Raw genomic sequence first — 72,089 nt, 5'->3', positions numbered from 1 at the left:
TGATCTTGCTATAGCATGGCTAGTGGACTGGGCACTGGCCTAGAAGTCCAGAAACCTGGGTTCTGCCACTGACTTTCTGTGTGACCTTGAGCAAGTCACTTCGCTTCTGTGATTCAAGTTCCCCATCTTTAAAAGGGGATAATGATGCCTACCTTCCTATGCAAAGCGCTCTGAACTCTATGGGTAAGAAGGGCTATGTAAAGAGATCAATAATATTGTCATGTGCACTTCTTTTCTACAGGAATCAATTCTGATGTAGAGGCTGCCATTCGCACTGAGAATCCTTATTTGTTAGCTTTAAGGTTTTCCAGAATAGCCTCAAAAATAGTCTGAACCCTTGTACGTTACAGTCCCATATTCCTGTCCAATACACAGGCAATTTCTCCTCTGAAAATGTTACTGTTTACTGAACTGGGATACTGAAATCTTGCATTGCATGTTGCACTTTGATGTAGCATATAACATGAGGGGAAAGGGATGTTTCCCTCTGGCAATGCAAGTCAGAGCCCTGAAATGAAATGCTAGGCCATTGCAGGGCCAGTATTGTTTTCACGATTCTTGTGCCTCCTCCTCCTTGGCTTTCCCTTCATCAAGCAGCTGATGCTCATCAGCACAATTGCACAAGTGCACTTTGGAACAAATGAATGAGGGCTAAGGGCCAAGTCTTAACTCCACTAAGTGTATGGGAGTTTTTCCACTGACTTCAATGGGATCAGGATTTAGCCCTGAGGCCTTCCCCTTATATTCATGTCTTTCAGCCATTCATATGCTGTACATCTGTGGCCTCTTGGCAGTTCTCCTGTTTGCAGAACAAGGCACTCCCAGGTACAAAGGTATGATAGCTTTATAGCATCATAACCTCCAGTTTTCCTGTTAAACCCCCTCTCCACAAACCCTTAATTGCCCAGTATTATTTTAATATCTTAAAGAAAAGGAGTACTTGTGGCACTTTAGACTAACCAATTTATTTGAGCATAAGCTTTCGTGAGCTACAGCTCACTTCATCGGATGCATACTGTGGAAAACATAGAAGATCTTTTTATACACACAAAGGTGCCACAAGTACTCCTTTTTCTTTTTGCGAATACAGACTAACAAGGCTGTTACTCTGAAACCTTTAATAGCTTAGTTCCCTGATTTTCAATCCATTGTTAAAGGTTCTTGTGGGCTGCAGCAATTTTAAAATCCTCTCTTACATCACTTTGTTTATCTAGTAGCCTTAAGACTTGTCTACATGAGAAAGTTGTACCAGTTATTTAAGCATTATTTAGTTAAACTAATGCAACCCCCTGTGTGGTCTCGAAGTGCATATTAAGTTAGGTTTATTTTGGTTTAGTTTAAATGAATTGGGAGTCTGTTTAAGATAAACCAGAAAAGCCACTCCAACCAAAACAAGGGTGTCCACACAGGGGTTTGCTCTGGTTTAACTAATCTGGTGTAAAAACCAATATAAGTGTAAGCAGTGTCAGGATGAGCTCCACCCTGACATCTGGTGGTGAAGTGTGGCAAGTTGTGGAAAAGAACTTCAGGGGCCGATCTCATTTGCATAGGCACACCCACCCCGCCTAGAATGAGGCCATAGCTGCCCAAATGGTCACTTTGGCTGCTGTGGGATCCCCAGTGTCTCTGTTATTGGGGCAGGAAGAATAAATTGTTATTACCCTGATTATGGGAACTGTGCTTGGAACTGTACGTGGCCTTTTGTTATGATGGAGGGACTCACCATCAACTAAGTAGCACTCGCTAAGCAAGGGTCATGGGTTCCAAAACTCTGTGAATTGAGAGAGGCTGGGGACAAGTATTAATACTTGGTGGTATGGGCCCCTTGGTGAGGGCCTTACATGCTAATTGCACTTCCTCCTCTCTCCACTGTAGAATATCAGAGCTAATTTTGATTCCATTAGGAGTCTCGTTACAGGCTGCTGAGCTCACTTTGGGCTGACAGTGCACCAGCACTGAGGCTCCCCTACTACAAGCTAAAGTCACCAAAGAGCTGAACTGACTAAGAGCTGAAATCACTGAGCGTTGTGTTAAGTAGTGGGGGAGGCTGAAGAGATATTGTGGAGCAGTTTGCGGGACGGCTGGAGTGCCTTGTGGACAGGCTGGTGGAGCAGTTCGTGGGACGGCAGGAGCCGCTTGTGGGATGCGGAGCGGAGCCGAGCAAAGCAGTTCATGGGGCAGCTGGTGGAGCGGAGCGCAGGCCTATGGAGCTGTGGGGCAGTCAGCTTCAGATCATGTAAGGTGCCCCTTACCTCTCTTCCCCCCTCACCCCCCCATCTCCACCCAGGTTGGGAGGTAAAGCTCCGCAGATAAACTTTCGAACGCTGGGGCTGCCCTGACCAGGGACAGAGACTTCTGGGTCATTGGACTTTTGGGACTTTGGGTGATTTGGGGTTCCTGGACTCAAGAACCAAAGGGAAAGGGCATGCCCCAAATTTGCTTGGGGTGGGTTTTTGCTCATGGGTTGTGTTACGAATCCTGTTGGTGGTGTTTCCCCAACATAATGCCACATTGTTTCTCTCTGTTATTAAAAGGCTTTTGCTACACTCAGACTATGTGCTTGCGAGAGGGGAAGTATTGCCTCTTGGAGGCGCCAAGCGGGGGTGGTATATATTTGTCCCAGGTCACTGGGTGGGGGCTCGAGCCAGTTTGCATTGTGTTATTGGAATGGATCCCCTAGATATTGAACCCAGCCCTTGTTGCTGCCAACTCTGACGGGCAGAAGAGTAACATAAGCACATCCCTCGCCACTTCCCGCAGCCTCCACTGGCCTGGAATGGCAAACTGTGGCCAGTGGGTTCAGCTGAACCTGCGGATGCTGCAGGTTAACAAACTGTCCCAGCCCGCCAGCGGCTTTCCCTGATGGGCCACGTGCCAAAGGTTGCCGATCCCTGATCTACACCATTCCTGACAGGTGTTTGTCTATCCAGCTCTTTAAAATGTCCAATGATGGAGATTCCACAACCTCCCTAGGCAATTTATTCCTGCGCTTCACCACCCCCACAGTTAGGAAGTTTTTCCTAATGTCCAACCTAAACCTCCCTTGCTGCAATTTAAGCCCATTGCTTCTTGTCCTATCCTCAGAGGTTAAGAAAAAACATTTTTCTCCCTCCTCCTCGTAACAACCTTTTACGTTCTTGAAAACTATTATCAAATCCCTACTCCGTCTTCTCTTTTCCAGACTAAATGAACCCAATTTGTTCAATCTTCCCTCACAGGTCATGTTTTCTAGACCTTTAATAATTTTTGTTGCTCTTCTCTGGACATTCTCCAATTTGTCCACATCCTTCCTGAAATGTGGTGTCCAGAACTGGACACAATACTCCAGCTGAGGCCTAATCAGTGCGGAGTAGAGCAGAAGGACTACTTCTCGGGTCTTGCTCACAACACTCCTACTAATACATCCCAGGATGATGTTCGCTTTTTTTTTTTTTTTTTTTTTTCCAACAGTGTTGCACTGTTAACTCATATTTAGCTTGTGATCCACTATGACCCCCAGATCCTTTTCTACAGTACTCCTTCCTAGGCAGTCATTTTCAATTTTGTATGTGCCCAACTGATTGTTCCTTCCTAAGTGGAGTATTTTGCATTTGTCCTTATTGAATTTCATCCTATTTACTTCAGACCATGTCTCCCGTTTGTCCAGATCATTTTGAATTTTAATCCTATCCTCCAAAGCACTTGCAACCCCTCCCAGCTTGGTATCGTCTGCAAACTTTATAAGTGTACTCTCTATGCCATTATCTGAATCATAGATAAAGATATTGAACAGAACCGGACCCAGAACCGATCCCTGCAGGACCCCACTCATTATGTCCTTACAGCATATATACTTCAGAAGATTCAGAGATCTGATTGTTAGAAACGTCTCCAGCTTCATTATCACCTTTGTCCTGACTGGGATGGCCAGCTGGACAGTAGGCGTGACCATTCTGGGGCTGAAAAGACAACAAAGGCTCAGGAAGACAAGCAGTCTTCCTCTGTGCAGCTCTGAAAGTACTTAAATGGGTAAGTTACAACACAAGAGGAAGACGGGAAGTAGTATTTCAGAGCAGCAGAGAAGACCATCCCTGGGCAGATATTCTCCTAAATGCACGTCACCATTCTGGAGGGAATCCCAGTAGAAAGGAATCACACCTCTTTTACACCCAAATCATCATGCACAAAGGGACAGATGATGCCTTGCTCTTATGCAGGTGTGTAATGGGCTAGGAAGCCTTCGTAATGGTGAGGTAGCATTACAGTTCTTGTTCTTGGGGCAGCAATGGAAGAGAGTGCAGGGGTTACTACACTAGGGCTGATGTGGGGCTATAGCTCCATTTCTCCCTGCATGGCCAGCAAAGCTGGCTGCTCATGCAAGGGAAATACACATTGCCTCAATAATGCTAAAAACAGTGCTTAGATACCTGAGTAATAGTGGTTACATGAAAACTTAACAGAGAAACGTGGCTTACAAGAGGAATCTCTACAGTTTCAACATGTCTACACAAAGTATAAGAGACAAGATAAGGAACAGATCACAGATCAGTATTATTAGAATAAGTAGGGAAAGCTAAAGTGGATGGGAACCTGGGAGGCAGTGACCATGAGATGGTCGAGTTCAGGATCCTGACACAGGGAAGAAAGGAGAGCAGCAGAATACGGACCCTGGACTTCAGAAAAGCACACTTTGACTCCCTCAGGGAACTGATGGGCAGGATCCCCTGGGAGAATAACATGAGGGGGAAAGGAGTCCAGGAGAGCTGGCTGTATTTTAAAGAATCCTTATTGAGGTTACAGGGACAAACCATCCCAATGTGTAGAAAGAATAGTAAATATGGCAGGCAACCAGCTTGGCTTAACAGTGAAATCCTTGTTGATCTTAAACACAAAAAAGAAGCTAACAAGAAGTGGAAGATTGGACAAATGACCAGGGAAGAGTGTAAGAATATTACTCGGGCATGCAGGAGTGAAATCAAGAAGGCCAAATAACTCCTGGAGTTGCAGCTAGCAAGAGATGTTAAGAGTAACAAGAAGGGTTTCTTCAGGTATGTTAGCAACAAGAAGAAAGTCAAGGAAGGTGTGGGCCCCTTACTGAATGAGGGAGGCAACCTAGTGACAGAGGATGTGGAAAAAGCTAATGTACTCAATGCTTTTTTTGCCTCTGTCTTCACGAACAAGGTCAGCTCCCAGACTACTGCACTATGCAGCACAGCATGGGGAGGAGGTGACCAGCCCTCTGTGGAGAAAGAAGTGTTTCTGGACTATTTAGAAAAGCTGAACGAGCACAAGTCCCTGGGGCCGGATGCGCTGCATCCTAGAGTGCTAAAGGAGTTGGCGGATGTGATAGCAGAGCCATTGGCCATTATCTTTGAAAACTCATGGCGATCGGGGGAAGTCCTGGACGACTGAAAAAAGGCTATGTAGTGCCCATCTTTAAAAAAGGGAAGAAGGAGGAGGATACTGGGAACTACAGGCCAGTCAGCCTCCCCTCAGTCCCTGGAAAAATCATGGAGCAGGTCCTCAAGGAATCAATTCTGAAGCACTTAGAGGAGAGGAAAGTGATCAGGAACAGTCAGCATGGATTCACCAAGGGCAAGTCATGCCTGACTAATCTAATTGCCTTCTATGATGAGATAACTGGTTCTGTGGATGAGGGGAAAGCAGTGGACGTGTTATTCCTTGACTTTAGCAAAGCTTTTGACACTGTCTCCCACAGTATTCTTGCCAGCAAGTTAAAGAAGTATGGGCTGGATGAATGGACTATAAGGTGGATAGAAAGTTGCCTAGATTGTCAGGCTCAACGGGTAGTGATCAATGGCTCCATGTCTAGTTGGCAGCCAGTATCAAGTGGAGAGCCCCAAGGGTCAGTCCTGGGGCTGGTTTTGTCCAATATCTTCATAAATGATCTGGAGGATGCTGTGGATTGCACCCTCAGCAAGTTTGCAGATGACACTAAACTGGGAGGAGAGGTAGATACGCTGGAGGGTAGGGATAGGATACAGAAGGCCCTAGACAAATTAGAGGATTGGGCCAAAAGAAATCTGATGAGGTTCAACAAGGGCAGAGTCCTGCACTTAGGATGGAAGAATCCCATGCACCGCTACAGACTAGGGACCGAATGGCTCGGCAGCAGTTCTGCAGAAAAGGACCTAGGGGTTACAGTGGACGAGAAGCTGGATGTGAGTCAACAGTGTGCCCTTGTTGCCAAGAAGGCCAATGGCATTTTGGGATGTATATGTAGGGGCATTGCCAGCAGATCGAGGGATGTGATTGTTCCCCTCTATTCGACATTGGTGAGGCCTCATCTGGAGTACTGTGTCCAATTTTGGGCCCCACACTACAAGAAGGATGTGGAAAAATTGGAAAGAGTCCAGCGGAGGGCAACAAAAATGATTAGGGGACTGGAACACATGACTTATGAGGAGAGGCTGAGGGAACTGGGATTGTTTAGTCTGCAGAAGAGAAGAATGAGGGGGGATTTGATAGCTGCTTTCAACTACCTGAAAGGGGGTTCCAAAGAGGATGGCTCTAGACTGGTCTCAGTGGTAGCTGATGACAGAACAAGGAGTAATGGTCTGAAGTTGCAGTGGGGCAGATTTAGGTTGGATATTAGGAAAAACTTTTTCACTAGGAGGGTGGTGAAACACTGGAATGCATTACCTAGGGAGGTGGTGGAATCTCCTTCCTTAGAGGTTTTTAAGGTCAGGCTTGAGAAAGCCCTGGCTGGGATGATTTAGTTGGGGATCGGTCCTGCTTTGACCAGGGGGTTGGACTAGATGACCTCCTGAGGTCCCTTCCAACCCTGATATTCTATGATTCAGAGGCACGAGTCCCAAGAGGAAAGTGAACACTATTCTGGCAACTGGAGCACTTCTAGCCATCATGTTTGCCTTCATTCAGATGGATATAGTGTCAGGGTCTCTGTGTTGGGGTGTACAAACCCTGCACCAGGCAAGAAGGGGTTAAAGAGCAGCTTGGGGCTCAGGCAGCTCTGCCCTGTTGCATGTGTGAGGCCTACCCAGCTTGGAGGAGGAGCCTTAAAAAGGGAGCAGATCAGTGCAACAGGCCCCATCCTGCACAGGCGGACACTGCTCATCCTCAGCTCCCAGAGAGCAGCACAGCAGAGAGTTGAGCTACCTTAAGTTGCTTGGGAGCACAAAGTGATAGGACAGCTGGTTGGAGGATCCTAATAGCACAGAGAAGCTGGTGCTACTCTTTATTTCTGTTCATTTAATTTCTTTTCCCTTGTTACGTTGAGAACTGGGATGAGGGGCTTGACTCCAGGGCAGATCCCTGCTGAGAATACAAGCCCCCTGAGAAGGTGGGCCAATGTAGAAAGTGGGCTGGGGAAGATCCAAGATGTCTGACCAGACAGTCCTTAACCACTTGCTACAAGAGTCCATGGGCCGGAACCCAGGTTAGAGGGAAGAACTGGCTTCTCCTATAGCCTCAGCAGGAAGACTCACAGGAAGACCCCAGATATAAGGAGCCAGAAGGACTGTTGTGCCTGGACCAGCAGTGTCAACATGGTGTAAGGTCCTAGGACTATTAAGAGAAAACCCTGGTTTACCCTGAAATGCGTCAGACCAAAGGCGAGCCAGCCGGCGGGCTGAGACAGAAGGCAAAAGGGGTCCACCAGTGGACCTGGACTACAGAGAAAAATCCTGTCATGATTCATCTAGCCTCAAGATGGCACACCAGCTGGAGAGTCACTTTGCCACAGTTTAAGGCTACATTTTAGTCAAGGGTGTTTTACTATTTTCAGTAAAAGTCATGGATACATCACAGGCAGTAAACAAAAATTCATGGCTCGTGACCGGTTCATGACTTGTACTATAAAGCCCTGACTGAATCTTTGGTGCTCTGGGGTAGGGGCGGCCCAGGGGCATCAAGGGTGCTCTGGGGCAGGGGACGTCGTGGGTGCTCTGGGGCAGGGGGCCTCGCATGGCCTGGGATCCCCATGTGTGCTGGGGGCAGGCAGGAGGCAGCATGCAGCCCGGGACACCCGCTGGGGTTGGGGGTGCTGGGCAGCGGCAGCCTGGGACCCCCACTGCTGCTGGGAGGGGGCACACGGCAGCCCAAGATTGCCCCAGCAGCAGCCACCGCCGGTGCAGCTGGCCCTGGGGCTGCCGGAATGGCTTGGGCAGCCCCGGAGCAAGCCGCACCGGCCACTGCAGAAGTCACACGGGTCCTGGAAATTCACAGAATCCATGACTCAGCCTTAGCCACAGTCATCTGTTCAAGAAATACAGAGCCTGATGGACTCCTGTCCAAACTTGCCAGCGAACAGGGCCATTGCGTAGCAGCTGCAAAAATTCCGCCACTGTGTTTAGCTTGGTTGAGCATCGCGCAGCTGTTAACAGACAGCCAGGCTGAAAAAAATAAGGCTTAAAAAATTAGAGGATTAAAAAAAAAGGCTTAATCTCTGCAAAATAAATGTTAATTAGCATAGGGTAAGCCTGAGTAAGAAGGTACAATTACCATCAAGCCAGGGGAGCAGCAAAGAAACAGAAGCCTGAAGCCGAAGTTCCTCATGAACAATCCCACCCCTGGTGTGACTCAGATCGCGATGTCTGGTCCTGTTCCACAGGCCCTGTCTACACTAGGGAAGTTTGCTAAAAAATTCCCACCATTAGCACGGCCAGTTTGGCTCTACCTGTGCTAGCAACATTGGGAGCCCTGCTGTAGGTGGCTGCTGACTGCCACTGGCATTTTAATGCCAGATGGATTAGACCTGCCGGTCTGTAAATCTCTGGCAGCATCCAGCCAGCCATCTGCACCAGGGCTCCCAGCACTGCCAACACTGGTGGAGCTGACCCACCGTTACCAACTGTGGGAAGCTTTTTAATTTAGGCAGGTTTCAGAGTGGTAGCCGTGTTTGTCTGTATCAGCAAAAATAACTAGGAGTCCTTGTGGCACCTTAGAGACAAACAAATGTATTTGGGCATAAACTTTTGTGGGTTAGAACCCACTTCATCAGATGCATGGAGTGAAAATACAGGAGCAGGTATAAATACATGAAAGGATGGGGGTTGTTTTACCAAGTGAGAGGTCAGTCTAATGAGATAAATCAATTAACAGCAGGATACCAAGGGAGGAAAAATAACTTTTGACGTGATAAGAGAGTGGCCCATTACAAACAGTTGACAAGAAGGTGTGAGTAACAGTAGGGAGAAATTAGTATTGGGGAAATTAAGTTTAGGTTTTGTAATGACCCAACTACTCCCAGTCTCTATTCAGGCCTAATCTGATGATATCCAGTTTGCAAATTAATTCCAGTTCTTCAGCTTCACGTTGGAGTTTGTTTTTTGAAGTTTTTTTTTGTTGAAGAATTGTCACTTTTAGGTCACTTATTTTCACTCCATGCATCTGATGAAGTGGGTTCTAAGCCACAAAAGCTTATGCTCAAATACATTTGTTAGTCTCTAAGGTGCCACAAGGACTCCTCGTTATTTTAATTTAGGCAGGGTCAGTGGGCCTGATCTTTCATGCTGTTTGGTTTGACTACTGATGTCACTGGTTACATCAGCATAAAGCTGGAGTAATGCAGTGGTGGATCAGGCCCCATATTTGCTGGGCACAAACTAGAACACGAGCCAAGAGACTCCCTACACTCATACTACAGCAACCGGTCCCAGTCTAGGGCTCAGTCCTACACTCATTGAAGTGAGTGGCTAAGATCCCATTGATTTTAATAGTGCATGATCAGGGCCATAAGGAGGAAGACAATAGATTCAAATGAATGAATGGAGACTTTTCCCCTCTTGCCCTTTGCTTCCCTAATGAAGTATGTTAAGCCTTGCCTGCAAGGTACAAGGAGATTCTCACAACTCTATTAGCCCTCCCCTGATGAAAGGGAACAATTGCATTAGGAATTGGTAAGCTTAGCATGCTGCAGTGGGCGTACAAGCAGTGTTGTAATATCCCCAGGTTTTACCTTCCCCTGGATATTTCTCACCGAGGAAAGACTGGTTCAGTTACATAAGGGAATGGAGGAAGGGAGACCTCCTTCACATTAAGATAGGTATAGGAACTGAGTGATTAATTTTATACAGTAAATGCGGGACATTCTCAAGCCACCAGAACAGATCAGAAATAGAGTAGTAATATTGTGGTGGCAATAATACTTTACACTAGAGCCGGTCAAAATGTTTTCCTCAAAAAAAAAATTTTTTTTTTTTTACTAACATGGCTTTTAGACCAAAACAAAAATTCAGAATATTTTCAGTTTGGTCAGAATTTTTTTTTTAATTAAAAAACAAACTGACAAACAAAAATTTCAATTTAAGTGTTTGGTTTTCAGCAACTGAACATATTTACTGACAAATTTTGGGGTTTTGATTTTTTGTTGAACAAAAACTCAAAACAGTAGAAAACAATTATGTTTTCTCAAAGTTTCCCCACATACAAGAACTGGCTTTAAAAACACAGCTGTGCTTCATACTCTTATCAGCCCTTTTCATCTGAGGATCTCAAAAGCATTTTGCAAACTTATTACTTATGCCCTGAGAACCTTTGGCAAGATGGAAATGACAACAAACACAAAATACAAGCAGATCCCTCCATTGATTTCAGTTATCCAGTTAATGCCCAATCCTGCAACTCCTACTCACTCTGCACATCAGATGTCAGAATCTAGCCCTTACTCAGCTCAGGTAGCATCTTTCTCCACCTATTGTCCCAGTGACTTCAAGGTACTACTCACAGAGAGTGACGATAGCAGAATCTGGCCTCGCAGGGGAGACAGGATCAGGCCTTTATGTGCTACGGGTGTTGTGCCAATAGCAGTGGATCCCCCAACTTTCTTAGGTGCTTTTGAAAAGTCCACTCAAATGATCAAACACTCGAAAGCAGGAGTTCTCATACTTTTCCAGGGCGTGGACTACATCTAAACAGAGAGATTGCCTCAATGACATTACCCCTCTGTTCCCATTCACCATCACATAACACCCCTGAGGCAATTACAGCAATTGCTTACACAAAAAGTGATAGAGGCAATACATTTTTGGCTTCTTTTCGTGCCATTTAGCAGAAAGGAAGAGAGTGCAGCCCGTTTGACCAGCCATGGACCACCAGCAAGTGCTTTGCAGACCACAGTGGGGAAGCCCTACTGCTCAGAGATATTGCTGGCTGTGGACCCAAGCAGGGGTTTTCAGAGGGGCCTGAGGCAGTCTTATTTGTATTGTGTTCATGCACAGCTGGATAACTGGAGAGCACCTCCAAGGAGAGGAGTTTAATAACAATGACAGAGTGTCCTTTTTGGCTACAATAAAGAATAAGGAAAAGGCCCGTGATGAAGCATTTGTAACTATCGCAATGGGTCCAAAATAAATACCCGTGAAATTCAAACTTGACACTGGGTATGTTGGGGCACAAGTAAACTGCATCCCTGAGACAAAATATAGGAAAAGTCAATCCCACACCAGGACACTGACACTGCCTGGATCAGTGAGGTTAGCAGGCAGTGGGGGAATCCATGCCACATACTAGAGAAATGCAGTATCAAATGCAGCTAGAAAGGAAAATGTCTGAAGTTAGAGTTCTGTGTAATAAACACACCAGCAAAGCCAGTATTGGAACTGACAGCTTTAAAATCATTAAACTTAATACAAACCCTGTTGGAATTGAAATCCATAAAAGGACCTCTCACAGCGGAGGAATATAAGAAAAGAAACAACCCTCGAGGCCCCAGATACTGGCTAACGACTCAGCTTAAAATGGGTAACAGTACCAAGTACATACCCTTTGTTTAAATCAAGAAAGAACAAGTCTTGAAAGCACTGCAGCTTTAGGTCAGTCTGCTCTGAAACATTGCCAGAGACCTTTGCTCTGCTGTGAAAGCTTCTTAGCAAATTCCTATTTGTGCCCTTTAGTTTGGGGCCAGATTGCAATACGTTTATTCATACCGAATAATGTACTGCCCCACCAATGGTCCAATGAGTGCATTGCAGGACAACTACTTGTGGAGTAAAGTGTTATGCACTGAGAGTAATGAAATCCCCTGGCCCTTGGCTTGGGAAGTCTCCATGCAGTAGGCTGGGCAATGCAGTGTACTTTATCGCAGGAATGGAATCTCATGTTTCATAAACTGTTATGAGTTACATCGATTATTTTATGTCTGCTGTTCAGGGTTGTAAATCTGACACATTTTATTTACAAAATAAGCCTATAAATATTTCAGTGCAATATATAGAGATGATTAAAGTTAATACACACTTTGCCATGACTAGCACCAATCTCATATGATTTATTTCCTTTGAAGCTCTCAGTGGCAATGAAATTAGAAGTGAGTTTTGTGCTCAACCAAAGTGTCTATTTTTCCTTCTCAATATTCTTCCTGGGTCCTATCCTAAGAATGCCTTCATTTGCAGTTACTCCTTAAAAATAGCAACTTCCATACTAGAGTAGCCTTCCCTGGGACATCTCTTTTGAAATAAGGTATACATTGCAGGAACTTACTCTCCAAGCTTCAGGACTATCTATTGTCTCCATTTTCTCTTAATCCCGAGGGACCCTGACTTCAGACCGTGAGTGTTTTCTCACTAATTCACTCATTTGGGGAGTCTGGTTTATTAACTGAAGAAGTGGGGTTTTTACCCATGAAAGCTTATGCCCAAATAAATCTGTTAGTCCTTAAGGTGCCTCCGGACTCCTTGTTGTTTTTGTGGTTTATTAACAACGTTCAGAACACAAGTCTTCCACCCAGCCTCTCTCAGGAAGAGTTAGCCCTTTCAGTTTATAATGGGCTTCAGCATCCATGTAGGCAGCTCTCTGGCATAAAAAGTCTTCCCAGTCCTTTATCAGGGCTTTCCCTTCCTTACAGACCATCCTCAAGTCTTAGCCCTGGTATACACTACAGGGTTAGGTCGCATTTAGCCACGTTAGGTCGATTTTATAATGAATGCGTCTACACAAGCAACCCCGTTCCATTGAACTAAAGGGAGGGCTCTTAAAATCGACTTCTGTACTCCTCCCCGGCGAGCGGAGTAGCGCTAAAATCGACCTTGCTGGGTCGAATTTGGGGTAGTGTGGATGCAAATTGACATTATTGGCCTCCGGGAGCTATCCCACAGTGCTCCAATGTGACCGCACTGGACATCACTTTGAACTCTGATGCACTAGCCAGGTACACAGGAAAAGCCCCAGGAACTCTTGAATTTCATTTCCTGTTTGGTCAGCGTGGCGAGCTCAGCAGCACAGGTGACCATGCAGTCCCCCCAGAATTGCAAACAAGCTCCAGCATGGAGCAAATAGGAGACACTGGATCTGATTGGGGAGAAGAATCTGTGCAGGCAGAACTCCGATCAAAAAGAAGAAATGCTAATATATATGCCAAAATGGCACAGAGCATGGTGGACAGAAGCTACAACAGGGACACACAGCAGTGCCACGTGAAAGTCAAGGAGCTCAGGCAAGCCTACCAAAGACAAAGGAGGCAAACAGTCACTCTGGGTCAGAGCCCCGCTGCTATGATCAGCTGCATGGCATTCTATGGGGGGGGACCCTACCACTACTCCACCACTGTCTGTTGATACCTGCAAGGGGGGGAGTCTCATGCAACACGGAGGAGGATTTTGTGGATGAGGAAGAGGAGGAGGAGGAGAATGTGCAGCAGGCAAGCGGTGAATCCATTCTCCCTGGCAGCCAGGACCTTTTCATCACCCTGGAGCCAATACCTCCCAAGGTGGGATCCCCGACCCTGAAGGCAGAGAAGGCACCTCTGGTGAGTTCACATTTGTAACTACAGTACAGGGTTTAAATGCAATAGTGTTTAATGTTTGATTTTCCCTGAAGACTTGGGATGCATTTGCAGCCAGTACAGCTACTGGAAAAGTTTGTTTACATGTCTGGGGACGGAGAGGGAATCCTTCAGGGACATCTCGATGAAGCTCTCCTAGAGGTACTTTGAAAGCCTTTGCAGAATGTTTCTGGGGAGGGCTGCCTTATTTTGTCCTCCACGGTAGGACACTTTACCACGCCCAGCCAGTAACAAGTAGTCTGGAATCACTGCAACACAAAGCATGGCAGCGAATGGTCCTGGGTTTTGGTTGCATTCAAGCAACATTCAGTCTATATCTTTCTGTGTTAGCCTCAGGAGAATGATATCATTCATGGTCACCTGGTTGAAATAGGGGAATTTTTGTAAGGGAACAGTAAAAGGACCCTGTTCATGCTGCGCTGTTTGTGCTTGGCTAAAAGGGATCATCCCTGAGAATAGCCACGCAGCAGTGGGAGGGGTGAAGGGATCATCCCAAATAGCCACAGGGAGGGGTGGGGGGAGGTGCCTGCTGCACATCTACCTGAAAACCACAGCCCCTCCTTTTAAATGGCAAACCCAACCGGCATTGCTTGCTACGGGAAAGGAGGATGCTGCAGTTTGAAAACATTCCCACATGTTATGAAGGTGTTAGAAGCCAACACCCGCGTACCCTTTGGCTGACCATGGCTGCCTGCAAACCGAATTCTGTTGCCCAGCCGTGTGTGATGTGTCACCATACCGGCAGGTGCTCAATATAAAAGGCAAAATGCGACCTTATACCTAAAGCACACGTGCTGTCTGCTGTGAATTGCTTGGTTCACTGTGAAAGAGTCTCCCTTTTGTTCTCAGAAATGTAGCATCTTAAATTTTACTCTCCCTTTTTATCCCCCCACAGGTGCAAATGTTTCTATGCTGCCCCATCATCTCCCTCCCTGAGGTTATCGCAGATTAAAAGGCGAAAAAAACGCACTCACAATGACATGTTTTCCGAGCTCATGCAGTCCTCCCGCACTGATAGGGCACAGCTGAACACATTCAGTGGCAGAGTCCAGGAAAGCATTAAGTGAGTGTGATAAGAAGAGGCAGGATGCAATGCTGATACTATTGGGGGAGCAAATGGACATGCTCAGGTGTCTGGTCGAGCTGCAGGAAAGCCAACAAGAGCACAGCCCCCCACTGCATCCACTGTACAACCGCCTGACCTCCTCCCTAAGTTCCATATCCTCCTCATCCAGACGCCCAAGAACCCGGGGGGGAGGCTCCAGGCACCCAGCCACTCCACTCCAGAGGATGGCCCAACAGAGGCTGTCATTCAAACAGTTTTGATTTGTAGTGTGGCTACAATAAGCAGCGTGGCCTTGTCCTTCCCTCCTCCCCCACTCCACCCTATCCCACCTGGGCTACCTTATCAGTTATCTCCCCCTTTTTTTTTAATTAATAAAGAAAGAATGCATGGTTTCAAAACAATAGTGACTTTATTTCCTTTGCCAGCTGTGATCGAAGGGTGGAGGGTGGTTGGCTTACAGGGAATTAAAATCAACAAAGGAGGCAGGTTTGCATCAAAGAGAAACACACACAACTGTCACACCGAAGCCTGGCCAGTCATGAAACTGGTTTTTAAAACCTCTCTGATGTGCTGTCGGGCTGCTCAAAATAGGCAGCCAGGTGATTTGCCTCAACCTCCTATCCTGCCATAAATGTCTCCCCCTTACTAATATCTTCTCACAGATATTATGGAGCACACAGCAAGCAGTAATACCAATGGGAATATTGGTTGTGCTGAGGTCTAACCTAGTCAGCAAACAGTGCCAGCAAGCTTTTAAATGTCCAAAGGCACATTCTACCACCATTCTGCACTTGCTCAACCTATAGTTGAACTGGGAATCATTCCATACCTGCAACACTGTGCGGTCCCACCAGTCTGTACTTGTTTGCCGGGCCCAGAATCGGCATTCCACTGTATCAAGCAGCCTCACTGTGGCCATGATGTCCCAATTGCCACAGCCTGTGCTTTCAGGAATGTCTGTGTCCATGTCCTCCTCACAATCATCCTCGTGCTGCCAGCTCTTAGCCAAGTTCTGCACATACTGCAGTATAATGCATGATGTGTTTACAATGCTCGCAACAGCAGCAGTGAGCTCAGCGGGCTCCATGCTTGCCGTGCTATGGGTTCTGCACGGGTAACCCAAGAAAAAAGGTGCAAAATGATTGTTTGCAGTTGCTTTCACAGAGGAAGGGACGGAGGGAGGGGAGACTGACGACATGTACCCAGAACCACCCGCGACAATGTTTTTGCCCCATCAAGCACTGGGATTTTAGCCTAGAATTCCAATGGGCAGCGGAGATTGTGGGAACTGTGGGATAGCTGCACCGCTCTGTGAGTCGATGCTAGCCACAGTAGTGAGGACAGACTCTGCCGATTTAATGCGCTTAGTGGGGACATACACAATCGACTGTATAAAATCGATTTCTAAAAATCGACTTCTATAAAATCAACCTAATTTCATAGTGTAGACATACCCTCATCAGAGTTCATGCAGGCTGCCCTTATATTCCCAAGCAGGCCCAGTTGCTAGTCATGTGCTCCCATCATGTGACCCCTGGTGTCAGTTCCTTCACCTGGGGGAGATGAGCTAAACCTGACATAGGTGTGAGGCTGCGCCCCAACCCTGTTAAGTGTCCAGCTCACCTGTGTCAGTCCATTTAGTCAGAACAGTACTGCAAACACCAGTATGTTCATCCTGTGGACTAAGGCATTGCAACTGGCAAGAAAACAGAGGATTGAATGGGGAACAGAATCTTCTCCGTACAGAATACATTTACTGTGCAGGGTCTTGATAGCTGGAACCCGGGTCTCTGAGGTGAGTAACCCAACCAGTAGGCTATATAATCATTCTTGCTCTCTTTCTCTGCTCCATGAATATTTAAATATTTCATACAACGTGCAACAATTTCAATAGGAGAGATTAAGAGAGCCCTCCCCCCAGTCAGAATATCCCCTAGCCCAGTGGCTAGGACACTCTCCCAAGAGGTGAGAGGCCTGGATTCAAATCCCTGCTCCACATCAGGCAGAATGGGGACTTGAACCTGGGTCTCCTACATCCTTAGTGAGTTCTCTTCGTTTTAGGGATTTCCGCCTCCATCTTTTGCAAGAAAGGGCTGCCCTGGTTTAGGCAGGGATGCTGAGAGCCATTGAACCAAACTAAAAGCCCTGTATAGGATGGAAACCACTTCAAGCCGGGGGGTGCAGCAGCACCCCAAGTTCCAGCACCTACGGGCTTAGGTGCCTAACTCCAGGATAGGGCTGTGAATCTCAAATGGAGAGAAGTGCTTCCCTCTGGCGTAGAGTTACGCACATAACTGCCTTTGAGGGGCAGGGCTTACGCCCCACCCCTCTCCCTGACATTTCCTACTGGCAAACTTAGACAGCTCCCTGCTCATTTTGCTGGCTTCTAAGAATCCCATTCTTAGTCTTAGGTGCCTAACTGTCCCTATGCCTTGTATAGAGCCTAACTCAGGGCTGTGTATTCCACACCTAACTCGGGGCTGTGCATTCCAGTAGGCAGCAGAGCCCCTAAGAGTTAGGTGTTGCAATGCTGTGTCCAAGACACTGGGTGGATCTAGCCCCAGCTCCAGTCCAGTATAGCATTCAAACACGTTTGCAACTTTAAGCCCATGAGTAGTCCCTGTGAAGTCAGCAGAACTACTAGTGCTGAAGTTCTTTGAGAGCGTAGCTGTAGGACTGCTGGACGAAGGGGATGGCGTCTCTTCATGAAAGAATTATAATTTTAAAAGACCTACAAGTGATCCTTCCATTGCCAAGGAACTTACAGAGATTTTTCACTCTGAAGGGCTAATCCACTGAAGTCCAACTTTTCACTCTTTGCCCTGGAAGGCTGGAAGAGTTGCAGAAAGTTGACAGTAGCTTTAAGAAATCATACAGAAGCAACTGGCTTACTGGTCACTGGGCTCATCCTTTGTTTTGTTAAAGAGATTAGAACTCGGGCAGTAGTGAATGCTTGGTGGCGCAGAGGAATTCTCTACTTCAGACTCCCACACGCTCGAGATCTCTCAGTATTTCATGTGTGAACTATTTAATATCTATATATTCATATATTAAATATATGATATTGTAAATCCCTGAACATTCATGAAACTCCTGAAGATAAGCACTGAAGAGAAAGTATCTTTCAAAGAGTATTAAAGTTACTTCTTGGTCACTGAAAACTTATGGCTGTAAAAATAAATATTAACAGAAATATGATCACAGTGTCTCCCATTCAAGTCTGCAAACACTGATAGACACAAATACGTATCTCATCCTGTTTGGACAACATCAGTGAGGCCCAGCCAAAGCAGCTGCAAATAACTGTGTCTGTTTCAAATTCAGAGCAAATAATCTTTCTGCTATAATTCCTGACAAATAATTTTCTTGCCCAATGATTTTTAGGTTGATATTGCAGGGCTGCTTAGATAATCATCCTGCAACTGCAGATAAGTGGATTGTAATCATAAATCTTTAAATTCAAGGAAATATGATGCCAAGATAGGGTAACTACTTCTATTTTAAGCAAATACATATATTTCCTTGAAAGAAAGGTGGGTGGGGTCGCATATGTAGTGGTGAAATCTATGTGAATTACAGAGCCATGCATCAAATTGCCTTGTATTTATCGTGCACTGATCATTGCCATTAGAGAAGCAGGGGCACTAGATCTCTCGGACAACAGGTTACTCGGCAGGACAAGGTCACCAGACACATGCAATGTTCGGCCTTAACTCCACAGTGATCTAATAAGGGGATGGGGGCAGTGTTACAATTTCCTTATTTTGATTTTACTTCTCAGTGCCTCTGTACCTTATCCTCCACACACACCAAGCCTCACCTGAAGTGTGTCTCACACCTCTAGACTGAGCAGGGCAGGTAGGGGCTGCCTGACCTGAATGGGGCTAAACCAATGAGCAGCAGAGGGAGAACGTGGACAGGCACCCGCAGGGAAGGGATCTGCTCCTCTGCCCCGAGACAGAAATAGCTTCTCTACCAGGGTTAGAGTTTGAGGGAAGGTCCCCTTTCTCCTAAATTGTTCTGAATAGTTTAACCCCTCACCCCAAGCAGCTAAAATGCTGGAGATTAGACCACTGATAGCATCAGGTTTGTGTGTGAGGGGAGATAAAAAATAACCCCAAGGACTTTAGGAGAAGGGGTAGTGTTTTCTTTGGGAGAATTGGGGTCCTTTTCTCCCCAAGCTTCTGTATTTTCAGATACTCTCCTCCCCCAACTGTTCTTAATGGTCTGGCCTGCAGACTCTGCCTGAGACAGCCCAAGAGCAGACACCAGATGGCCCTTCCTCAAGGCTGTATCTCTCACTGCCACCTGTGTTCTTCTCTCCAGCTCAGCTGTATTGACTAGCAGTTGCATACATGGCTCTCAGGCTATTCTCTGCCTGTGCACACGCTGTTAGCAAAACCTTGCTGGAAACATTGGCATTTCACATTTTTCGTGGATATTTTTTCATGGCAAATGGGCCAATTTCATGTTTTCCAAGAAGTCCCTAAAGGCTGCAAAAAGACAGCTATAGTGTTTAGAAGGGCTTGCTCAGTTTGCCTTCTGGATGCATTTGAGTGCTAGATGTGTGTGTGTGTGTGTGTGTGTGTGTGGATTTGCTTAGCATATCATTTCAGGGATGGAACTGGAATATTTTTGTTGCAAATGACAAAATGAAAGCACACATTCATTCATAATCTCAGTGTGTGGTGCTGTGCACTGAGGAAGGAATCTTTTGCAGCATTATTAACACAGAAAGTACGCAAAGCCCTGCCAACTGAGAATATCCATCCACAGTGCCATTGCCAAACACTTGAGCAGGCTACAAGCAGAGATATCGATGGGGATGACTATTCGGTCAGGAATCTTTATTTCTCAGCTCACCAACCCCTGCGAATAAATTCTCAGCGAAAGGAGAGAAAAGCCTCATTGATCTGACGAGCGATCAGACAGTGCAGTTGTCATTTTCCCAGCAGTTGCTAGCACATTTTTGCCTGGTGTGTGAGACAGGTATTTCCTGAGTTAGTCAGTCGAGCTCTTACAGGGATTGTCCCTTTCGCATCTATACCCTTGTACAAAGTACAGCTCTCAGCAATAAAGAGATTGGAGATGAAGTACTGGTCTCGGTTTGAAAAATGCTGGGGGCTGACCTCCAGCAGACTGCCTTCAAATCACACGACCTAGGGAGGATACACTGTGCTCAGCAGAGAACCAGGCACCCCTGGTCCCATCAATAAGGTGATGTGGATATTTTTTCAGACCGTGTGGCTGTTCCTTTGTGAAACGCATCTTTGCACAATGCAATTTGCTTTCTTTGTGAATGCAACAGACTTCAGACTAGGAGAGGCTTAAATGAAGAGAGGCTTAAGCTAAGAAAGCAAAAGACTCTCTGCTCTCAAGCTTTCCCATGATGCCCTTTCAGAAAACCAATCAAGACAGCAGGTTACACGGCCTGGGCTCTCTTTCCCCAGTCTTACTAGTAATAACACACTTTGCATTTTCATAGCAGATCTTTAAGTGCTGTTCCATCTTTGGGATAAAGTTCGTCCCTGTGCAGAATTCTAACACAAAGCACTACCTAACTTCCACATGAGCTCTCAGGCTTCAATTTGAAAATTCACTTCCATGAAGCTACACCAATTTCCACCCGCTGAATATGTGGCTCACTCTATCGAAGGTGCCCACTTTTGGCAGCCTAGCTTTCAGGAGGTTCGCAAAACCTTGAATGCCATTCATCCATCCCTACTTTAATTTTCAGTAATAAAACTACAATGTCTCATTTAATCCATGGAGTGATTATTACTCTGAGAAAACACATTTTATCTGCCATTTTTCAGTTCACCTTTCCATTAGTATCTAATGAGAAAGCAAGCCATTAAAAGGCATGGCAACCATCAATGATGGAAGCACCTATGTCTGTATTCATTAGAACTGTGCTTTTTAATAGCACGTGAGTTTGAAGAACCAGGTATTTTCATTAAAAAAGGCATACATTTATAGAAAAAGTCTGATAGAACCTCATCACTTTGCATTTGATATGGGGGTGCTCTTACAACCATTGAGAAACAGAAGAAAGAAAGTACTTGGGGCACCTTAGAGACTAACAAATTTATTTGAGCATAAGCTTTCGTGAGCTACAGCTCACTTCATCAGATGCGGTCAACACAGAATTATTTTTGAATTTGAGATTAGTTGTTTTGGGAAGATGACAGTTTTGTCCTGTGTCTGCAGAGCCACCATGAGATTAGTTCACCCAAGCGCAGTAAAGGAAAGGAGGTTTACAAATCATAATATTAACAAGGAATCTGACATTGCAAATCTGAGGAAGTAAAAAAAATCTTGCAAGATAGTTTGAGATCTATTAGAAGTGGACTGAAACCAAAAGTCCAGGTCCAACCACTCCTCAAACTTCAGAGAAGTTTAGATCCTGAGTCACAGCTGGTTCTTATTTCCATGAGGAACGGAACTGAACTCCCATGCGTAATTACCTCAAAATGTGGATCTCATCCAGATTTAACTACTCAGGTCCATGTCTAGTACATACCCAGATGACTAAGTCCTGCCCATGTAGATACCTGCACAATTCCCACTGATTTTGCTGAGAGTTTCACATACCTAAGTGAGGGCAGAGCAGGCTCAGAGAATAAACTTCAAATACATTACCCCTTCCCTACCCTTCACCTCCACCCCCTAAAAAACCTGCAAGCTGAGTAGAAGGAAAAGATAAAACAACAACAGAAATCATTGGGATCCATGAAAATTATTAGCAATATAAAGATGGGGAGACCGCTTAAACCTGGACACCCGACCCATGACATATGGCAGCCCTGCAAATATCCACACCGAGAAGTCACTGAAGAACATTATTTACACAGCTTGCACTCTTGTAGAATGAGCTCGCGCCCATAGAGGGGGTCTAGCTGAAGCCATTTCAGATGCAGTCATGATATAAGAAGTTATCCACTTAGAGATCATCTGTGAGACACCTGCCTGTCCCTTTATACAGTCTGCATATGACACAAACAGACGAGGCAAAGCCAGAAGGGGTTTAGTCCTGTCCAGATAAAAAAACAGACACCGTCTGACATCCAAAGCGTGCAGACACTGCTCCTCTGGCGATGAATGTGACTTAGGGAAAAACATAGACAAATACACTGCCTGGTTTAAATGAAACTGAGAGACCACTTTAGACATCAATTTCGGGTGTGGCCACAATGCCACTTTGTCTTTGGAGAATTCTGCCATCAAAGGAGACTCTGCAATCAAAGCCTGCAAGTCTCACACTCTGCTTGCAGATGTTATTGTCACAAGGTATCTCATTTTTTTATGTAAGAAAGAAAAGGGGCAGGATGCTTGAGGCTCGAACAGAGGTTCTATGAGAGCCAATAAGATTGTGTTAAACTCCTACAAGGGAACTGATTCCCGCACTGGCAGATGGAGATGAAAGATTCCTTTTAAGAATCTCACCACCATGGCATTGGAAAACACTGATCTTCCATGAATGGGTGGATGAAAGGCTGAGGATGCACCCTCAACCAGCTAAGTATAAGGCCTGAGGACTGAAGATGCTGCAAATACTCCAAGATATCTAGCCAATATCAGCTGAACTGTGAGGGCCAATAACCACATTGAAAAATATTTCCTCTTTGCCAAATAGGCCATCAAGGTAGAGAGTTTTCTACTACTGAGTAGGACCTGTTGAACAGCTGCTGAGCATTGCTCTTCCTCCTCATTCGACCATGGAGCAGCCACACCATGAGACTGGAATAATCTGTGCCCCATATTCAACCCTTGCATACTATTATAATAATCTTTGTACAAACTACGCCTTGTGAGGTATTATTTGGAAACTCATAATTTCCTGATCATCATTGTCCTGGTAAAATATGTGTGGTCACGCTATATGTAAAGTTACAAGATTCCATGGTTTTACTAAAACAAGTTCCAAATCTGGGCAGCGGCCAAACCAGTTATTCAGAGACAAAGGGCAAACTGATGCCTCAGCCAGGTGTAGAGAAAGTCAAATGGGCCATCACCTGCTAAGTGGCTATTCATTGACAGGCAAAGGGACATGAGTGAAAATCTACATCTTAGCAAAGAAACAGCATAGAGTTCCTATCCAGGGAAACTGCCTGGTGCCCTGCTCCCCGCTTGGGAAGCTTGTCAAGGAAGGATGAGGACTATAAAAAGAAAGGGGACACACCCAAAATGATCTCTCCCTTTCTCTCTGCCCACAACATTCATGACACCCGACAAACAAAGGAAGCAACATTGGACAAGGGGAGGGATCCTGACTGAAAGATGTTCAGCCAGTAGAACTGCCAAAGCATGTGGTGAGAGAGACTTTGCTTTGAATTTACTCTAGTTTGTTTCAGAGTAACAGCCGTGTTAGTCTGTATTCGCAAAAAGAAAAGGAATACTTGTGGCACCTTAGAGACTAACCAATTTATTTGAGCATAAGCTTTCGTGAGCTACAGCTCACTTCATCGGATGCAATGTTGTTGTTAGGCATTAATTGTGTTTTACCTTTTTTTTTCTTGTAACCAGTTCTGACTTTTATGCCTCATTACTTGTGTTCACTTAAAATCTCTCTCTTTGTAGTTAATAAACTTGTTTTATTGTTTTATCTAAACCAGTGTGTTTGAACTGAAGTGTTTGGGAAACTCCATTTGGGATAACAAGCTTTGTGCTTGTCATTTTCTATTAATAAAATGATGGACTTTATATGAGTTTATATTGTCTAGGAGAAAGCTGGGCAGTATAAGATGTGCATTTCTGGGGAAAGTCTGGCACTGGGAGCATGCTGGTGTCATTTGGCAGTGTGGTTCAAGAGTGGCTGACTGCAGCATTCATGCCATGTAGCTGGAAGTGACTTACATGCTGGTGGCTGCTTGTGACCAGACCAGGAATGGTAGCTACAGCAGCAAAGCAGTGTAAAGGGCACCCCAGATAAGAGGACCGAGGTGACACAGCTGTCCATCAGCCTAGACCGTACCTTGGGTATGTCACAGAGATGCAGAGCGCTCAGCACAGGATGCAGACTGCGATGGTGATTTTGCATGAGCAGGTCGGGATGGAGAGCAAGGGTTATGGGAGGCTGAATCAACGGCACAAGAAAGTAAAAAACCAGCAGTGCTTCAGCCATGCCAGGGCAATGAGGACCAGCGTGGCCCAATCCGCTTTCAGCTTGAGGATAACCTGTGCAATGGTTGGGATTGGAGAAAAAGCATACAGGAGAACTGACTGCCAGTTGAGGTGGAAGGCATTGGTCAGAGAGCCTGGACTAAGGTCCCCCTGACAGAAAAACAGCTGGCGTTTCCTACTGTCCTTCGTAGTGAACAGGTTGATCACTGGGATGCCTCAGACTGCAATGACTCGCAGAACACTGGGCTTCAGAGACCACTTGTGGTTTGGGGAAAAATTCCTGCTGAGATAGTCTGTGAGAGGATTCTGGGCATGGGGCAAGTGACTGGTTATCGGAGAGATACTCTTGTCAATGCAGAACTGCCACAACCTAATCACCCCTTGGCAGGGCACCCTGGAGTGTGCTCCCCCTTGCCTGTTCCCATAATACATTGCGGTGGTATTATCAGAAAGTATGTGAACTACCAAACCCTTGATGTGGTCTAGGAAAGCAAGACAGGCATTGTAGATGGCCCAAAGCTCCAAGATATTGATATGCAGTGGAGCTTCCTGCTCTGACCACAGGCTCTCAACCTTCAGCAAGCCCAGATGCACTCCCCAACCTATCAAAAAAGCATCAGTGACAACAGTCCTGGTAGGTAAGGGCTGGACAACTTACATTCCCCTGAACCATCCACCACTGTAAGGAGTCCAGGACTGATGGAGGGAGGTGGACCAACCTGCCCAGGGGATGAAGGGTTGGACTGTAAAAAGTCCTGAGCCACATTTGCAGAGGACAAAAGCACAGCCGTGAGAATTAAACCACTTGCGTCCATGAAGACATATGGCCTAAGAGCCTCAGGCACATGTGAACTGTTGTGGAAGGCTGAGACTGCAGACCAAGACAAAGGCAGCGAATTGTCTGGAAATGGTTGATCGGCAGGAATGCTCTCAAACCTATAGCGTCTATTAGAGCCCCAGTGAACTGGATTTTCTGAGTGGGGATCAAAGTTGACTTTCATGTGTTTAGGATGAAACCCAGATGGTTGAGTAAAGGCAGTGCCTGCTGGTTCACGATCCACATTTGCAGGAGGAGAAGGTGTAAATCTTCCTGTTCATCAAATCCATCCTTTTGGAGTCCTGGTCCTTAGGAGTGGACTTAAACCTGCCCTGCTGGACTCTACCATTCACTGTGGTTACGACTAGGGAGTTTGGGACCAGACGGGAATAAAAGTCCTCAAATCCTGCACCAGGACAAAATGTTTCTCTGTGTGCTACACAGTAGGCAATACTGAAGCTGGCATGCTCCAGTTTCTAGAAGTGCATCGGTGATAGGGAGGGCTACTCTCCCAGGAGCAGACAGTTGCAGGATATCAACTGACTTATGGGCATTCTCCTGCAGGAACTCTGCCTGAGTGCCCAGGCAAGCAGTCACATGCCGCTAAATCCTCTGATATTGGGCCTTGAAATCCTCTGATACTGAAGGAGAGGAAGAGCCAGGCACTGCTGAATTGTCCAGGGATGAAGTAGAGGCAGTTAACTATACTAAAGGGGGCTCTTGTTCCTGGACTGATGGAGCTGGAAGGGGCAGCTCCATGGGCTCCACACCTGGAAGGCTCACTGGTATCTGAACCAGTGGGTCCAGAGTTTCTGCCACTAATCTGCCCAGTGACCTTGCTTTAGAGCAAGCTGAGGAGTGTGACCTCTGTGACTGAGGAGCATCCCATAGATTCCATGGAGGCCACTGATAAGGAAAGGGCATTGGTAGCCAGTAGGTGCCAGGCCAGGGACCCTCTTCCTGAGTGCGAGATGAGTGCCAATCCTGGTGACCATAATGCTCCATAAATGGTCCCCAATGTGGGTCAGGCAATGGAGAGTGGGAGGAGGAAGATCCCACCCTTGATGCGGAGGAGCATTGGGTTTCTGGGGATAAAGGTGGAGCCAGTCCTGAGGGAGCCAGTAACCGGTCTGACTCACCTGTTGCCCAGAATGACGTAAGGACCAGAGCTGATGATGGAAGCCGGATTGCCAGCACCAAGTACGCTGGTGCTGACCCCAAAGTTGTCAGCAGCACAGAAACTGCTGACTGTTGAAGTGGAAGGCAGTGAAAGCTGCCCCAGTGACATCTGTGGTGCCAACTGCAAGGGTGCTGAGGAGTTTCCTGTTGCCGAGGTTGCTTGCACTTAGCCACGTGCTGATCCTGCTGCCATAAGCTATGCTGAGCTGACAGACACAAGGGTTCAGCAGCCCGTCCAGCCAAGGGGGCTCTAAACAATTCAGTGTTGGCCAAATCCTGGACCAAAGGCGTGGTCACGATGGACAGGAAGCGGAGTCCTCTAGCTGCCTGGTATGCCACTGACATGGAAACAGTCGGTGCCGGCATCGCCCTTGCCAGTACCTGACTCAACAGGTGCCCCGGGGCCAGAACTGGAGTCGACAGTGAAGGGTCTCTAAGCCCCCTCCTTGGTACCGGGGAGTGGTTAAAGGCTCCCGCACTCCAGTCCACACTCTTCCCAGGGGAGGCGGGAGTCTCCCCATGAGACCTGGAATGATTTCAATTGGTCTTATGCCCCTTTTCCTCTGTGCACTGCTCCTTGATGTGGGCCTCACCCAAGCACAGCATGCATCACATATGGGGATCGTTGTTAGGGATCACTCCCCCACATGGCAGACAATGTTTAAACCCCGGTGAGGGCATCAGAGTAAATACAACACTAATATAACTAATACTCAGAGTACTAACAAGATACAACTAGAAAACACTAGTGAGAGCATGTGAGGTTAAGACCAGACAGGGCTCCGACTCCAGCAAGGGGCAGTAAGAAGAAACTGAGAGGGGTTGGGGCGCTGCCACCTTATATAGCCAGGAGAGAGGTTATGGCCACAAGGCACGAACGCCACCCCGCTATGGGTACTGTTAGGCAAAATTCTCAGCTCCGGCATGCTGTGCACACCCACACACTTACGTGGAATACATGGCTGCATCCACTAGAAGATGAACCTTCCCTAAAACTGTTTGTGTTGGACACTTACAGGGTCATATTAACACCTTTTACTCTTTGAGCCCATACAGCCCCATCTAAATTAATACAGCATTTCCTATTGTCCTCTAGAAGGTGCTTATATAAACTGATTGTTTAGTACTTTGTTCTAGTATCTTTGCAGGTATCAAAGTTAGGCTGACTGGTCTATAATTCCCTGGGTCCTCTTAATAGCTATCTTTAAAAAGGGGACCAATGTTTGCCCTTTTCCAGTCCTCTAAGATCTCATGTGGCAAGGAGTTCCACAGGCTAATGATGCACTGTATGAAAAAAATATTTCTGTTTACAAGTTTTTAATTTTCTGCTTTGAAGTTTAATTGACTGTTCCCTTGTTTTCTTTTATGAGAAATCATGAATAGCAGCATCTAATATACCTTCTCTAGGTCATTATTTTGTATACCTTTAAAATGTTCCCACTTATTAATCTCATTTCTAAAGTAAATGGTTTTCAAATCTTTTCATATGGGAGTTTCCCATGCACTTAATCATTCTCATTGCTCATCTGTGAACCCACTGTATTTCACCCCTTTAAGATATGGTGCCAAGAACTGAACACAGAATTCTGGGTGAGGATACATCATGTTAAATTATTTGCCATCCTATTCCCTATGCATTCTAACCTGTTTGCTTTTCTGGCTGCTGCTGCACATTAAGAAGTCTTCATTAAGCTGGCAAAAGCCCAGGTTCTTTTTCTCAGTTGTTACAAATAATTTAGGACCCTGTAAGTGTACATGTAATCCAAATTATTCCTTCCAAAATATATTACCTTGCATCTGTCAACACAGAATTTCATCTGCCATTGGGTTACCCATTCACCTAGCTTGGTTAGGTCCCTCTGAAGTTCCACATAGTCTTTTCCAGACTTGACTAACCCCAATAATTTTGTACCATCTGCACATTTTGCTACTTCACTACACACCTCCTTTTTCAGATAGTTGATACATATATTAAACAACAGAAGTCCTAGTACAGAACCTTGTGGCACCCCACTGTTAGCCTTTGGTCTTTATGAAAATTGACCATTTATTTTTATTCATTTTTTCATCTCTTAGCTTGTTTCTAATCCCCAACATTACTTTGCATCTCACTTTATGACTACTTATTTTCCTTAGTACTCTCTTGTGAAGGACTTTTTTCTCAAAGGCTTTTTAAAAGTCCAAATAAATTTTGTCAACCAGTTCTCCTTGATTGGCTATTTTACTGACGTGCTCAGAAATTTTAGTACCTTAGTGAGGCATGATTTTATTCCCTCTGTGGAAGTCATGCTAGTTATATATACTATAGAAAAGATGTTCTCACCAATACACAAGAGAATATGGACACAATCTGATACTGCAGTCCTTATTCAGACAAAATCCCATTGCAAAGAAGACTCCATTTCTGTTTTATCCCTTGCCATGAGGCAGAGGCACCGTGGAACCAGTTATATCTTAATGAACCCACTGCTGTCAGGGAAGGTTCTGAAAAAACGTTCAATAGGGCCAGAACCCTAAACGGAATTATTTTCAGGCCAGGTAAATTCCATTTAACCTTTGCATAAAGAAAAACAAATGTCTTCTCTAAAGCAATTTAAATAAGCATTTTGAGATCTTTCCACTATGTAGAAGTAGGGCTGTGAGTGCAGGCAGAGCTATTAGTAGTCAGAAAGATGCAGACCCCATTTTCCCTCTTTCGTTTTTTGCTGTTAAGTTACTATTATCCTCCATTCCATGTAATAATGGGCTTAACATCAAGTGAAACTGGAAATGGAAAGAACAGTGAAAGATGACAGACTTGAAGGGATTTTATTGGGACTATGGGTTACTCCTAAGGTCAGAATCAGTAAGTATAATTAGATTCCTGGCCTTTACAACAAATGTAAAGCAACTGCGAGATTTCTTTTGTGTGCTTGTAATTAAACATGCACTTTTACTGCCCTCTGCAGTATTGTGAAGTTACTTTGATTCCAACACATGAAAGCTTATTGAAAGACCAGATGCAGATACAAGTGCTCCATTTCTGTATTACATTCATATTTCTGAAAACAAAACATTTTTCAAAATAAATGGAATAGCCCTTTTTTTACAGGACAAAAAAGGGGACTGTGTTTCTACTAATAATGAGTGGTTTTTCAGTACCTCTCAGAAATTCATTTCCATACAGACTCCAGCACATAGAAAACTCCCAACACATACAACTGAACCTCAATTAACCCAGAGAGAAAGCTCACATTTTTTGGCTTAAAGCTAAGCTGTATCTTGAGCATCAGAGTGAGATATATTTGGATAAATTAGCTACCTATTGTATTTAAACATGATTCAAGTGACACAAATGAAAGGTTCAGAGAATGAACCCAGCATTAGTAATGCTTGATCCAAATATATCATGGTGGGCAGAAATGACAGATGCTATATCTGGATTATTTAAATACAATTCATGTTTAGATACCACGATGATTAAATACTGGATGGATTAGACAGGGGCGTCTCACCAACCCTACTAGCGTCCCCATCCAGTTATCATTTATACTGCACCTAAAGTGCCCTTCTGTCCCTTCCTGCTCCAAAAGCTTACAATGTCTCACCCACAACTGGTATTGAGGTTTTGGTTTGTTTCTCCCCGCCCCCATCTATGTTTATCTCAGGCTGAGTTCAGAGGCAAAGACTTAAGACTCATTAATTCATGCTAAGAATTTCAGAACAAAAGTGCATAGATATAACATAAAAAGAAAACCAAACAAAAGGGGCCTTTCAGTAAATGTAGACATCCATCAGAAAAGCTCTCTCTAGACTAGAAATTGCATGTTTTTATAAGTACTTTGATAAAATATACTGGCACTTCCCAAAAGGACACACAGACAGCTGGTTCAAGCATAATTAGCTCAAGACTTGCCTCTTTATGCCAATCAATATCTTCTATTCATACTAGCATCATGGCAAAGCAGGTATTCGTGCTGATTCTTGAGCAGGTAAAATCCTTTTTACTAAGTATTTGTATAAGATGAACTCTGTTGGTTGAATAGGTATATTTTGATTTAGTAAACAGATTAATTGAACAGAGATATTGTTTCTGATTAATTTTCTATTGTGTTCTGTCATAATAGGTCTTAAATTGAGCATAGGTCCTGGAAACCCTCCACACAGAAGTAATTTTCACCCAAAATAGCTACTCGTTGTTGAGTGTAAGGATATTAAGAAGACTACTCTATTACTGCACATTCACCTAAATAGGTTTAATTATACCATGTTTATCCACCAGAGGGCTTTCCTGATTGAACCGCAAGGAGCAGCTTGCAGGTCTGAAAATCTGAAGCCCAGTTTCAATTGCAAAGTGTTTAAATATTCCTTTAGTCTCAAGCATAAAAAAAATCAGCTTCTTTCTCCCAAACTGGTTGTGATCAGTATTTGTCTTAACTAAATGAACCATCATAACAAATGTTTTTTAAGAGGCACAGTAGTTGTAAACCAGGAAAGTTACATTCAAGAAAGCAAGCCAGTTCTTTTGAAAATATAGAGGAGGATGGTGTAGATTATATCTGGAACACAACTGCCTAATTAGAAACTTATGATCAGAAGCACACACTGATTTCAGGTGGCTTCATTTTTGGGTATCCAATTTGGAACACAGTGGTTCTGAATTTCAGAAGTACTGAGCACCTTCAGCTTTGATTGACCTCAGTGGATGTTCTGGGTGCTCAGCACCTACGGAAATTGAGCTCAAAGCATCTCAAGCTGAGCACACAGAAATGGAGCCACATGATATCAAGAGCCAATTTTGAAAGCGTTGGCCTTAGACCACAGACAACCAATGCAGCAGATTTCAGAGTAGCAGCCGTGTTAGTCTGTATTTGCAAAAAAGAAAAGGAGTACTTGTGGCACCTTAGAGACTAATTTATTTGAGCTTTCGTGATGAAGTGAGCTGTAGCTCACGAAAGCTTATGCTCAAATAAATTGGTTAGTCTCTAAGGTGCCACAAGTACTCCTTTTCTTCAATGCAGCAGAGAGGTTACTTTGCAGTAACGAGCTGAGTTTATTGCCTCCACACAGCTACCCTACTGAGAACATGCCTTGCTGCCCAAGCTCAGAATTGTCTCCAAAGCAGCAACTATTACAGCCACATGTTTGCTTCCCTTTAGCCCTACTTGGGCACTGGCCAGCAAGACTGTAAAAGGGGCTGCAGGCAGTTAACTAGGACCATTCTCATTGTGGTTGTTGGGCATGTGCTTCCCCATCAAGGCAGATCCCAAAGGCAAAGAATAAAGTGTGGAAACATAAGATTAGTGCAGATGAATTAGTTGATCATCTAAGATCCTTCCACCTCAGCACCACTCTTGCAAGCAGTGAATTATACCTCCCAATATCCCAGTAAGGTAGCTATTATTCCCATTTTGCCAAAGGGTAAATGCATTGCTACACGCTTTATTATGCAAAATGGCACAAAGATTAAGAAAACAGCCTGACCTTACAGTAACTATAATTACCAAGATGCTTTGCCTACATGCATTAGATTCTTTGGGCCATCAGTGTCCATTGGGGACATACCAGCACCCTAGATATATTTGTGCCACCCCACCCAAGAGTAGGCCCAACCATCCCTCAGTTCCTTCATCAATACAGAATCCCAGAGAGGTAGGGCTCAGTAACAGCTGGGTCGAAGGGGCATGTGTGGAATCCATCCAGACAACCCATCTCAAAGAACCCCAAATTCTATAAGGTCCGAAACCGATCATCCTCAACTATTCCCCCTACAAGATCCCATTCTTGGTGGCTAATAAGCAGTTACCTTTGTTTGGGAGGTGGGTGCTGAGTCTTACTTAAACAAGTTGCAGAGTAGCAGCCGTGTTAGTCTGTATCTGCAAAAAGAAAAGGAGGACCTGTGGTACCTTAGAGACTAACAAATTTATTTGAGCATAAGCTTTCGTGAGCTACAGCGAAGTGAGCTGTAGCTCACGAAAGCTTATGCTCAAATAAATTTGTTAGTCTCTAAGGTGCCACAAGTACTCTTTTACTTAAACAAGGGTTGTAGGACAGCTCTATCAAAATGGGCATCCAATCTGATTGCCTCCACTGAATAGAGTCTTGTAAAGACATGAACAAAACTCCATGTGGCTCCCCTACAGATTTCAGAAATAAGGACATTCTTCAAAAAGGCAGCTGAGGTTGTTTGAGCTCTAGTTGCATGAGCTCTGACATGGCCCAGTGGACCTAACCTGGCTAACTTGTAACATGCTGTTATACAGTGGAAACCCATTCTGATAGACAATTCTCACAGAGGTTGACCCATAAGCTCCCCAAAACGTCATGAATTGTCCAGGTGTGTTCCTGAATGATTGTCCTGTTAAGGAAATAGGATAATGTTTTTACTACATCAAGAACATGTGGTTTATCTTCTGTGGTAGAGAGTGAGGTTTGGGGGAAGAAAACTGGAGATGAATGAATTGGTTCACATGGAATTCAGCAACAACCTTGGGTAGGAACTTAGGATGAGCACTGATAGTAACCCTGTTCTTACAAAATACTTATAAGGCAAACCCCGCACTGAGGGCCTGAATCTCCTTTGTCCAAGCTGAGATAATAGCTATTTAAAAAAAAAAAAAAAAGCCACCTTCAACATTAGGTGGTATAGGTAGGGCTTCAGTTTTTCAGGGTTTATTAATTTCATTTGTTTTTAGCAATTTTGAGTTTTATGTAGATGTCCAAAAATCAGTTTTCAGGGCGCTTTGTAGATACTGTAATGAAAAACATACATTACTCCTTATAGTGTATATGCCCATGAGTAATCTTTGTAATGTTCTCTAGTGTGCTTTAATGTAGTGCTCGTTAAAAAGATCTGTTAAAGCTCACTACAGGACTTTTAGTGAACACCAGCAGGATCTAGAAGGACTAATTAACATGCAAGGTTAAAGTGCTTTAGAAATCATATCCTTGTAGCCTCCATTACTGATCAGTGTAGGCAAGCCCTTAGATCAGAGGTGGGCAAATTTTTTGGCCCAAGGGCCACATCGGGGTTGCAAAACTGTATGGAGGGCTGGGTAGGGAAGGCTGTGTCTCCCCAAACAGCCTGACTCCTGCCCTGATTGCCCCCCTCAGAACTCCTGACCCATCCAAACCCCCCTGCTCCCTGTCCCATGACCGCCCCCTCCCAGGACCCCCCGCAACTCCACCCCCTATCCAACTGCCCTTGCTCCCTGTCCCTGGACTGCCCTGCTCTGCCCCATCCACCCCCCTGCTCCCTGACAGGCCCCCCAGGACTCCCACACCTATCCAACCCCCTCTGCTCCCCATCCCCTGACTGCCCCCACCCAAACCTCCGCCCCATCCAACTGCTCCCTGTCCCCTGACTGCCCCCCAGGGACCTCCTGCCCCTTATCCAACACCCCTGCTCCCTGCCCCCTTACCGGGCCACTCAGAGCGGCAGGACTAGCTTATTGGAAAGCCTGGGAGGTGGGCGGGCACAAGCTGTGCTGCCCACGTAGTGGTGTGGCTACAGGGGAGGGGGGACAAAGGGGGAGGGGCTTGGGCCTAGCCTCCCCAGCTGGGAGCTCAAGGGCAGGCCAGGCCTGAGGACCATAGTTTGTCCACCTCTGCCTTAGATACAAGTAATTATTTCCAGTGTTCTAATGGTGTTTACTGGCTAAATACCAATTTTTTTAACTGGGGGTGTTTCACTGGTGTTTATCAATTAAAATAAAAAAGCAGATGCCCTACCTCTAGGGAAGCAGTTGCTGAAAGGCTCAGAGGGGGAACCCCTCAACCCTGTTAATACTATATTGAGGTCCCCAGAGGAAGAGGGCTCCTGAACTGTGGGGACAGCATGAGTTAGGTCCTTAAAGAACCTAGTCACAGTAGAGAGAGAAAATACAGTGTAGCCCTGGCTACAAGGGTGATATGCAAGTACTGCTTCTAGATGGACCCTAGTGGAGACTTTCTTAAGTTGGAGCAGAATGTTCTGAACTTCAGCTGAAGAGCTTCTTTCAGTGGACATCAGCCAGGCAGTCAGATGTAGTGATCTGACTGCTGTTCTGAGAGATCATGTCTGGCAGAGCAGGTAAGGTTGAGCAGGGTAGTGTTGAAAGGTTCACTGGATTGGAATACCAGAACTGGTTAGCCATACTGGGCCTATCATGATCACCAGCCTGCCTTCTCAGGAGCCCTGGCATTATGGCGATCAGTAGGAAAGGATACCTCAAACAGTGATCTTGAGATGTTGAGTTCAGGACCCTGACAAAAGGAAGAAAGGAAAGCAACAGAATACTGACCCTGGACTTCAGAAAAGCAAACTGACTCCCTCAGGGAACTGACGAGCAGGATCCCCTGGGAGGCTAATATGAGGGGGAAAGGAGTCCAGGAGAGCTAGTTGTATTTTAAAGAAGCCTGATTGAGGGTGCAGGAACAAACCAGACCACTGTGCAGAAAGAATAGCAAATATGGCAGGCAACCAGCTTGGCTTAACAGAGAAATCTTCAGGGAGCTTAAACACAAAAAGGAAGGTCACAAGAAGTGGAAACTTGGATAGATGCCTAGGGAGGAGTATAAAAATATTGCTTGAGGATGCAGGGGTGTAAACAGGAAGGCCACAGCACATTTGGAGTTGCAGCTAGCAAGGGTAACAAGAAGGGTTTCTACAGGTATGTTAGCAACAAGGTGGTAGTCAGGGACAGTGTGGGACCCTTAGTGAATGGGGGAGGAAATCTAGTGACAGATTATGTGGAAAAAACAGAAGTACTCAACGCTTTTTTTTGCCTTGGTCTTCAGAGACAAGGTCAGCTCCCAGAGTGCTGCACTGGGCAGCACAGTATGTGGAAAAGGTGAGCAGCCCTCAGAGTGAAAGAACTGGTTAAGGACTATTTAGAAAAGCTGGACCTGCACAAGTCCATGGGGCCAGATGCAATCCATCTGTGGGTGCTGAGGGAGTTGGCTGATGTAATTGTAGAACCAGTGGCCATTATCTTTGAAAGCTCATGGCGATCAGGGGCGGTCCTGGATGATTAGAAAAGGGCAAATACAGTGTCCATCTTTTTAAAAAAAAAATTAAAAAAAGGAAGGAGAATCCAGGTCTCTTCCAACCTTAATCTTCTGTAAGTCCCAATGTCCAGCAGGTGAGAAAGGCAGCTGACAGTAACGTTGGCCTAGACCCATTTACCTAGAACAAAACACTTGATATTTCTTGTTCTAGTCTGCGGCAAACTGCTCTAGATTTAGGAATCCCCCTTGTGAAAGACTTTCTGTAATAAGTCTGACAGATTTCAGAGTTACATGTTAGTCTGTATCCGCAAAAAGAACAGGAGGACTTGTGGCACCTTAATAAATTTGTTATGCTCTAGAGACTAAGCTTTCATGAGCTACAGCTCACTTCATCTGATGACTATCTGGGATAGTCTGAGGACTGTCTACTGACGTGAGCTGCTTTCTGAACACCTGGGAGATACAGGGCCATTGACGTGATCTGTGATGAATATACCAAGTCCAGAGCAAAACGTCCTGCCAGCCTGACCTGGCTCTCTCTTACCTGCGGACATAATGCACAGCTGTGGCATTGTCTGTCAGCACTTGGATTGTGTATCCCTGGGAGTAGAGGCAGGAATGCTTTGCATTCTAGGTAGAGGACTCTGAGTTCCAAGCATTTATATGCAATGACCTTCCTGAGGGGAATATAGGCCATATTTTTGAAGGTGACCTAGATGAGCTCCCCCCATCCCTGAATCTATCACCAGTGTCTTATTAGGTAGAGTTGTAGAGAGGGGTACTCCACGGCACAACTGAAGTGGGTTTTTTCCACCATTTTAATGAGGACTTCTCACAGGACCATGACTATTGTGTCCATGCAGTTCCTCTCAGACCCATTGGTCCATAGTAATGCTACTAAGTGTTTGGGGGGGAGAATAGTTGCTAAAAAGTCAGGGGTGGGGTGAGGGGGGACACTGGTAGAAACTCTGCCAAGCTGTGGCATGAAACCTGGTATTGAGAGGAAGATAATAAGGGCACCATAGCTGAGGCAGCAGTGGGTTGCCTGCTTTTTCTTCAGTGGCTCCAGCGACCTCTGTTGTTTACAACAGTATGGAGCAAAGGGACATTATCCGAAGGAGATTTGAGCTCTGGCTTGCTTTCTCCTTGGGGATGGAGTGCACAATCCCAAAGAATGTAAAGCAGCTCTACAGTCCTTTAATGAGCAGAGGCCCTTGTTGATCTCTGAGTTGAAGATGGAAGACCCATGATCTTGGTTTTGACCTTCCTGAGTATTCTTGATGACTGGAGCCAGGATGATCTTCACACTGCCACTGTTGTGGCCATGATGCACACAGCTGTATCAGATGCATCCAAAGCAACCTGCATGGATATTTTAGCTGTGGGTTGCCCCTCTAGCATGATGATTTTAACTCTTTCCATAAACTAAGACAATTTGTTCCAGTGCAGATAATCATATTTTGCCAGACACACCTTGTCATTGGCAATGCACAGTTGGAGACTGTCAGAGTAGACTTTTTTGATGAACCGATCCAGTGTCTTAGGATTCTTTTCCCTGGGCGTTACGTTAGCAGCCCTTCCTCTTTGGATCCTTCCTGAACACCCATTATGACAAGAGAGCCCGGTGCTGGCTATGAATAAAAGTACTCAGAACTTTATAAGCTTCAATTCTCATAGCACACCCTGTGAAGCAGGAATTTCCATTTTACGGAATAGAAAAAAATCACTCCACCTTTCTCCCCACCCCGATATCATATGTAACAGAGGGCACAGATAGGGAGGAAACTCATGTCACATGCTATGCTAGGTAAGGAGGTGGTCTAGAGCATATCTAGCTGTCATGCCATTCCTAGGCATAGCATGCATCCAAAACTTCATTAGATTGTTACTTTGAAGAAAGCTCAAGCAATCTCATTCTTACTAAAAAAATTTAACAAAAACTACTTGTAAATATTTCATATTTAATGTATTTATTTTTAGCAACACTGTCCCATACAAAAGCAATAGAAACATTAACTGCTTTCAGCAGAATGTATGTACAAAGTTATCATTTACAACAGTTTTACATTAAAAACAGTGAATACAAATCAAGCACTTTCCCTAGATATATTGTTTATTTTTCTCTAAGTGTTAGATAAGTTATGTCTATCCATGACTATTTACAGGTACCAAATTTAGGCTACAGCTTCTTAATGCATCGCTGCCACACTTCAGTTTTGTTTTTTAAATGGGGTTTCCATATTAAACTTACATATTATGTCCTTTCCCACCATTACAAAATAAGCTTTTGCAGATGAAAGGAATTTACTTTAAATGAATCAGAAAAAGGAAAACCTTGTAATGTGGAAAAAGCACTTACACAAATATCTTTGCCAATTAAGGGAAATCAAAGTGAAAGTTAGAGGTTGGGTGATTCTTGAAACAAGGACAGAGCCCTCCCCACTTCTAGATCAATAGTTCAAGTATCTAGTCCAATAATGAGCTAAAGTTGTTACAGGTCATTGTAGCTACATGAAATAAAAATTTCAGTTTATCTGTTGAGAGGCCATGGATTCAGCTGGTATTGAATTTAAATTCCCCTCACCCTCTGTAGGCAGGCTTTGCAGGAGAGTTGGTTCATGCAGTAGCAGGGCAGCATGCAAAATCTCAAACCACACCTGCTTATCCTGTTCTGTGGATACATTGCTCTGTGGACTGCCAACAGAGCACTTAAGCAATAAACTCACATATGGGGAAATGAATGACAACCTGAAGTTTTACAGAACTAAGTTTGCTGAAGGATAGCAGTGTTGCCTTTGGCTGTTTCTTCTATGACTAGTTCCATCTTCTGAATAATTATAAAAAAGTAGTCTTGTAAAACCATCTGATATACATAAATTAGAAGTCAAACAGGAAGTCACACAACTTAAGTTCTATTCTTTACACAAATTTGGTCCAGAAAATACGTAGACAGACCACAAATTAAGGAACAGCCCTTTAACTTGCTTAAGCTTCTGCACTATTGACAGGTAGGGAACAACATCCAGTTTGAATATACCAGGCGAACATTTCACAAACTTTTAAAAGAATGTTTCCCTTAGAACAGCCTGCACAGAGCACCACTTAGCTCACAGTACTGAAGTCTTTAAGTGGCTCATTCAAACATGCCTCCAAGTCAAATTCGCCTTCCACCCGATAGTCAACATGTCTAACCTTGGTGGGCGTGCCAGAAAAGGTATCCTAGAACAGAAAATTACATTAATGATTAAGAAATTAAGATCAGCGTGCACCTCATCTATTTAATATTTCATCTTCATATTCCATTATTTCTGTATTTCATTTAGACCTTCCTATTTTCACTAAAGTATCATATGTGATGTGTTAAAGGCAGATCCAAACCAATTTCAGTAACTTAGCCTTAGTGAATGCTTGAACATACACCACCTTTTAAAAGACTGCCCTTGCGATGTTGCATCTATGTATATGATCTATCACAAGTGTCTACTAAAGCTCTGTACAAACAGTACTATATCAGAAGCAGCAGAGAGTTGGAAGCAGTCTGTACAGAATGCTAGACCTTCTTGTACTGCTGTTTTTTGCTCAAGAGGTCACAACATTTTAGACTACTTCAGTCTTCTCCAAACTTTTGAAAGCTGAGTCCTCTTTAGGCCGAAGGCTATGATTCCACAGAATCTGCGACTGACTCATAGCCTTACGCCCCATTTCAATCTTCATGTGTTGTTAAAGGCATACCCAAAATGAGTGATCTCAGAAGATCATGCATTTCACAACATGTTCCCCTTTCTTACATACTTTGAAAAGTGAAATATTTAATGTTAACATTAAAAATATCATCAATGGCATCTGAGTTAGTACCCACTGAAGTATTATTTCAGGCTTTCTGCAAACTCAGGCATTGCTAGATTAGTTATACTTGAAAATATGACCAAGAGTTTTTTCACAACCATATAGCTAGAGTCTTTAAATGAAAACTCAGACCTTGACGAACAATTAAGTGGTTTGTTCACGCATCTCTGGCTAATCTGAGGGGAGGGGTGGGGCACAACCTCACTTTAGGAAACAACTGTGAGAGCAGCAAAAAGTTGATTATTAATAGGTTTTTCAATTAATCACAGTTAACACATGTGACTAACACAAACCAAATTAACTAGATTGAAAAACTGTGGTTAATTGCAATTTTAACCACACTGTTAAATAATAGAACACCAAATTAAATTTACTATAAATAGTTTTGGATGTTTTTCTACATTTTCAAATATATTTATTTCAATTACAACACAGAATACAAAGTGTACAGTGTTCACTTTATGTTAAATATTTGCACTGTAAAGAAGATAAACAAAAGAAATCGTATTTTTCAATTCACCTCATACAAATTTACTCAGTCCTACTTCTTGTTTAGCCATACACTAAGACAAACAAGTTTGTTTACATTTATGGGAGATAATGCTGCCCGCTTATTTAGAATGTTACCTGAAAGTGAGAACAAGTGTTCTCATGGCACTATTGTAGCTGGCATTGCAAAGTATTTAGATGCCAGATATGCTGAACATTCATATGCCCCTTCATGCTTCAACTTGTAAGCGCTAAAAATTTTTACATTGTTTTGTTTGAGTGCAGTTACACAAAAGAAATTCAACATTTTTAAAGTTGCACTTTCATGATAAAGAGATTGCTCTACAGTACTTTGAGGGCAACTGAAAAATACTATTTCTTTAATCTTTATTACATTGAAAATATTTGTAATAAAAATATAAAGTGAGCACTGTACACTTTGTATTTTGTGTTGTAATTGAAATCAATATATTTGAAAGTGTAGAAAAACATCCAAAAATATCTATAATACATTTCAATTGGTGTTCTATTATTGTTTAACAGGGTGATTAAAACTGATTAATCACTACTTTTTAATCTTGCTATTAACTGTGCTTTAAATCATGACAGCCCTAATTATTCATCTGAAATACAGTTTAGTTGAATAATTATGGCAAAATATTACTTACATAATTGTCTTGAGAGCTTGCTTGAGATTCAGTAGAATTACTTCCTATGGATTCTGTCTCCATCTCACCAAGATCAACTGGACTGCTATAAAATTAAAACGATTCAGAGATTTAGAGCAAGTTAAAATCTCCCAATGATGCAGTCTACTAAACTATGGTATAGTTTAAGGAAGTAGTGTGATTCCAACAGCTGTGTCACTTAAGGAAATCGCTGCATGCAACACTCAGATTCAATAAAAAAATCCTGCATTGCTTGCAATGAACTTGGTGCATCACTTTAGGAATTCATAACCTTGTGTGTTCTTTTCAATTCAGGAGGTCAATTTTTTGTAAGTTTAACTGTCTGAAATGACAACATGAATCTTACTAAAGAATGTCTCTCACAAGTCACATTAAAGATAAGCAAAGCTCTTTTAATCTAAAAATCCATTTGCTGATGCTAGAAACAACCAGCATGCTTTTACTATGTTTGGAGCAAGAGATCAAAGCAAGATTCTACCAATTAACATGGTGAGTTGCAGCTGTTCTTCTAGGAACCTGTCTAACCTTGGTGGGGGTGCCAGGAAAGGTATCACGCATTGGTGAGGGGATGATGATCAACTCTGAGGACCCTCAATATGCAGTAATAGAAACTAGTGAGAAAGCTTGTAGAAAACTGGGAAGAGGAGTGTTTTGCCAGCTGTCTCCAAGGAAGATGCAGCAAGAAAAAAAAACCAAAAAAAAAAAAACACTACACACCTGGTCCCCCTCAGCTCACAGAGTTTGGTGAATGAAGAGATCTTTTCTCCCTTCCCTTCTAGTAGCAGCCTTTATTTTTTTTTTGCTATTTTTAGACACTCCCCTATTTCTTCAGTAGGCAGCTTTTTAAATGTTCCCACTGTTGCTACAAACAGTAGGAAAGCTAGCTTTGACTTCCCACTGGCATTTTACCTAGCGTCATCTAGCTCTGCTCAGAACTTGTTTAGACAGCATGGTAGTAAATTACTAGTACCTTGTTTATTCTAGCATTCCACTGTCACTACTGCTGATAGTCAGTTAACTTTTAGAGAAATAGATCTAGTGTAGACAAGGCCTTCAAAAGCAAAGCACAGGATGTTTTCCCCCCACAATCCAGAAACAGGTACCTTTGCCTCTGTGCCAGTTTCCCTTGGGAAATGAGGGTAATGATACTGACCTCCTTTATAAAGGATTTTGAAATCAATTGGGGGGGAAAGTGTGATATAAGAGCTAGATATTACTAAAGCAGGGTGCCCCATCTGCCAGATTGCAGATGTTTTAATCTCCAAGCCACATTCTCTTGATATCTACTACACAAAGACGGCATGGGGTAGAAAATCCCTAATTTGATCTAAAAATAAATTAGTTAAGTAAAAAAGGGCTTTGGGATTTTCTTGAAGGCATGGTTCCCATTTCTGGAGAGGGCTTTGGGATTTTCTTGAAACCATGGTTCCCATTTCATTCTTCGGAAATATCAGATGTTTCCTGGGCTCAGATAAATAAGTTTTGAAAAAAAGCTAAAAATGACTATGCGCTTAATCCTTAACTTCCTCCTGGGGGAGAAGAGATTTCCTCTCTTCCCCCTCCCCGCACAAAATGCATCCTCCTCAAACCCAGCACATGGTCCCAGCAGCCCATTCTCCCAGGGATTATATTAGCTGGTAGCAGAAGAAAATTATCTTGTATATTACACTGTGCTCCTGTACCAAAGGTTCAGGATTCAAAGCCTACCAACTGTGCATGATAGGGCTGTTACAATCAAGCACTTTAGTGAGGAAATGCCATAATGTAGACTGCAAAGGCATCCTTAATTCAGCTGCATTGTGTATGCATTATACTACTATCTTTAATTACATGATCACATACTATTTCCTCCACGGGATTCAGCCTCATACAGTGAACAGGATGGTGCTGAGGGAATTAATCAGGGTTGTGTAGTGAATGAGGCTGTCTGTAGGATCCCTGCCTCTTTCGCTATAGAAGTAGGAGCATATATAGAGAACAAGGCAGGGGACTGCAGGAAGGGAAAAGGATGGCTTTGTGATTAAGGCAGGCAAATAGAATCATAGATCTGGAAGAAACCTCGAGAGGTCATCTAGTCCAGTGCCCTGCACTCAAGGCAGGACTAAGTACTATCTATTTCATCCCCGACAGGTGTTTGCCCAACCTGCTCTTAAAAATCCCCAGTGATGGAGATTCCACAACCTCCCTAGGCAATTTATTCCTGTGCTTAACCACTGACAGTTAGGAAGTTTTTCCTAATGTCCAACCTAAACCTCCCTTGCTGCAATTTAAGCCCATTGCTTCTTGTCCTATCCTCAGAGGTTAAGAAAAAAACATTTTTCTCCCTCCTCCTTGTAACAACCTTTTACGTTCTTGAAAACTGTTATCAAGTCCCTTCTCAGTCTTCTCTTTTCCAGACTAAATGAACCCAATTTGTTCAATCTTCCCACATTGGTCATGTTTTCTAGACCTTTAATCATTTTTGTTGCTCTTCTCTGGACTTTCTCCAATTTGTCCACATCTTTCCTGAAATGTGGTGCCCAGAACTGGACACGATACTCCAGTTGAGGCCTAATCAGCGTGGAGTAGAGCGGAAGAATTACTTCTCGTGTCTTGCTTACAACACTCCTGCTAATACATCCCAGAATGACATTTGCTTTTTGTGCAACACTGTTGACTCATATTTAGCTTGTGATTCACTATGACCCCCAGACCCCTTTCCGCCGTACTCCTTCCTAGGCAGTCATTTTTCATTTTGTATGTGTACAACTGATTGTTCCTTCCTAAGTGGAGTACTTTGCATTTGTCCTTATTGACTTTCATCCTATTTACTTCAGACCATGTCTCCAGTTTGTCCAGATCATTTTGAATTTTAATCCTATCCTCCAAAGCATTTGCAACCCCTTCCAGCTTGGTATCGTCCACAGACTTTACAAGTGTACTCTCTATGGCATTATCTAAATTACTATACTATATTACTATATTAAACAGAACTGGACCCAGAACCGATCCCCGCGGGACCCCCCTTGTTATGCCCTTTCAGCATGACTGTGAACCACTGATAACTACTCTCTGGAAATGATTTTCCAACCAGTTATGCACCCACCTTATTGTAGCTCCATCTAGGTTGTGTTTCCCTAGTTTGTTTATGAGAAGTTCATGCGAGACAGTATCAAAAGCCATACTAAAGTCAAGATATACCACATTACCACTTCCCCCTCATCCACAATGCTTGCTACCCTGTCAAAGAAAGCTATCAGGTTGGTTGACATGATTTGTTCTTGACAAATCCATGCTAACTGTTACTTAAGTTACTTAATGATACTCACTATCTTCTAGGTGTTTGCAAATTGGTTTCTTAATTATTTGCTCCATTATCTTTCCAGGTACAGAAGTTAAGGTGACTGGTCTATAATTTCCCAGGTTGTCCTTATTTCCCTTTTTATAGATGGGCACTATATTTGCCCTTTTCCAGTCTTCCGGAATGTCTTCCATGACTTTTCAAAGATATCTGAGCCATTAGCAAGTATCTCCTCGAGCATTCTAGGATGCATTTCATCAGACCCTGGTGATTTGAAGACATTAACTTGTCTAAATAATTTTTAACTTGTTCTTTCCTTATTTTAGGCTCTGATCCACTCATTTTCACTGGCATTCACTATGTTGGTCGTCCAATCACCACCAAACTTCTTGTTGAAAAGCAAAACAAAGAAGTCAGTAAGGATCTCTTCCACATTATCTGTTATTGTTTCTTCCCCCCCCCCCCCCCCGCAATTAAGTATCAGGCCTACTCTGTCCTTGGTCTTCCTCTTGCTTATAATGTATTTGTACAATGTTTTCTTGTTACCTTTTATGTTCCTAGCTAGTTTGATCTCATTTTGTGCCTGGGCTTTTTTAATGTTATCCCTATATACTTGAGTTATCTGTTTATAGTCATCCTTTGTAATGTGATTGAGTTTCCACTTTTTGTAGGACTTTTTTTTTTTTTTGAGTTTTAAATTATTGAAGATCTCCTGGTTTAGCCAGGGTGGTCTCTTGCCATACTTCCTTTCTTTCCTAGCCAGTGGGATAGTTTGCTCTTGTCCCCTTAATAATGTCTCTTTGATGCCTTGGGAGAGCTCAGTTCTATCCCCACCTCACCAAATCTTCCTATGTGAAGCTGAGCAAGTCACTTAAACCCAGATCTGGGGGACTATTAATTGTTTTGGGAACCCATAATTGAGTTCCAGGGCTTTTATTCATTTAAATTGTATGGTCCCTCACACCGTACTTCAGGTTTTTAACAGTCAGCAATTATAATTTTAATTGTCAGTTGTTTGGATCAAAAACATCTTCCTGCATTCTTTGCTACTTCCATCAGCTTGAGCAAAGCAAGCAAACGCTACTAATGATGGAAATTGCAATTTCTAATATATTTGGAAAAAAGTTGTTTATGCCTGAAAACTAAAGATTATTAAACTGATATCCCATTAGTATAATTTTGCACATTTGTCCTAATCATTTTATGTATTGTGTTCAATCTCTACAACTATTTATCTTACACACACTGATATTGTGGAGTTTAATTCCACAAAGTTTATTAGATTGTAATGAGCCAGCTCAATACAGAAAAGCACAAATCTGTCCCAAATAGAGATTAACTTTAAGTTAACAAGCCTTTAACAAGTCAACCTTTGCCCTTTATGCTCCAGTCTTCCTGATTTCATCAGGAAGAAAAGCCTTTGTGTTTCATTCTCTTGGGTTAAGCTGTTTTATTCTTCTATTTGTATGGCTAAAGACTGCATAGAAAGTACACCTGAAACCACTAAAAATAGTGAGTTATATAATCTTCGGGACTACTGACCCACACTGCCAATATCCAACAGATTCAAATGAGCAGGAATCTAGGCACCATTTTAGTGTTGCCTTTAAAGTCTTCTTGCTATGTCTGAGGCAAACAGATTAAGTGATAGCAGGATGCCATCTATACATGAGATGGTGTCAAGAACAGCACAAGGGGAACTACTCAGAGCAAAGAGTTCAATGGCTCCATGTCTAGTTGGCAGCCGGGGTCAAGTGGAGTGCCCCAGGGCTCAGTCCTGGGGCCGGTTTTGTTCAATATCTTCATAAATGATCTGGAGGATGGTGTGGATTGCACTCTCAGCAAATTTGCAGATGATACTAAACTGGGAGGAGTGGTAGATACGCTGGAGTGCAGGGATAGGATACAGAAGGACCTAGACAAATTGGAGGATTAGGCCAAAAGAAATCTGATGAGGTTCAATAAGGATAAGTCCAGGGTCCTGCACTTAGGACGGAAGAACCCAATGCACAGCTACAGACTAGGGACCAAATGGCTAGGCAGCAGTTCTGCAGAAAAGGACCTAGGGGTGACAGTGGACGAGAAGCCAGATATGAGTCAGCAGCGTGCCCTTGTTGCCAAGAAGGCCAATGGCATTTTGGGATGTATAAGTAGGAGCATAGCGAGCAGATCGAGGGACGTGATCGTCCCCCTCTATTCGACATTGGTGAGGCCTCATCTGGAGTACTGTGTCCAGTTTTGGGCCCCACACTACAAGAAGGATGTGGATAAATTGGAGAGAGTCCAGTGAAGGGCAACAAAAATGATTAGGGGACTGGAACACATGATTTATGAGGAGAGGCTGAGGGAACTGGGATTGTTTAGTCTGCAGAAGAGAAGAATGAGGGGGGATTTGATAGCTGCTTTCAACTACCTGAGAGGTGGTTCCAGAGAGGATGGTTCTAGACTATTCTCAGTGGTAGAAGAGGACAGGACAAGGAGTAATGGTCTCAAGTTGCAGTGGGGGAGGTTTAGGTTGGATATTAGGAAAAACTTTTTCACTAGGAGGGTGGTGAAACACTGGAATGCATTACCTAGGGAGGTGGTAGAATCTCCTTCCTTAGAAGTTTTTAAGGTCAGGCTTGACAAAGCCCTGGCTGGGATGATTTAATTGGGGATTGGTCCTGCTTTGAGCAGGGGGTTGGACTAGATGACCTCCTGAGGTCCCTTCCAACCCTGATATTCTATGATTCTATGATTCGCACTGCCACAGCAAAACAGGGCAACAATGCCTAAATTGCTTTATGTTATTCATACCAGTGATGCTCAGACTTCAGTGGTTCAGGACCCAAATTAGGGATCAACATTACCCAATACAGCCAGTAGAGTGAATTCATTGTTTCATTTACTATATATATATTTTCATATTTAAATGGAATGACAGGGGAAATATTTATTTATTTTATTCCAACAGCAAAATGACTGACCAAGTCATTATTTTATCAACTACTAGGGCTGTCAAATGATCAAAAAAATAATTATGAATAATTGCAATTAACATCACAGTTAGTTACACTAAAACAATTCTAGAATACCAACTGAACTTTATTATAAATATTTTTGGACGTTTTTCTACATTTTCAAATATATTGATTTAAATCACAACACAGAATACAAAGTGTACAGTGCTCACTATTTTTTGTTACAAATATTTGCACTGTAAAAATAGTATGTGGTGAACTGAAAAATACAAGTACTGTAGTGCAATCTCTTTATCGTGAAAGTGCAACTTACAAATGTATTTTTTTGTTACATACCTGCACTTAAAAACAAAACAGTGTAAAACTTTAGAGCCTACAAGTCCACTCAGTCCTACTTCTTGTTCAGCCAATCGCTCAGACAAACAAGTTTATTTACATTTACGGGATAGGATGCTGCCCGCTTATTTATTATGTCACCTGAAAGTGAGACTAGGCATTGGCATGGCACTTTAGTAGCCAGCATTGCAAGGTATTTATTTATGTGCCAGATATGCTAAACATTCGTATGCCCCTTCATGCTTCGGCCACCATTCCAGAGGACATGCTTCCATGCTGATGACACTCGTTAAAAAATAATGCATTAATTAAAATTTGTGACTGAACTACTTGGGTAAGAATTGTATGTCTCTTGCTGTGTTTTACCTGCATTCTGCCATATATTTCATGTTCTAGCAGTCTCAGATCATGACCCAGCACGTTTGATTTAAGAACACTTTCACTGCAGATTTGACAAAACACAAAGAAGGTGCCAATGTGAGATTTCTAAAGATAGCTACAGCACTCAACCCAAGATTTAAGAATCTGAAGTGCCTTCCAAAATCTGAGAGGGATAAGATGTGGAACATGCTGTCAGAAGTTTTAGAAGAGCAACACTCCAATGTGGAAACTGCAGAATCCGAAACAAGAGAAAGTCAACCTTCTGTTGAAATGATGAAAATTAACGTGTATCACTCTGAGCTGCTTTGGATGGTTATCGAGCAGAACTCATCATCATGGATGCATGTCCTCTGGAACGGTGGCCAAAGCATGAAGGGACATATGAATGTTTAGCATATCTGGTACGTAAATACCTTTCAACGCCAGCTACCAAAGTGCCATGCCAATGGCTGTTCTCACTTTCAGGTGACACTGTAAATAAGAAGCAGGCAGATTATCTCCCATAAATGTAAACAAATTTGTTTGTCTTAGCAATTGGCTGAAAGGACTTGTAGTCTCTGAAGTTTTACATTGCATTCAAAAACAAAACAGTTGTGTAACAAAACAAAAAACCTACATTTGTAAGGTGCACTACAGTACTTGTATGCGGTATTTGAAAAAACTATTTCTTTTTTACAGTGCAAATATTTGTAATAAAAATAAAGTGAGCACTGTACACTTTGTATTTTGTGTTGTAATTGAAATTATATTTGAAAATGTAAAATTAGAATGTATTAACTGATTAAACGGAAATTAATTTTTTGTAGTTAATCATGTGAATTAACTGTGATTAACTGACTAGCCTATCAACTACAATTGGTTAATAACATAGTAAAAGCCTCCTGATTAATTATTAAAATCACACATTTTAATATCATGTGCTGCAAAGAACCACTTAAACAGAGGCTCCTGAGCTGCAAGTATTGCTGATTTATACCATTCTGAACATAAGATAGATATAATAGTTTCTGCCAATTTTTGTTGTGCCAGAACAGTGCTTCAGATATGAAATAATGGTGACAGGGGGGCTTGTTTAATCTATTGACTAGAATGAACTTTAGGTTCTGACAGGCAGGGCCTTCAAGCCCTTAATAGTAACTTCTTGGGTTTACTAAGATATAGCACTAAAATTTGGCAAAACGTAGCCTTAAGGACTTGGAACAGAAGTTATCCTTGATGACAATGGAAGCCACAGGCTTGCTAAATATGGAGAGCCAGGTGAGCCTTACATATTCCGACTAAAGGTGAACTGAATTGGAACTCAGCTAAAAATAGAAAAGTGTTTATACAGTGCGAACACTTAATACTGCTTTAATCACTTTGAAAAGCTGCAGATGAATTAAAATGTTCAATAGATGACTCAGACGATAGCATAGTCATATTTTCTGAAGAAAAATATATTAGAAGAAAAAATTGTTTGTTTGATACATACATTGTTTGCAAGTCACTTCCTTCTTCAGCAGGAGGGTCCCAAGAATGCAAAGCAACCTTCCAGAGTCTGATCTGCTGGTCCCAGGACCTACGGCTATACTTCTTAAATTTATTTGGAGTTCTGGGATGGACCCCTGGTACTCGATGACACCTATTTATTTAGAAAATTGTCATGAAAATTCCACTATAGCTTTTCAAATAATCTTTAAAGTGATTGAATTTGTCTAACACTGGAAGCCTATTAAATCCCATTCTCAGAATATCTTGGGTTGGTTCTAAACCCAGGCAGGTATTTAAGACAGTTAAGCCTCTTGATTATTGTGCGACTCAGGTTTCTCCCTCCTCCACCCCAGGAAGTTTGGTCTATAAACAAATTTAATAAGTAATCAAATGTGAAGAACCAGACATGCACAATGTTTACATATTTATAGTACACCACTGAAACTTACCTTGGAACTTCTTTAATGTATCTGTCATATGCAATTGTGTTTTTTCCATAATTTATCTGTTTTTGCCTTCTCATCAGAACCACTTCATCTGTCTCAAGTTCTACTGCTACAGTGGATTCCTTTGAATCAGAACTAAAGAAAAATATATCTAGATTTGAATTGCATTATGATCTTGTGAGCACCAGAACACACAGCTGCAGCAATCCTCAGACCTGCTGCACTAATTCGGTTTATCTCTGAACTGTTCAGGATTTTGTTGAATTAGCATGTTACAAGGTGAACTTGTTAAAACAAATTACCTCAAGTTGATTATTTACAACAAGAAAATCATGGACATGCAAGGAGTTTAAAAGTAACTATTGCAGGATATTTTTCCTTTGATCTCAAGAGATGAATTTACACTTACCTTCCAGAAGAGGACTTCCTTTCTCTTGCAAATTCATTTATCAAGAGCTTTCTTTTGTATCTAGAAAAGACAGTTTATTCAGTATAAATACTTGTTTAAAATATAAGAAAAATGTATGTTACTTTCATAAATTGTTTCCACTGCATAATTAATGTAACCTCTATTAATGTTCATCTTCACTGCAACATTGGCTGGCTGGCCTTGCCCACATGCTCAGGGTCTAACTGACCGCCGTATTTGGGGTTGAAAAGGAATTTTCACCAGGTCAGATAGGCAAAAAAACCCAGGTTCCCTGCCCTTCTCTGCAGCATGGGGCACGGGTCATTTGCAGGTTTAAAGTAGTGTAAATGGTGGATTCTCTGTAACTTGAAGTCTTTAAATCATAATTTGAAGACTTCAGTAAATCAACCAGAGGTTAGGAGTCTATTTCAGGAGTGGGTGGGTAAGGTTCTGTGGCCTTCAATGTGCAGGAGGTCAGACTAGAGGATGAGGATAGTGGGTTCCTTCTGACCTTAATCATCAGTGAAGTTCAAATCATAGGTGCACGGTAAGCATTTTTCCATCATGGAAATGGGTCCTTCATCTCTCTCTTGGAATCTGAAGATTCATCTTTCAAAACTCCACCTCAAGTCTTATCACAATAATTGCCATGCAAACAGATGAGCAGTGGATGGAATGACATTCAAAGAGAGTCAGTCAATCTCACAGCAAGCCAATCCTGTATCTGCTAGACTGTTGGCAGATCAGTGATGTTGGTCACCTCCTTCAAAAGGACTACATCACATCACTTTTACAGTATTTCTAAGTCTAAGCTGGCCTGGGAACAGAAATCAGAACTTGTCCCTACATATGACAGCCATAAGTGATATTTCATTATTGTACTGCTATAATACCGAAGGTAAAAAAGCAGCTATGACTAGAATCATAGAATATCAGGGTTCGAAGGGATCTCAGGAGGTCATCTAGTCCAATCCCCTGCTCAAAGCAGGACCAATCCCCAATTAAATCATCCCAGCCAGGGCTTTGTCAAGCCTGACCTTAAAAACTTCTAAGGAAGAAGATTCTACCACCTCCCTAGGTAACGCATTCCAGTGTTTCCCCACCCTCCTAGTGAAAAAGTTTTTCCTAATATCCAACCTAAACCTCCCCCACTGCAACTTGAGACCATTACTCCTTGTCCTGTCCTCTTCTGCCACTGAGAATAGTCTAGAACCATCGTCTCTGGAACCACCTCTCAGGTAGTTGAAAGCAGGTATCAAATCCCCCCTCATTCTTCTCTTCTGCAGACTAAACAATCCCAGTTCCCTCAGCCTCTCCTCATAAGTCATGTGTTCCAGTCCCCTAATCTTTTTTGTTGCCCTCTGCTGGACTCTCTCCAATTTATCCACATCCTTCTTGTAGTGTGGGGCCCAAAACTGGACACAGTACTCCAGATGAGGCCTCACCAATGTCGAACAGAGGGGAACGATCACGTCCCTCGATCTGCTCGCTATGCCCCTACTTATACATCCCAAAATGCCATTGGACTTCTTGGCAACAAGGGCACGCTGCTGACTCATATCTGGCTTCTCGTCCACTGTCACCCCTAGGTCCTTTTCCGCAGAACTGCTGCCTAGCCATTCGGTCCCTAGTCTGTAGCTGTGCATTGGGTTCTTCTGTCCTAAGTGCAGGACCCTGGACTTATCCTTATTGAACCTCATCAGATTTCTTTTGGCCCAATCCTCTCTACAAGAACAGGTCTTCTTTGCAACTCCAATCATATATAACCTATGGTACCTTGCAATTTCTTTATTAACATTGGTCCTCATTTCATCTTCTTCAACTACAGATCCCCAGTCTGAACATCTTGAAAAGGGCCCAGGACCTTCTGGTGTTGTAAAACTGAAAAACAAAATCTCTGCATGAAAACTGGAATGTTATCCCAATTCCCCCACCTAATTAATCTCTAATTTGGTAGCTAATTAAAAGTATTTTCAATAGAACTGCTTACTCATTGTATTCCTTATGTGTATCCAATCATATATACATGCACTAATAAAAAAGTTTCAGGCTAGTTACCATTGCAGAGCTTGTACAGCTTGTGACACTGGATAACCAGGTCATGCGGGAGCATATTCAGGTCAATTCACTTGTGTACAGCAAAATAATGGTTAGATATAAGCATGTATTCAGATTTTTAAACTTCTTGAAAACTAGTGGAACGTTACTGGTACTGTTTTCATTTATCTATTCCTGTCATAATGTACGTAGTAGCAAACATTTACACAGTAAATACCCTGATAAATAAATTACCCATCAAGGAAATTTTGTAAAATGCTAAAGAAGGACTTAAAGACTTCAACAGAAAATGCTAATTTCAAAGTGAGTGGCCATTATACATATGGTGGGAGGTCAAAAGTCTATGTGCACTTCTCACACCTCGTCTTCAAGGGAAAAGCTCAGGTGATAGACTGTCAGCTTGCTTTTGTGTAAAGGAGCTATAAATATGGATTCAAGAAATGAGCCATCATCTCTGGAACGTTTGGATTCTAACAGGGCAGAATAACTGAACGAGAAGAGGGAGATACCCGGAATTAATCTGGGTAGCCCCGAAAGGCTTTTGGGAAACTGGAAGTTTATTACATCACTGTCACCATTGGAGTTACAAACTGATTTACCTGTTATATTTTACCTGCTTTAACCTCTCAATAACTCTTTTTTCTTAAGCTAATAAACCTATAGTTAGTTTACTACAGAACTGGCTGCCAGCATCGTCTTTGCTCTAAGATCTGGAATATCAACAGATCTGGTGTAAATGGGCTCTTGGGACTGGGAGAAACTGGATCTGGTGTGATTTTAGGTTTTAATAACCTTTTATCACAATGTTCAGTTTGTCTGGATGGCAAGATAGACTGGAGAGGCTAAAGACTGACTCCATGGCAAGACTGGTACAGTGATCCAGGTGTCCACCCTGAGGTAGGCACTCGCTGTAGGCAGTGTGACACAGCTAAGGGGGAAAGATCTGTATTCTGTTATGTTTTTGGCATCAACAAATTGCAGAGCTGATAATGGGACCATGCAAGTGTAATTTAAGGCAATGGGGATGCACAGGTGAGAGAATCTGGCCTGCCAACAGACAAGGCACAAACAAAGCTTGACTTTCAACTGCTAAGTTGAGTTTGCAGGGTCATAGGATAAGAAACTTCTTCCTTGTAAACGGAGCACATTCTGAAGCCTTGAAACAGAAGTGGGACACAAACACTGAACTCAATGACAATTCACTTTTCAAAATACCACATTTCAGTAGGTAGATTCTCATTTATAATGCCGGCCTCTGCAGTTAAACAAAAACTACAGATTGTAAGGTAGGGAAGGAAAAAAATAGCATGCTTTATATTACATTAAAAACCACTACAAGCAGCAGATCTGACATTTTGCCTAAACTCTGAGTATATTTCTGGTTACTGCAACTAGGAGGCTGAATAGTCTATCTTTCCTCTAATATGGTGTCCAAAGTTGTGCACAAGACTCCAGGAGTGGTCTGCGGTAAAAATCAGAGATGGGAAAAGTCCTTTTAGACAATCTAGTTCATCACTCTGCTGATGCAAGACTACTTCTTAGAGCACTAGTTCTCACTGTGGCCCTGGGGAGGTAGGGTGATCACAATTTTTTTATTTTTTTTTTTTTAAATTCACAGCAGGTCCAGGTTTAGTTAATGAGACCAGGATCCATCTCCCCACACTGATAACCCCACTGGAGAAGGGGACCCACACATACCTGCTTGTGTCCCAAGCAATAGTGGCCACTATGCTGGGGTGTGTGGACCCACTCAGTTCCTCACCAGATAGCACTGTGGTGTCTCCCCAGGGCCTGCGTGGGTCACTCTGGGGTTGGCTAGGTCAGGACTTCTAATGGCCACCTTGTCACTACCACCCCCGCATCCTTGCCAGCCAGCAAGCTGCAGCAGCAGCCGCCGCCGCCTGGATGTTGGCCACTGGTGAAAGACGCTCCCCCTACCCTCTAGAATAGGACCAGCCTGCCACCTCTCCCCCACTGCCCCACTAACCTCTCCACCAACGGATGGGTCATCAGTGGGGAGGCAAAAGCAGGAATGCCTGCTTCCACCACCCAGCCGTTGGAAAAAATGGGCTAATTTCACAATTCCTGTGCAGCAAAAAAAAAAAAAAAAAAAAAAAAACCCAATGATTTAAAAACCCAGATTTTTTTATTTAAATCAGATTTTTTTGATAAAATGCTTTTTGAGGAAAAAAGCAATCTAAAGATAGTTTTAATTAAGATACATTATAGCTCAAAGATCTCATCATGGAATAGGGATTATAAATTCTAATTCTATAGTATGAGACAATATATTCAGGTAATGTTTAAGAAAAGTTTTGTAAATGACTTCCAAAAGTTAATGGATTAGGGACCCAATGATATGGGGTTCCACAGGCTTCTGTATAGATTATTTAGGTTAATCTCTCTATTTACCTAATGGGACTCAGTACTCAGTCTAGAAGATACCATCAGAAATGCTTAATTTTGCAGTTCTCAAACTGTGGATGTGTGTCTTCAGAGGTAACATGCTTGTTAACAGCAAAAATGTTTTCAAATAAATAGAGAGGTGAGAAATAACAGACCTCAACTCTATTGTCCCTCTGTAAATATGTGTACACAGAGTCAATCCCTTACCTCTCTCTAAAAGTGCAAAGTTTCAAAAAGTTCAATGAATAGAAGATTGTTGGGTGCAGAATAGACTTGGACAATGAGAAGAAGTCTGGAGATAAATGTGAGAAGCGAGGGACATAGGCTTGTTTTTGTTAAAATATTATATGTTTGCTGTTGAAGAAAAAAATCCAGAATACTTAACAGTTGTTGTTTTAGTTAAATAAAACAAATTGAAATGTCTGTCTGGTGATGTTCTCCTCCTAATACAGCACAGCAAGAAAAGCCTCATAATATTAATGATTAATCTGTTGAACTGGAGATAGTTCACCTTCCAGTGACTTCATAAATATCTGATTCAATTACCTTTGTTAAATGAAATAACCAAACAATCATTCATTTTCTGATATAGCTGTAAAACTAATCTGAAAAGTTTTCAAAATAAATCACTGTTTAAAAATGTATAGTCTGTACCTTCTAAAGATGAAACCTACATCTATCTCTGAGTTGTAAAGAGTGTGTGTTAAGGTTATAACCATGAAGAATGCACTTTTATGTAGAAAACCATGATTAAATCGAGTCTTCCTGACCAGTGATTTAAACCAAATCCACCCTGCCATGCAGTCTGTGAAACCACAATTTTCACAGGGCCCTATCGGTAGGCAATTGGCAGTCTGCAGAGTACTTCTCCGTGACGTACAGAAGTAGTTTCAGGACTTTTCTAATCTTTCCAGGGGCTTTTCCAGGCATCTGAATTTATACCAATACAACCATGCTTGGTGTGTGTATCATGCATGTTGGATTTTTTTTTTTTTTTTTTTTAAATATTTTTAGTCACAGAATCGTAGGACTGGAAGGGACCTCGAGAGGTCATCTAGTCCAGTCCCTTGCACTGATGGCAGGACTAATTATCTAGACCATCCCTGACAGGTGTTTGGAGATTTTTGAGAACAGGTTAGACAATGATAGAGATTCCACAACCTCCCTAGGCAATTTATTCCAGTGCTTAACCATGCTGACAGTTAGGAATTTTTTTCTAATGCCCAACCTTAACTGCCCTTTTTGCAATTTAAGCCCAGTGCTTCTTGTCATATCCTCAGAGGTTAAGGAGAACAGTTTTCCTCCCTCCACAAGAGCATTCTTTAATTGACTGTGTCAATTCAACTACACAGTTTACAAAAAAAAAATAAAATAAAGGAGGATGTAATTTACCTGTCACAGAAAGGCAATATCAACAAAGTGCATTTTCCCCACCTTTGTTTACTTAATGCTTGCTTTTTCATGTAAGCGAGCTCTAGAGCTGCCGCAGCTCACAAAACTGCATCACGATATGAAACTTTGGATCTATGGCATTACAGTATGTTGTCCAGTGCTCTGTCCAGACCAATCTTAAATACTTTAATCAATGAAGCCACAATCTCCCTTTTGACTATTGTAAAACCTAACATACCTCACCATGAGAGCATGTTTTCCAATATGCAGCTCAAATTTACCTTTTCTAATTTTATCCCAATGTTCCTACTTATCAGACCTATTTTGCTGCTCAACTGACGTTTCCCATCCTGGTGGATCAGGGCAAAAAGTAGCAGCATGAACAGGGAACAATGTATGATCTCAAATTGATCCCCTGCATGCATTCTTCCAAAGCTAAAAGTAGCTCCTTGGAAAGCCATCCACACTGCTTCCCTGATCCTGCAGTAGCCCTAAAGCATCCAGTCCTGGGAACTGCTCCCATGAGCTTTAACTCATGCCACTCCCTCAAGTCCCTCTTCTCTGCTCACTCATCTCAACCATAAGGTCACATGATGCAGATAATTTAGCTTTGAGAGTCTGTGCAAGATGAGCAGATTCAGGCCTTCCAGCGATCAGGGGTGCCGTTAACAAAAAACAGGGCAGAAAAGAACAACCCAGCTATTTATTCATCACAGGAAGTAGCTCCAAGATAAAAAGGTACAAAGTCACTAAGCAATGTTTTTCGCTCCTTGGTTTTTACACCCTACTAGTACTTTAATCCCTGTCTCTCTCTCCCCATGCTCCTCCCCCCCCCCCCCCCCAGGTTACTAGATAGTGATATATCACAGGAGTGTTGGAAAGTGAAAATATACTGGTCAGTTTCACTGTTTCTCATGCACAGGAAGCACAAGCCTGTTTCAGCTGCATACTCTATGAACAAATCCTTTATTAAACATACCTATCCAACCTGTTGTCAGAGGGTCCATACTTGTTTTCATCATCAAAAACGGACGAATCTGCATCATTCTGTTTTCTGCGTTTCCCATCTGCTCCACGTTTCCTTCCTTGAGACCAACGAGCTGGGTGTTGTGGGCTGCTGGGAAATAGGTCAGTCTTTAAAAAGTGAAACTTACATGCTGGCTTTGTAACCTTTTACAGCCACAATGCAACAAAGATTGCAATAATAAGCATACAGGCACCACTTTTACCTTGAACGCAACACCCAGCAGTTCCCTATTTTGTCCCTGAAAGGCTTCTCAACCCGAATCTGCACAGGAACTGCTGTCTTCCTGGAAGGGGATCTAAAAACCTGGGTGTCCCCTCTCTCAAATCTGCATCCCCTCCCCCACTTTTCCCGTACCGGGAGCCTATGCCAAGACCATGTGTTTCTTCGCCCCCTGCCCGACCCTTCCTTCACTTCAAGCGAGCCCGCAGGATACCCGCCCCGACTCCGGGTGGCGCTTCTCTTCATGAGACGTGACACCCCCCGGCCCGCTTTCACCAGCCCGGGGAAATGCCCCGGCCCTGGGCGCCCCCGGCCGCCCGGGTTCGAGGGAGGAGTCACACCAAGCCCGGTCTGTGGACGAGCCCAGGGGCTGCCCCCGAAAACGGAGGCGGGCGGGCGGGCTCGGGGTCACCCGGCCGCGCTGCCTCTCGGCGGGAAGCTTCCCCGCCGCTCTGGGGGGCGGGAAACGGCTCCCCCGCGACGCTGCCGCTGCGGGCAGCGGCGGGACCGGAGACACCTGCCCCTGCCCCCGCCACCGCCCACCTGCTCTCGCCGCCGCCGCCGCCGTGGGGGCTCCTCTGGCGGAAGGACATGGCGCGCTGAGGGCTCGGGGCAGCGCTGGGGCCACAGCCGGTATGCGCGGTGACGGGCCGGGGGGGGTGGGGGGTCGCTGTCGCAGCCTCCTCAAGTCACCCCGCTCGCGCCTCCCGCCGGCACAGACTGACCGGGAAGCTGCGCTCCCGCGCGACACACGCCCCTCGCCCGCCTCCTATTAGAGCGCATGCGCTGGCGGCCAGGGCCCGACCATCGAGGAGAGGGGCGTGAGTTTGTGACGAGAAAGAACCTGCTGTCTCAAGCCGAGAGAGCCCCCTCCCCCCCTTCAGCCCGGGAAGTGATCCTGCCCTGTCAGCGCCGGAGGGGAACATGGAGGTTCGGAACGGGCACAAGTCCTCGCACGGGGGAGGGGGGCATGTTTCTCTACCCCCCCCCCGCCATGAGTGCCCTTGTGGTCTCGTCCTGCAGCTGGCGCCGCGCGCCCGCTCCCTCCTTCCTCTCTGAGGGGCTCCGCGCCCAGGGGCGTGTTGGCGGGAGAATCTGAACCCGGCAGCGGCAGCGCGGAGGGGGTGGTACTGTTGCAGCCCGTGGCGTGGCGGCTGTACATCGCCCGCCGTGCATTAGGGGGTATTGCGTCACGGGGCTCGTGCTACAGCATTTCCTTGCACCCTGCGCGCCGGTCCTGCGTGACACGGCGGAGCGCGCTGTCCATTGTTTTCCTCGGGTGCCACTGCGTTGCCTTGCTGGCGTTTTGTCATACCACCGTGGGTCCCACTGAAACCTATTTTAAAACCCTCCCAGTCCTGCACTGGCCCGTCACTTTCTCACCACCAAGCTGGTGTTTTTCTAAGGGACCATGTAGTAGCCTTGTTCAGCAGTCACAAGAGCTCTCCCCCACAGCGGTCATGGAACCTGCTGGGTTCAAGGGCATTCTGCTCCTTCCCCTGCTTACACAGGTCTCACACACAGCACCCTGTCCGCTGTCTGAATAGCGAGATGGGGAGAATTACACCCCATGGTGTACTCTGGGATACATGCGGTATTTTCTTCTGCTGCTGTCGTGTTGGGAGTGGCACCTTTGATGTGTCTATTAAAAGCTAGAAACACTGCCTCTGGAAAGTTAGGTGCTCTCTTTGCATATTTAGCAGTATGGCCAAGATTTGTCATAGCGTCAAAATGGCATAAGGCTAGCTTCGTGCTATCTGAACAGCTTCTATAAGATTTGTTTGATATCCTAATAAAGAGCCTTTATTTGATAGTTAGACTGACCTAAAATGGACAAATATTAACTAACTAGTAATATGACTGGAAAGTCTCTTTTTAAGTTACGTTTACTTGCACAGTTCAGGTTGCACTGATTATACATACTCTGATTATAAATCTGTTTCTTTTTCAGTGCAAAAATCCCAGGAGTCAAAATTAGTCTTTCAAGATTGGATCTGCTGATTCTCTACAATGTATGACTGAAGTCCTTGTTCTTTAATATTTCTTCTATACACAAAGATAGACTAGATATTTTCAAATATTAAATTAGCACTTTTAAAAACAATTAAAAACTACCTATTTGGCTGTCAACTGGAAACCTGTTCCTTAAAGGCCTGATGCAAAAACCACTGGCGTTCTTGGGAGTCTTTCCACTGACATAACTGGTCTCTGGAGGCCAGGGGCCCTAAATCTCATTGTTAGAGTGTTTTGGGCTTTGCTGAAACACACCTAAGCTCTAAAACTGATGCATTACCTGTAATATCAGAAAATACTAACTCAGCACCAGATTTTTAGTGGGCTGTAATATTAACATCCTGTATTATGCACTGAGAAAGGACTGTCCGCTTTTTATGGATATAAAGTTATATGATGGAATAGAACAACTAAGTACAAGAAGCAGTGAGAGGCAAAAAGGCATTCTTTAAAAACAGGAAGTTAAATCCTATTGAGAAAAATAGAAAGGAGCATAAATTCTGGCAAATGAATGTGTAAAAATATAATTAGGAAAGCCAAAAAAGAATTTGAAGAATAGCTAGCCAAAGACTCAAAAAGTAATAGCAAATATTTTTTGTAAGTACATCAGAAGCAGGAAGCCTGCTAAACAACCAGTGGGGCTACTGGATGATCAAGATGCTAAAGAAACACTCAAGGACAATAAGGCCATTGCGGAGAAACTAAATGAATTATTTGCATCAGTCTTCATGGCTGAGGATGTGAAGGAGATTCCTAAACCTGACCCATTCTTTTTAAGTGACAAATGTGAGGAACTGTCCCAAATTGAGGTGTCAATAGAGGAGGTTTTGGAAAAAACTGATAAACTAAACAGTAATAAGTCACCAGGACCAGATGGCATTCACCCAAGAGTTCTGCAGGAACTCAAATGTGAAATTGCCGAACTATTAACTGTAGTCTGTAACCTCTCATTTAAATCAGCTTCTGTACCAAATGACTGGAGGATAGCTAATGTGATTGCAAATTTTGAAAAAGGCTCCAGACATGATCCTGGCAATTACAGGCCAGTAAGCCTAACTTTAGTACCAGGTAAACTGGTTGAAACTATAGTAAAGAACAGAATTGTCAGACACATGGATGAACATGAGTTGTTGGGGTAGAATCAACATGTTTTTTGTAAAGGGAAATCATGCCTCACCAATCTACTAGAATTCTTTGAGGGGGTCAACAAGCAAAGGGGGGTCCAGTGGATATAGCATACTTAAATTTTCACAAAGCCTTTGACAAGGTCCTTCACCACAGGCTCGTAAGCAAAGTAAGCTGTCATGGGATAAGAGGGAAGGTCCTCTCATGGATAGGTAACTGGTTAAAAGATAGGAAACAAAGGGTAGGAATAAATGGTCGGTTTTCAGAATGGAGAGGAAATAGTGGTGTCCCCCAGGAGTCTTTACTGGGACCAGTACTATTTAACATATTCATAAATGATCTGGAAAAAGGGTAAACAGTGAGGTAGGAAAATTAGCAGATGATTCAGAACTACTCAAGATGGTTAAGTCCAAAGAAGACGCAAAGAGTTACAAAGGGATCATAGAAGATTAGGTTGGGAAGAGACCTCAGGTGGTCATCTAGTCCAACCCCCTGCTCAAAGCAGGACTAACCCCAACTAAATCATCCCAGCCAGGGCTTTGTCAAGCTGGGCCTTAAAAACGTCTAAGGATGTAGATTCCACCACCTCCCTAGGTAACCCATTCCAGTGCTTCACCACCCTGCTAGTGAAATATAGTTTCTCCTAATATCCAACCTAGACCTCCCCAACTGTAACTTGAGACCATTGTTCCTTGTTCTGTCATCTGCTACCACTGAGAACAGCCTGGCTCCATCCACTTTAGAACCCCCGTTCAGGTAGTTGAAGTTTGGTATCAAATTCCCCCATCACTCTTCTCTTCTGCAGACTAATTAAGCCCAGTTCCCTCAGCCTCTCCTCGTAAGTCATGTGCCCCAGCCCCCTGATCATTTTCGTTGTGCTCCGCTGGACTCACTCTAATTTGTCCACATCCTTTCTCTAGCGGGGGCCCAAAACTGGACGCAGTACTCCAGATGTGGCCTCACCAGTGCCGAATAGAAGGGAATAATCACTTCCCTTGATTTGCTGGCAATGCTCCTACTAATGCAGCCCAATATGCCATTAGCCTTTTTGGCAACAAGGGCACACTGTTGACTCATATCCAGCTTCTCGTCCACTGTAATCCCCAGGTCCCTTTCTGCAGAACTGCCGCTTAGCCAGTCGGTCCCCAGCCTGTAGCAGTGCATGGGATTCTTCTGTCCTAAGTGCAGAACTCTGCACTTGTCCTTGTTGAACCTCATCAGATTTCTTTTGGACCAATCCTCCAATTTGTCTAGGTCACTCTGGACCCTATCCCTACCCTCCACCGTATCTACCTCGCCTCCCAGCTTAGTGTCATCCGCGAACTTGCTGAGGGTGCAATCCATCCCATCATCCATATCACTAATGAAGATGTTGAACAAAACTGGCCCCAGGACCGATCCCTGGGGCACTCCGCTTGATACTGGTTGCCAACTAGACATCGAGCTGTTGATCACTACCCGTTGAGCCCGACAATCTAGCCAGCTTTCTATCTACCTTATAGCGGATAGAATTAATCCAGTCCATACTTGTTAACTTGCTGTCAAGAATACTGTGGGAGACCTCATCAAAAGCTTTGCTAAAGTCAGGGTATATCACGTCCTCCGCTTTCCCCATATCCACAGAGCCAGTTATCTCATCATAGAAGGCAAACAGGTTGGTCGGACATGACTTGCCCTTGGTGAATTCATGCTGACTGTTCTTGATCACCTTCCTCTCTTCCAAGTGCTTCCAAATGGATTTCTTGAGGACCTGCTCCATGATTTTTCCAGGGACTGAGGAGAGGCTGACTGGTCTGTAGTTCCCGGAGTCTCCTTCTTCCCTTTTTTAAAGATGGGCACTATATTTGCCTTTTTCCAATCATCCAGGACCTCCCCCAACGAGCTTTCCTTGCTTGGAGAAGCACCCATTTTAAATCTGACTCTGTCCTGTGTTTCTGCAGGTGCTGCAAGATGGGGGAGATCCAGGTTGCAGCCCCCAGCCCTGCGCTGTCAGCTTCTATATAGAGAAACAAACTCAATGACCCTTCTGGTAGAAAGCTCGGGAAGTATTGTTCAGTTCAGTAGCCCTTGTCAGGGTTCCTTCCCCACTTTGAACTCTAGAGTACAATGTGGGGACCTGCATTGTTAAGGAAAAGTTAGCACATGTGACTCCATTTTGGTTTGGGGCCCACCATTGTTTAAATATCAGCACATTATACACCAGGAGGAGTAATCCTTAGATATTGAATCCCTGTGAAAATCCTCCTCCTTGTCTCCAGCCTGCCTTGACTCCCGGTATCTGGTTTTTGTCAGTCTCTAACTCCCTGTCTCTTGGCCTTGATGTGAGGCCTCCCATCCTGATAATAAAAGTTACTGATGCATGGCTTTAGGATCATGCTGTGTAATTAACATAATGGTATAGCACGAGGAATGCACCAAGCAGGGATAGGTGGTAGATAAGACAAGGGTTTGTTTATTGGCTAAGGTTTCCGATGCATGAGGGCAACATGCTTTGCTAAAAGGTATATAACTTTTGTATAATCTGCATTCAGGGTCCCCTCCTGACTAGCAGGGGGGCACCACGCTCGAGCGTAATAAACTTAGTGTCTTTTGGGAACTCTGCAGTTGTGGACTTTGTTTCTGTGCCTCAGCCTAGATTCGAACTGTGCGTGACCTATCAGGTATAATTCGCAGCACTGGTGTGCGTGTCCTATCAGGTATAATTCGCAGCACTGGTGTGCGTGTCCTACCAGGTGTAATTCGTAGCACTGGTGTGCGTGTCCTACCAGGTGTAATTCGTAACAGCATGAAAGACCCCCCTAAGCTTATTTCTACCAGCTTAGGTTAAAACTTCCCCAAGGCACAAAGTCTTTGCCCTTGGATTAGGTAAACGCTGCCACCACCAAGTGATTTAACAAACAAACAATCAGGGAAAGGACCACTTGGAGTTTCTATTTCCTCAAAATATCCCCCCAAGCCTTTACACCCTCTTTCCTGGGGAGGCTTGAGAATAAACAAGATGAGCACAGACCAGCCTTGGATTTTTAAGACCCAAAAAACCCAATCAGATTCTTAAAAAACAGAACTTTATTAGGAGAACAAAAAAGATAAGAGAACAACTCTGTAAGATCAGAATGGAAGATAATCTTACAGGCAGTCAGATTCAAAACATAGAAAATCCCTCTAGGCAAAAATTTAAGTTAAAAAAAGACACAAAAACAGGAATACACATTTCCTCCAGCACAGCAAATTTTACAAGCCAAAACAAAGAAAACCTAACGCATTTTCTAGCTAGATTACTTACTAACTTTACAGGAGTTGGAGGGCTTGCATCTTTGATCTGTTACTGGCAAAGGTATCACACAGACAGACAAATGCCTTCCCCCCTCTCCCAGATTTGAAAGTATCTTGTCCCCTCATTGGTCATTTTGGGTCAGGTGCCAGCCAGGTTACCTGAGCTTCTTAACCCTTTACAGGTAAAAGGATTTTGCCTCCGGTCAGGAGGGATTTTATAGCACTGTATACAGAAAGGTGGTTACCCTTCCCTTTATATTTCTGACAGCCCTTGATTGCTATGTCACAGATTTTCAAATATAGTCTGTTCACTGACTGTCAAGCCTGTGATACAAAATGGATGCTGTAACACGTAAAGAAAGCTACCATCATAAATGTCATTCACAAAACAAAATGGAGTTCATAATTTGATACAGACTTATCCCCAAAACTGTCTCAAACTGAGTCTGGTACTCCCTTGCTCAGGCATTTACCTATCAACTGGGCTTTACAGCCTTAGCCAGATAGCACGATCCAGTAGATAGCACACAGGAGAGGAAATCAGTGAGACCTAGGGTCTTATCTTGTCTCTGCCACTGATCATCTATCTTACCTTGGGCTAGTCACTTCAACTCCTTGTGCCTCTGTTTCCCTTTTGTCTGTCTTGTCTATTGAGAGTATCAGCTCTTTGGACAGGGACTAGCCTAGCATAGTCGGGTCCTGATCTAGGTTGGGATTGCTACTGTACATGTGATATTAAGAATAGTGTTGCCCCTTTTTGACTTGAGAACTTAGTCAAATTTTGGGGCTCTGGGGATGTTCTAGTTGGGATTAGAAATTGGTCATATTTGGGTATTTCTTTGCAGTTTTTTTAATTTGCAAAGAATGTACAAAGTCCTGTGTCTGCACATGCAGAATCAAAACCAAAAGGAACAGTTTATTATCTTACAGCTTAAAGCCTCTTTAGCTAACAGAGCCAAAGGCCCTCTCTCCAGCTTTTCCCAGGGTCATACTTTGCTCACAGGCTGCTGCTTGGTTCTCTTGTTTTTCCCTTTGCTGTTCTGTCTGTTCTTGTCTGTTTTCAGTTTGTGTGTTGTGTTCTGTCCCACACCCACCTGGTTGTAATACGCAGTGGAACTCTGTGCCCACAAGGTGCTAATTTCTGGGCTGACTCTGAGAATACAAGAACTGGGGGTCACCAAATGAAATTAATAGGCAGCAGGTTTAAAACAAACAAAAGGAAGCATTTCTTCACTCAACACATAGTCAACCCATCAAACTCTTTGCCAGAGGATGTTGTGAAGGCCAAGACAATAACAGGGTTCAAAAAAGAACTAGGTAAATTCATGGAGGATAGGTCCATCAATGGCTATTAGCCAGGATGGGCAAGGATGGTGTCTTTAGCTTCTGTTTGCCAGAAGCTGGGAATGGGTGACGGGATGGATCACTTGATGATTACCTGTTCTGTTCATTCCCTCTGGGGCATCTGGCATTAGCCACTGTTAGAAGACAGGATCCTGGGCTAGATGGACCATTCGTCTGACCCAGTATGGCCATTCTTATGTAATATACAATGGAAAACTTAGTTTAAGATATACTATGTATTAGCCTTTCACATGATTTTCAGATATCTTTGCTAGTTAACACATATCAGAAAAGATTAATCTGTAAAGGAACAAGTTCTCGAGTAAACCACATAATAGTGCTATATGTTTAACTTGAAGATTTGTTCCTTTACAGACTAATCTTTTCTATTTGATACTGCAGAGAAGTGATAATGAATTAGAGAATTTTCATTATGGTCTATTGCTGTAAAAGCTGGATTGTGATGTCATTGCAGAATGAAGGGAAGTGAGCACACAGGAAAGCCACTATTGAAACTATGTTGTCAATAGAGAATTAAAAAATTCTCCTTCTTAGTAATAAGGTTAAAATGTACACTCTATTGATGTGTAGTTGAATGGATTATAAATAATTTGACTTCCTAGTTCAAAGGATAGAAATACAGTGGATTCAAGTAAAGGTAAAAAACAGTACTGTATTGACAGCACCATTCGGGCTATTACCCATAAGAACAGGCTCTGCAGAAAGCCTGCCCAGCTTCCCCTGCTTGTCATGGATGAGATTAACGTAGTGAGTTCCAATCCAGACCACAGACTGGCCTACTAATTGCCTCACTGGAGTAGTAGTACTGGGAGAGATTAAATTTTTCATTCTCCAATTTTATTTTTTTAGTCATCTTTAAATACACACTTTGACAACAGCATGTTTTACTGCCATGCAGGAGAGGAATTAAGGAGAAATTTCTTGTTGAAATCTATAATTTTGTTTGCTCAGCAGTAGCAACACCCAGCTACTTAAGCTGCTGTTGACTCATGTTAAGGGTCATGCACTGTGAGATCTTCTCATTTCAGGCATTGGGATAAATGCACAGGAACTGAGAAAAATATTGACCACAGAATAAAGGAATAGTCACAGGAACAGAATATTTATCTGGCTAGACTGGCCAGAAGTTTGGAGTAAACAGTTAGTTCATAGGCATCCCCAATCCACAAACAAAATATAGTAGGAAATTTAAGTAATTAAGAACTTGCCTTACTATTTTATATTTGCCTCATTATTTTATCTTTAGCACCCCACTTCTCTGGTCTGAATACATTGTAAGGGGTATATGGTCTTCTGATGTGATAAAGCTGACAAATTTTAAACTCCAAATAAAATACGGTACTCTTATACCTCAATTTCCCTCCAAAAGTAGCCATAGACTGTTATATTTGGTTTGATAGTCTGGCTAAGCACTAGACTTGTGCTACTTCTCCTGCCACTAAAATAAGTTCACCTGTACGGTGAAATACAGTAATTGTTTTATATCACATTGCTTCCAGCATTAAATGAAGAATTCCTTCTCCAATTAAAACCAGAAGCGATTAGCAGCTCATTTTGGGTAATTTAAGTCAAACACAAACTCAAACTCTTCAATCAAATAATCATTTCTGTAAGATGCTCCAACGTGTAGGCTGCACTTCATACCTCTCCAGGTTGTAGTCTGGATGTCTGTACCAGCTTTTGCCATCATCAGACATGAAGGAAAAGAATCATTCTGTTTTCTGCATTTCCATACTGGGGAAGGGGTACTGCAAATTTCTGTAATCCACATTTGTTACATTTATTTCTTTTGCACTTTCCATTGATCATTTGAGGTATGTGATCTGGGTTTATTTTGTAGACCTTTTTCATGTGCATTTACTATCTATGCCATTTAGGAGTTTTCTACCTACTTACAGCATGAAACTCAAAAAATAGCTGGGGAAATACTGAAGAATATTTTGTGTTATTTTCTACCCACTTAACTGTTTTTGAACAGGATCATTTCGTGGCCATGAAAAAAATTTGTTAACTCAGTTCATTTGCTGGTATACAACTGTCTACATCAGAGAACTCACCATCACCAGACTTGGCTTGCAAGCTAAACTACTCTCAAACCTGCAGGCAGTCACTTTAGCGTCAGAATTAAGGCACGCTAATGGACTATGCAAGGAACCTTACGACCAGTGTCCATCCTGTTCTGTGGGGGAAGTAGGGAGGAAGAGTACTATTTATCCAAGGCTGTCACTCTTGCTCATTAAAGGTGCCATACATTTGGCAGTTAAGATTCAAGGGGTACACACCCCCTAGAATTTTACTACAGAAAGATACAACTATCCAAAATGCTTCCCTTATCGATGGTTAATTATACTGATGTTTAATACTGGTATTGTGTCACATTCAATACTTTATACTAAAAGAGGAGAGCACATGCTGCAATGTGTCTAAGCACAGAGTTAAAAAATCGGGCAGTTATGGCCTGCATTCCTTCCTATATTAAACTGCTTACTAATACAAACTGATGACAGCAGCCTGTTTTGGATTGTTGCAGTAAATCCAACAGGAATTATATTTCTTCAGTGTTTGTATTGATTTTCATATAAATTTCTTTTCTGCTTTTCATCAGACATTGAAGAATCAGGGCCATCCCCATGTCTGCAGTTCCATTCCTGAGAACTGCCTGAAGGTACTGCACTACTGAAAAACAAAAACCAGTAATTAGGAAACGACATGAGTACTTGCCTGTCAGCTTTGCCCAACACGCTACTGGAATTGCAATAACAACTAGCTCCCATTATAATTCCCGAGACTGAGGGAGTGGTAATGACAAAAAATGGTACGCAGATTACAGCACTGCTGCGGAAGTGATTTACAAAATACAGCGGCAGAAATGAAAAAGACACAATCCTGATCATACTTCTCTCAATTAACTAGCTCAATTCCAACAAATATTTGGAAAGGCTGGCTTTATTAGCCAACATCTTATACAGAGACTCAAACTTCAAAGTTCTTAATAGTGGAAAAAAGCCCAAAAGAAATTCTTCACCCCAAGAAATATAACAGTTCATTCACTTCAGTAGCAATTACCATTGATCAGTCTGGATAAAGAGATCAGCATCAACATCTCAGTGATCGTTCTAAATGTCTCCTAAAATTCTCTTATAAATAAATAAGAAGGGCGGAGGGCAAAATAGTTCAGAAGTTCCCATGGCCTGACTCATGTGGAGAAGAGGGGCACTTTACCATCAAGGCCCAATGCTGGGGAAAGGCAATCACCAATTCAACAAAGCTTCCATGAACTTGCAATCTTCCCCAGAAAAGCAGAGGAACTTTATCTTGCTGCCACTGGGGCAGAGACACACGGAAATGGAGCTAGCTACTGTGGGGGAGCAAAGGCTTCATTCCCCGAGTGATTAGCTGGGAAAAAGTCTAGGGTTAAGTGTTGGGAAAAGTTTTAAAATTGTGAGAAAAGTAGACAATGAAACAAGATGCCAAAGGAGATTGTAGAAGATCCCTTCTAGGAAGTAGTCAAGACTTGGACTAGCTCTCTGCCCCCTCCAGGCATACTTTACTATGCCCCTTTCAGAAGTCTGATTTGTCTTTCTGTTTTTCACTTGTGAGCCTTGTCTGAAGCCAGAGCCCTGGGCAGCAGTGCTAAAGCATGTAACTTAGCTTTGCGGAGCCCCTTGTGGCATGAGACCCAGGGCAACTGGACTGCTTGCCACCCCTTAACGCCGGCCCTGCATTTGCGACCCTTCTAAACCCGTCCTGTAACTCCCCTGGAATTGCAACCCCCTGGCTGAGAACCACTGCTTTAGGGAAAATAAGACCAACCCTGCTGTGAAGCAGTAGATTAGAGAGAGTGCAAATTGTGTGATCTATACGCATGTTGGCTGCAGATCTCATTTTTCTTCAGCAGGTGGGTCCCAAGCATGCAAAACTATCTTCCACAGTCTGATCTGCTGGTACCAGAATCCCCGGCTGTACTTTTCTTAGATGTGTTGGGAGTCCTAGGATGAACTCCTGGTATTGGTTGGTTGCTATATATACACACACAATAATGTTAAAATTTTCACCCTGCAAACATGTTTTAAATGCGTTAACTTACCCAAGCATCAATAACCTATTAAATCACATTCTCATTAAACCTTTATGGCTTAACTGAAATATACTAAAATTGATCCACCACTAGTAGTGTCAGAAATATGAAATAGGATAGGAGCACATGGTTAACAGTTCGTATTAGCACCGCATCATACAAGAAGTTATTATAAAGATTGTTACACTTCCTGCAGCATGGTGTCCTTTAAATGGGGTGGGGGATTTCAGAAGACTACCAAGATGCTGTGGACAGTGGTGTTGGCAATTCAGTAGGTGGCATGCTTACCAATGAGTCAGCATTGAACAAGTGCTCCAAGAATGGTGTTAGGAAACATTGTGAAGCTGGATGGGACGTCTTTCATGTAAGATCTAGAACTGGAAAACTGCCCACTGATGATCATTGGGGAGCCAAAGGCACTCTTTAACCTTTTCTCCACTACAAAAATAAAAACCATGTTTAAACATGGCTGTAGCCACATCATGTTAGAGTAGGATTCATGCATAGGGAAGAAAAGGTTTAAAAAGGAACTAGATAAATTCATGGAGGATAGGTCCAGCGATGATCTGCCAAAATCTTAACAACGGGTTCCCTCCTCACCCCACGAGGGGGTCATTGCCCACCCCCGCCCCCTGGGACTCCTGCCCCATCCAGCCCCCCTGCATTCCTTGACCCCCCCTCCAGGACCCCTGCCCCATCCACTCCCCTCCCTGTCCCCTGACTGCCCCCAGAAATGGGCAGGAGGGTCTCGTGGGTCACCATAGTGGGTGCCCACCCCACCCCTAAGAGCCAGAGGGACCTGCCGGGGGGCGAGGTGGGGAGTCCCGGCGGTGCTTACCTGGGGCAGCTCCCAGGAAGCATCCGGCAGGTCCCTCTGGCTCCTAGGGGTGGGGGAGCGTAGCTAGTGGGGGAGCAGGGGGAGTGACCAGTCCCCCCACTGATCACATCAAAAGTGGCCCCTTAGGCGCCAACTCCATGGGTGCTCTGGGCTGGAGCACCCACGGGGAAAATTTGGTGGGTGCATAGCACCCACCGGCAGCTCCCCGACCCGCGCCTGGCCCCAGCTCACCTCACCTCTGCTCCGCCTCCGCTTCCTCCCTTGAACGTGCCGCCCCGCTCTGCTTCTCCACCCCCCCCCGGCTTCCCGCGAATCAGCTGTTCCCCTGCGCACACACCCCCAGGTTACCTGCTGCGGCACGGGCGGCCGTCCTCGCGCCCCTCCCGCCCCAGCTCCTCCGCCTCCCTGGGCCTGAGTGCGAAGCCGCTGCCTGCTTCTCAGCCCGCCCCGGCTTCCCGCGCGAACAGCTGATTCATGAGAAGCCTGGGCGGGAGAAGCAGAGCAGGGTGGCGCATTCAGCGGAGGAGGCGGAGGCGGAGCAGAGTTGAGCTGGGGGTGTGGCGGGGAGCTGCCAGTGGGTGCTCTGCACCCACCAAATTTTCCCCTTGGGTGCTCCAGTGCTGGGGCACCCATGGAGTCAGCGCCTAAGGTGCCACTTTTGGCCGGTTGTTAAATTTAGAAGCCCTTTTAGAACCGGTTGTCCCTCACGGAACAACTGGTTCTAAAAGGGCTTCTAAATTTAATGGATCACTTGATGATTATCTGTTCTGTTCATTCCTTCTGGGGCAGCTGGCATTGGCCACTGTCTGAAGACAGGATACTGGACTAGCTGGACCGTTCATCTGACCCAGTATGGCCATTCTTATGTTCTTACCTCAAGAAAACAAACTTTGTAAAGGCATGTTATTAACTTGTTTAACTCTACTAGCTACCAAGGCTAAAGCATGATGATGTTTTATTCCTGTATGACTGGATACAAAAAAAAACCACCTTCATAACGTTTGGCCATAACAATGTTGATTATGGTTATTTTTATAAAGAGCTATTTGTAAAGAATAGGGGAGATGAACTTCAGTGTCCTGTCCAAATTTCATCTGATATTTTTTTTCTGCCTATACAGCTTACCCAGCACATTTTACTGAATATGACATTCTTCACTTCCTGCCCTCAAACTATCAAGTAGCATTGCTGTGCTCAGTTAAACAAATGCCAGATTTCACCCTGGAGCTAGCTGCCTTTCCATAGCCGAAATGATCTCGTCTGTACAGTTTGTAAAGCACTTTGAGACCCTTTGGGAGAAAAGGTTTCATATGAAGCCGTGCCCATCATCATATTGTGGAAAACTTTCAGGTTATTTACAGTACCTCTCAGAGGATTTGTATAGTAATCTTTTCTGCCTGGTGTCCCAAGGAACTAAGGTAATACACAGAAATATTTGTTTAACCAGAAGGTTTGCTCTTTTCCAGCCTTACTCCTCTTATTGATCCTGCAGTGGCAACAATACATTACAGACAAGTGGGACTTATAATACATGATACAATTGTGTTGCAGGATCAGAAGAGAGCAGCAGCAGTAAGATGTCACCCATGCACAAAACACCTGCATTTCCACGTGTTCCTGCTTACTGGTTTCTGAGCTCTTCCGCTGATTGTTTACATAGAGGACGGGGCTGACTGGAAATCCACATTTGGATGGCATGACTTACAGGCTCTGGTTCCTCCTTTTGCTAGGTTAACAAACAGAAAGGAGCAAAAGAATTAGGGCTTAATCTATTGTGGTATCTACACTGAGCTTGTCTACATTTCAGTGCTAAACCCTGTTCAGCCTCCAGTCAGCTAACGTGATTGCTGACAATCATGTTCTGACACAATTGTATACTGCAGGCCAGGCCTGCTAGAACAGAAGAGTCACAGGAAGCGGGATCGAGCACAAAAATATTAAAAATCTTCATTATTAGCAAAATAGACAATAAAATGTTCTTTCTCCAGCCAAATTTGCTTATGTGGAGAATTTCTCTTTAGGTTTGCTATTTGAACACAGTTCTTAGTCAAGGATTTATTCATAAAACGTATCAAATCAACCTAATGGAAAAAAGCAAGCAGTGCACTGAACTGAATGCATGAGTTGCAAATATTCACCTAACAGGGATTTGAAATGCACACAAGTTATTTTGGAATTTCTTTAACGTGTCTGTGATATGCAAGTGTGTTGTTTCCAAAAGTGATCTGTTTTATTCTTCTCATCAGAATAATTTCATCCATTTCCTTTTCCTCTGATCTAGTAGAGTCATTTAAAACAGACCTAGAAAAAGAGTTAGAAATCTTTTTTTTTTCAAATGGTGCCAGAAGTCTGATGTTTAGGTGCTAGAACTATGGACATTGTTTGGGGCACTGGGCTAAATCTTCTTTCATTTTCACCTGTGTAGACTAGGAGAATTGAAGCACATGGAGCTACACAGTGAAAAACTAAAATGAGAAGAGTCAGGCCCTCTCCATTTTTATCAAATTTATTGGTTAAGTGATTGTTTAGTTAACATGTTTTTGCCATTTGCAGTAGTATGGACATCTTAATATCAGAAATTTATGATTAGATCCAAAATAAGGAAACCAAGTAATAGCTAATTCTAGCATGCGTGCATAACCTCCTTCTTGAAATACAAGTTTTTGGGCTCAATATGGGGGTAACTGGGCAAAATGTACATGAGATATACAAGAAGTCAGACTACATGATCTAATGGTCCCTTCTGGCCTTAAACTCTATGGATCTATGAAAAGAGAAAGGAAAGAGTTCCTTTTTGTATTGGAAAATACTTCTGGAAAATATGAAAAGTTTACTCTACATAGAGGTTATGCAATTTAGTGTTTACAAGCAAGAGCAATTAGGTGGATGGTGTCAGCAGCTTCTGAAGTACTGAACAGGATTTTTTAGCTCTTCAAGTTTCCTTTTAGACTTGGGAAGAAAGGCTGGGCATTTGGTTTTGGCCATGCTAAGTGTAGCCTGATGGTGAGAAATCTGGAAGGAGATGTTGGAGAGGCAGGATAATACAGAGGTGTTTACGAGTCTTCACTAATGCATGTAAAGTGCCTGAAAATCATG

General features: G+C 43.6%; 1 protein-coding gene and 1 long non-coding RNA gene across 3 annotated transcripts; both read right to left on the bottom strand.

Annotated features, from left to right (window-relative positions):
• Positions 1 to 36,877: 36,877 nt before the first annotated feature.
• Positions 36,878 to 57,043, bottom strand: SLBP (stem-loop histone mRNA binding protein). 2 transcript variants are annotated; one of them, XM_084625456.1, is made up of 8 exons: positions 56,845 to 57,043; positions 56,035 to 56,172; positions 50,976 to 51,080; positions 49,200 to 49,259; positions 48,794 to 48,925; positions 48,346 to 48,495; positions 39,897 to 39,981; positions 36,878 to 38,112 (listed from the first exon to the last, which is right to left on the bottom strand). In XM_084625456.1, exons 1-8 carry the CDS (start codon positions 56,892 to 56,894, stop codon positions 37,996 to 37,998), a joined length of 837 nt encoding a protein of 278 aa, XP_084481582.1. In that variant the 5' UTR covers positions 56,895 to 57,043; the 3' UTR covers positions 36,878 to 37,995. The 2 variants fall into 2 exon arrangements, with proteins under 2 accessions (XP_084481582.1, XP_084481583.1); XM_084625457.1 differs by having other exon boundaries at positions 56,035 to 56,169.
• Positions 57,044 to 66,038: 8,995 nt separating this feature from the next.
• Positions 66,039 to 70,808, bottom strand: LOC311520217. The gene is made up of 3 exons (XR_014711525.1): positions 70,619 to 70,808; positions 68,444 to 68,593; positions 66,039 to 66,753 (listed from the first exon to the last, which is right to left on the bottom strand). It is a non-coding gene; the product is annotated as an uncharacterized lncRNA (long non-coding RNA).
• Positions 70,809 to 72,089: the final 1,281 nt, after the last annotated feature.

This window comes from Lepidochelys olivacea (assembly GCF_965140295.1).
Source record: "Lepidochelys olivacea isolate rLepOli2 genome assembly, chromosome: 4".
Lineage (NCBI taxonomy): Eukaryota > Metazoa > Chordata > Testudines > Cheloniidae > Lepidochelys > Lepidochelys olivacea.
This window is presented reverse-complemented; position numbering and strand designations above follow the sequence as displayed.

Bases quoted from the DNA above. Each gene is read 5' to 3' on its own strand.
- SLBP (XM_084625456.1), bottom strand. From the start codon at position 56,894: ATGTCCTTCCGCCAGAGGAGCCCCCACGGCGGCGGCGGCGGCGAGAGC. The intron at 51,081-56,034 runs GTATGTTTAATA...TTTGTTTTTCAG, and splicing joins TCTGACAACAGGTTGGATAG to TTTTACAACACCAGAAGGTC. The intron at 49,260-50,975 runs GTACCATAGGTT...TGTCTTTTCTAG, and splicing joins GTTAATAAAGAAATTGCAAG to ATACAAAAGAAAGCTCTTGA.